Genomic DNA, 71,551 nt, shown 5'->3' with positions numbered 1-71,551 from the left:
AAACAGTAGTTTAGCAAGTAGAAGATGCAAAATTCAGTAGTTTTAGGGTTCGTAGAATAGAGGGGGAGGTCCCAGGACCCTCAGTGAGGTTTGAGGAGGGTTCCAGGACCCTCACACAGGTTTGGGGTGAGTCCCAGGACCCTCACTGAGGTTTGGGGTAGGTTTTGGGACCCTCACTGAGGTTTGGGGTGGGCCCCAGGACCTCGCAGCTGTTGGTGTCCCCTCCCAGCACCCCATGTGTCCCCGGGCTGTGCCTGGTGCTGGATGGGGCACACCTGGGGCACACCTGGGGCGCACCTGGGGCACACCTGGGGCACAGCACAACCTCTCCCAGGTGATGCTCCCCATCCCAGCACGTAGGTCTGAGAATATCCATGGGAGTCTCCACGTCCCTTCAGCTGTCAGGAGGCAAACACCTCCATGTGGTCAACCCAAAAAAAAGAAGAAAAAAAAATCATTTTAATCCACTGAGATGCTTGAAATAAAGCCCTGAGAGGGGATAAAAGCCTCTGGGAGGACAAGCCCCATGGGAGGATTATCAGAGGCGCTTTGGGAAAGGCTGTAGGACTTTGCAAACAACTCCCAGGACGGAACAAAAGCATCTTTTCGTGCCCCGGGCCCTCTCCTGCCCGCTGATATGCAAATCCCTGCGCTTGGCACCTTCTGAGCACCAATTTTGGGCATGGCTGGGTGGTGACTCGGGGCTGAGTCAGCGCCCAGGAATGACGGGCGCTCTTTGTTCTGGAGGAGCAGAAAACACGGACGTGCCGAGGGACAAAGGAGGATATTGGCAGCGGGGAAAGGGGAGGGGAGAGGGGTGACACAATCGGCCCTGGGGACAGAGCAGGGATGGGACAGCGAGGGGCAGAGCTGGAGCTGCGGGGTTGAGCGCACCTGGGGGGGCTGAGAGCACCTGGGGGGCTGAGAGCACCTGGGGGGGCTGAGAGCACCTGGGGGGTGTTCAATCACCTGTGGGGTGTTACATTCGCCTGTGGGGTGTTTTATTCACCTGTGGGTGCTGTGCTCACCTGTAGGGTGTTGTGCTCACCTGTGGATGCTGAGCTCACCTGTGGGGTGTTTTATTCACCTGTGGGTGCTGTGCTCACCTGTGGGGTGTTACATTCACCTGTGGGGTGCTGCACTCACCTGTGGGTGCTGAACTCACCTGTGGGGTGCTTTATTCACCTATGGGTGCTGAGCTCACCTGTGAGGTGTTCAATCATCTGTGGGGTGCTGCACTCACCCGTGAGGTGTTACATTCACTGCAGGGTTGGATGGTGAATTCAGCAGCCCCGACATCACCTGGGTCCCTCAGTTCACACTGGGGTACAGTGGATTCTCCCAGGTGTTACCCTGAAGCAGAGTCACTACTAAGGCACGGGTGAATTGAGAGATGGGACCCTCTTTTGAGACAGCAACTGAGGTTTATTCCACCTCAGGGCTGAGGCTCCAAGTAACAGGGAAACAGATGGAGAGACCTCGAACTCCTGAGAGTTACAGTTTTTAAAGGGGGGGAAGGAACACGTGGCACGGCAGAGCATGGGGACCAATGACAGGGATTCAGGTACATAATATAACTTATAGAAGGGGGAAACCCTGACTCTAACCAATCACCCAGGACTCTTCCCAGAAGTTTCTAGACACTGGGAGAGGTCTCTGGTTGAGTGGCAAGGCCAGGTGCCATGTAAACAACAACATTGACAGGTTTATGGTTTGTTGTGGTTTGAAAAGCAAAATGAGTGAGAGGCTCCAAGTCAGAGATACAATTTAATAAGAAGAAAGGTAAAAAGGTAAAAATAAAATAAAATAAATGCAATAACACAAAGGATCAGTGACAGAGTCAGAACACAGCCTGAGCAGGGTGGTGGGAGCAGTCCAGGTGAGGGGCTCTTCCTGAAGCAGTGATCCCACAGAAAGGTCTGGGAGCTCTGCTCCTCTGGGAATCCAGTGGCTCAGGGCTGCTTGTCCTGTCCCAAATCCCAGATTGTCTCCAGGTGGGAATGCTTGGCTCCTCCCCCTGGGCATTGGGAGCATCTCCCAATGGGATGAGGAGTCGTGCAGTGGCTCCTTGATGGCCCATTAAACAGAGAGAGCTCCTGGAGGGAGTTCCCTGTGAGTCCTGGGCAAGGCATTGATGGGCCATGAGCAGAAGAGCCCAAAGGAGGGGCCTGGGAAAACACTGCCCCACCTGGTTCCAACAGCTCATGGGGATGGGGATGGGATAAATATTGTGTGCACATCCTACACCGCAACCCAGGACACGGTCCTAAGAACAGGGAGAATAAGGGGTAACAGGTCATGAACTATACAACATTAACACGTAACATATCAGCAAAGGATAACCATTAGCACTCAGCAACCCACTGCCACACTGGGGTGAGCGGGCTGTAGGTGCTCAGGGCAGCGGGGCTGAGCTCCTGGCTGGGATGGCAGTGGCCTGGCAGCCCTTCAGAGCGAGCCAGGCAGCTTTGCCTCCTCCGTGGGAGGTGTGAAGGAGCCGCCCCGGAGCCGCTGAAAGGTTTTCCCCGTGCCAGTTATTAGCAATCTGCCGGCTATAAATAGCTGCTGCCTCATCCCCGCTGAGTTATCGCCCCGCTCACGTTCCGTGCTCCATGACACGCTTCTTGTTTGCCTGATCCAGACTGGTGATGCAAGACAGCCCAAAAAAACCTCAAAAATCACCTCCAACGTGTCCTGGCTGCAAGAGACAGTGTGAGCTCTGCAGGGCACCCCAGCTCAGGGTAGAAAAGCTCTGTGGTGTGATAGATTCGTGTATAAATTTGGAGCCCCAGGTCCCTGTCGTGCCCTGTTTCCTGAACTCCTTTGCACTCACAAAGTGAGGGTGCAAAAGGGCCATGGAAGTTCTCACCCTCCTCTGGTGATGTTGTTCTGTTGTTTGTTGTAGGTCTGGGAGCTTTGTCCAGTTAAAGATCCCAAGAGTGAAGGAAGGTTGTGTCACCTGAGGCAAATTCGCTCTGTAGATTCCCTCTGGATTCTCTGCTGTGCCCCTGTTCCCTGCAGGTCCCCCCTGGGTGCTCTGCTCTGTCCTTGCTCTCTGTAAACCCCCCCTGGATTCTCTCCTGTGTCCCTGCAGGTCCCCTCTGGATTCTCTCCTGTGTCCCTGCAGGTCCCCTTGGGTGCTCTGCAGTGTCCCCAAGAGAGCAAATACCAGCAGCTGGTCCCAGGCAGAGCCCACTCCCCACTTTCCCATCCCAGCCCCAGTTTCAGGTGCAGAGCCAAGAGTTCTCAGCACCAGGAGCCCCCTGGGCTGAGGTTTCCCTCTCCTGGGCCAGCCCCAGCCCCTGGCTGTGCTCGGGGGGGGGGGGGGTTTGGCAGAATCAATCACAATTCTTGGACCAGCACCAGCAGCTTTGGCTCTGCCTGGGCCAAATTCCCTTTGCTGCTTCCATGTTGGCTGTGGCCAGGGTCCCTGGAGAACAGCCTGGGCCAAGCTGGGATCTGGTTTAGATAAACAGTGTTGGGTTATGGCCCGTGCCCAACAGCCTCAGATGCAAATCCAGCCATGAGCTCAGCTCTCCTGGGGGTGGCTGTGGCCCCACCAGGGAGGGAGGACACCAGGAAGTCCTTAAGTCCACGAGAAACATCGACAGGGGGAGATTTTCCCTTGGACTGTGGCCTTGCACTGAGCAGTTGCTGCTGGTGGGACTTTAGGAGCAGGCAGGACAGTTCTGGGTAGAGGTGACTCCCACCTGCAGGACAATTTTGGGTAGAGGTGACTTGCACCTGCAGGACAATTTTGGATGGTGGTGACTCCCACCTGCAGGACAATTTTGGATGGAGGTGACTCCCACCTGCAGGACAATTTTGGATGGAGGTGACTCTCACCTGCAGGATAATTTTGGATAGAAGTGACTGCTACCCGGAAGGATAATTTTGGATAGAGGTGACTCCCACCTGCAGGACAATTCTGGATAGTGGTGACTCTCACCTGAAGGATAATTTTGGGTAGAGGTGACTCTCACCTGCAGGACAAATTTGGGTAGTAGTGACTCCCAGCTGCAGGACAATTTTGGATAGAGGTGACTCTCACCTGCAGGACAATTTCAGGCAGAGGTGACTCTCACCTGCAGGACAATTTCAGGCAGAGGTGACTCCCACCTGCAGGACAATTCCTGGGCAGGAGGGAGGAATTCCATGGAGGACACAGCTCATGGAGACTTGGATGGACCCCCAGAGCATTCACTGTGCTCCTGGGAGTGCTGATGATGCACATTTAGTGTTTTTTTGGATCCCCTGGTGACTGATCTCCAAATAAACCCAGGGACAGAGCTCGGTATCCATCTTTTTCCCTTCTCAGGGCTCACACAAAGTGTTTGTGGGTGATTTGAGTGAGTAAAGGATGATTAATGCTCTCCAGGACTGGCTCTGGCAGGGAGAATCAGCGGGCCCACAAAAGCAGCAGCAGTGATATTGCTCCTTTCTCATTTCATTCTGAAAAAAAAAAAAAAAATACAAAAAACAAAAAACAAAACAAAACAAAACAAAAAAGTTTAGGGTTCATTTTGAACAATAAAAATTTCATCAGCTGATGATTATTTTTTTTCCTGATTTTTAAGGATAAAATCAGTAATTTTCCAGGATAAATCAGTACCACATCACTGGTACTGTGGCAGATGTGATTTAGGAATCTCAGAAAGGTTTGGGTTGGAAGGGACATTTAAGGGTCATCCAATGTCACCTCCTGCCATGGGCAGGGACATCTCCCACTGCAAGGAGCCAGATCCTCCCCAAATGTCCTGCAGATTTCCACCAGCACAGGAGGACACACAATATCCCTGAACAAACTCTCTCTGGATCTTAAAAATAAATTTAAAACCCTCTCTGGATCTTAAAAGTAAATTTAAAACCTTCCCTGGATCTTAAAAGTAAATTTAAATTTTACAACAGGATCAAGATTTCACCACCCCTGAATTGCAGGGCCCTTTAAAAAAAAAAAAAAAAAAACCTGCAGTGTTTTTCACCTCTAAATCAAGGTTGAGCTGGTGCCAGGAAATCTCTGATATCATGCAAAGAGGGGGGAAAAAAAAGCTGCAAAATCAGCTCTGGGAAGGGGCTGAGGGAGAATTCGCATTAATTAATTCGTGTTCTCATCTCGGACGTGCATCAAATCCACGCACAACGGAATTTTTAAGAAAATAAAAAATGCAGGGTTTGTGGGGGGTTTTTTTATTGAAGGGGATGTGGATGGTGAGATAAAACCCCACTAGATGGCACTCGGTGGACACACATAATTCAGAGGCAGCTCCTGTGGCAGATGGAGCTCTCTGGGGTTGGTGTGGGGCTGGGAATATCCCCTGGGATGGCCAGGGGGGATCTCCTGGGGGGTTTCCTGGTGGGAACCTGGGCCCCAAAGCCAGGGGGGGGAAGAGGGGGAAGCACTGGAAATGGTGCTGCTGCTGCTGGGGAGGTTCAGTCAGACAGAGAGGGTGGCACTGAAATGGGGTCCTTCAGCATCCCACAACCTTGTCATGGATGGCATTGCAGTGGTGTCTCCACCACCCCACAGCTTCTCTTGGGTGGCACTGAAATGGTGTCCCCAGAGTCCCACAGCCTTGTCATGGGTGGCATTTCAGAGGTGTCTCCAGAATCCCACAGCCTTGTCTTGGGTGGCATTGAAATGATGTCCCCAGAATCAAACACCTTTGTCATAGATGGCATCGCAGTGGTGACCCCACCACCCCACAGCTTCTCTTGAAAAGGTGTCCCCAGCACCCCACAGTCTTGTCATAGATGGCATCACAATGGTGTCCCCAGCACCCCAAAGCCTTGTCTTGGCTGGCATTGTAGAGATGTCCTCAGAACCCCACAGCCTTGTCACAAATGGCATTCCAGTGGTGTCCCCACCACCCCGAGCTTTTCTCGAGTGCCACTGACAACGTGTCCCCAGCACTCCACAGTCTTGTCATCGATGGCATCACGGTGGTGTCCCCATCACTCCATTGCTTCTCTTGGATGGCATTGCAGAGACGTCCCCAGGATGCCACAGCCTCATCCTGGGTGGCATCACAGTGGTGTCCCCATCACCCCACAGCCTCGTGTGAGATGAAAGAAATCTTGGTTAGACCCTTCCATGAATGTCTCGTGCCAGGGAGTCCCTGTGTGGATCTGGAATCCCTGTTTAGGTCTGGAGCCTCTGTGTGGATCTGGAATCTCTGTGTGGATCTGGAACCCCTGTGTGGATCTGGAACCCCCATTTGGATCTGGAACCCCCATTTGGATCTGGAACCCCTGGAGGGGGCTGTAATTTGGATTTGGGCCTCCAGTTTGGATTTGGAGCCCCTGTTTGGATCTGGAGCCCCTGGAGGGGGCTGTAATTTGGATTTGGGCCTCCAGTTTGGATCTGGAATCTCTGTTTGGATCCGGAATCCCTGTTGGATCTGGAGCCCCTGTTTGGATCTGGAGCCCCTGTTTGGATCTGGAGCCCCTGGAGGGGGCTGAAATTTGGATCTGGGGCTGAAATTTGGATCTGGGGCTGCAGTTTGGATCTGGACTCTGACCTGGAGGTGCCTTGTGCTTCCCCCTGTCTGAGCCCAGCCCCAAGGCTGGAGCCTGAGCAGGTCCCTGCCCGCCCACCCCCCAAATCTGGCAGCAATTTGTGCTGGCTCTGAGCAGCAGCAGCTCCAAAATGGGAAATGCAGCCCCTTTTCCTCACGTTCCACAGGCAGGAAAACCGAGCCGTGATTTCGCCTGGGATGCTCCCAGGGCTCGGGAATAGCTCATGGGCCAGGAATGTGCCTCTTCCCCATAGCTGCTATTTTCCCACTTAAATCCAGAGGAAAATGGATCAGCTGCTAATTAGCAGCAGGGGAACTCGCTGCACGGTTTATTAGGAATTTCCCCTTCTCCAGAAGCGCCTGGTTAATGGAGAGGCTCCAAAACACCCGGAATTCTTTCACCCTACACAAAAAGCAAAGCTGGTACCCTGAGGATTAATAAACCAGTGGGGAAGGGATGGTGCAAGGGCAGGAAAGGAGGCTGTGAGATTTCCTGAAGGGCTGATGAATTCCAAGCATCATCCTTGGCTCTGCCTCCACCAGAATCCCCAATTCTGGCTGGGCCACATCCCCGGCTGGGTGTTTTATCTGCGGAATGACCTCAGAGCGAGCTGGGGCTGTAATAAAAAGGCTGGCGGCTGCAGCAAGCTCCAGCCGGTATCACAGCAACAGCAGGAACATTTCAGAGCTCAGCTGCAGCCCCTGGGGTTCTGGGGAGCAGCTCTTTCATGTCTGCAAAAGTGCTTTGAAAGGTGGGAAAAGGGGAAGGGAAAGATGGGGGATGTTGGGAACAGGGATGGGGTTTCAGGCAGCTCTGAAGGTGAAATCACCCCTGAGGAGCAGCTCAGCTCAGGTTCCTCTCCAGGATGCAGCTGGGAAATATCCAAGGAGTTCTAGGGAAGCTGCAGGGCTGCAAGGATGCTTCAGGTGGAAAAAAGAGGAATTCTTGATGATCCAAGCTGCCAGGGCAGTGCCAGGGCACAGTGAGCTCTTATTTATCCTGGTGCTGAGGACTTTGGACACTGTCCCCAACCCCCAGAGCTGTCTGTGCATCCCTGGAAGGATCCCAGAAACTTCTGTTCCCTCCAGAAAAAAAATCCTCAAGACCCCTAAAAACCCCCACAGAGGGCAGAGTTGGGTTTGTGGCCATCACTGTCACCCCCAGGATGAAACTGGGCTGGGACAAGGTCACTGGAAGGGGGAGGCAGAGTGAGGAGAGCCCAAAAAAATGATCCAGCTGCCCAAAAAGGATGTGTTTTTCCATCCTCAGGTGCCCTTTGGCTCCATCTCAGTCTTCTGGTGGTCAGCCAGGCTGAAAACTGGCCAGGCTGGGGGACACAAACCCACAGGAGATCCAGAGCTGCCATTATCCCCTTCCTTCACTGCCATCCTCCCCTTCCAGCACATTTTTTGGAATGGAGATGCCTGGCCAGGCACAAAGCTCCACATCTCCTCCTTGCCAACGTCATAAAAAAGGGTTCAAAACATTTTAATGGCACCTCTGGTGTCCAGCAAAGCAGAGAGTGGTGGATTTCACAGCTTCTCCTCCTTGCTGAAGCAGCACCCCTGGGTTATTGCACTTATTAAATTAGGAGCTGTAAAGCAACTGGGTAAATAATAAATTGCTAGGAGGAAATAAATAATAATAATAAAAAAACCAAACCAAAAAAACACCGTCCATTGGAGTTATTAGTCCTGATGAGTGAATTAGGTGTGGAAACAGCAGCTTTGAAGTTCTCCTCATTAAATCACACACCAATTCACCACTTATTAGGTCTCCAGTCAGAGATATAAAGCCCTGGGAGATGGGGCTGCTGTTAGCAGGAGTCATCACTGCTGCTGCTGCTCTGGGCAGCCTGTGAGGTTCCAGATGCAGCCTGGGCTGGGAGAGGAGGGGTTAAAGCCCCAGCTCCTGGTGCCCTGGGAGAGTTTTGGGAGTGGTGGGGTTTGGTCCTGAAGGAAGAGCTCAGAAAGGGAGTGAAAACTGCTCAAATGTTCACACAGAGTCAGGAAGGCACGGAAAATGGGATGGGATTTTCAGAGCAGGATCAGCTGGGGTTTCACATGGCCTTAGACACCACTGGAAGTCAACCTCGAGAAGTTGGGCTTTTCCACTGAGCAACATAAATCCACATTTCAGAGGCTTCTCCTCGTACTCTCATCCCTCCATCCATCCATCCATCCATCCATCCATCCATCCATCCATCCCTCCATCCATCCATCCATCCATCCATCCATCCATCCATCCATCCCTCCATCCATCCATCCATCCCTCCATCCATCCCTCCATCCATCCATCCCTCCATCCATCCATCCCTCCATCCATCCATCCCTCCATCCATCCATCCATCCATCCATCCATCCCTCCATCCATCCCTCCATCCATCCCTCCATCCATCCATCCATCCATCCATCCATCCATCCATCCCTCCATCCATCCCACATCCATCCCTCCATCCATCCATCCATCCCACATCCATCCATCCATCCATCCCTCCATCCATCCCTCCATCCATCCATCCATCCCACATCCATCCATCCATCCATCCCTCCATCCATCCATCCATCCATCCATCCATCCATCCATCCCTCCATCCATCCCACATCCATCCATCCATCCCTCCATCCATCCATCCCTCCATCCATCCATCCATCCATCCATCCATCCATCCCTCCATCCATCCATCCATCCATCCCTCCATCCATCCATCCATCCATCCATCCATCCATCCATCCATCCCTCCATCCCTCCATCCATCCATCCATCCATCCATCCATCCCTCCATCCCTCCATCCATCCATCCCTCCATCCATCCATCCCTCCATCCATCCATCCCTCCATCCATCCCTCCATCCATCCATCCATCCATCCATCCATCCCTCCATCCATCCATCCATCCATCCCTCCATCCATCCCACATCCATCCATCCATCCCTCCATCCATCCATCCCTCCATCCATCCATCCATCCATCCCTCCATCCATCCCTCCATCCATCCATCCATCCATCCCTCCATCCATCCATCCATCCCTCCATCCATCCATCCATCCATCCCTCCATCCCTCCATCCATCCATCCATCCATCCATCCATCCATCCAGGCTTCCTTCCCCATAACCCTCATCTCATTTCCCCACACCTCTCCCCTTCCAGCTGGCACTGAGTGACAGCCCCATATCCCAGCCCAAAATCCACGGGCACAGAGCTTGTAAAAAAAATTATGAAAATCCCTTCCTCCAGCACAATACTCACCTTTAAACACCACCTGGTTTTTATCTAACCCGACTCCTTTCATAAATTTGCACCCTAATGGGTTACAGAGATCTTAAAGCCCAAAATCTCTGCTGGAGTTTGGTGTCACACAGGGCCCTGTTGGCCTCGTGTCTCCAAAGTTATGAAGTTAAAGGAATAACACATTTTGCAGCCTTCATTTTCCCCCCATATGTTAGGAAAGATAAGGTCACGCTTTCCAGCTCTTTTTTGGAAATCTATTTTTATGGTGAAAAAATCTTGGATTCTCAGCGAACAAGATGATTCCAGGAGCAGAAAGCTGAGAGGTTGTTCCCTGTCCCCAGGGCTGTTCTCTGTCCCTGACTCTGTCCTCCATCCCTGAGGCTGTTCTCTGTCCCCAGGGCTGTCCCCTGTCCCCAAGGCTGTCCCCTGTCCCCAGGGCTGTTCTCTGTCCCCAGGGCTGTCCCCTGTCCCCAAGGCTGTCCCCTGTCCCCAGGGCTGTTCTCTGTCCCCAGGGCTGTTCTCTGTCCCTGGGGCTGCCCTAAATCCCTGACTCTGTCCTCCATTCCCAGGGCTGTCCCCTGTCCCCAGGGCTGTTCTCTGTCCCTGACTTTGTCCTCCATCCCCGGGGCTGTTCTCTGTCCCTGGGGCTGTTCTCTGTCCCTGGGGCTGTTCTCTGTCCCTGGGGCTGTTCCCTCTCCCCAGGGCTGTTTTCTATCCCTGGGGCTGTTCTCTGTCCCTGACTCTGTCCTCCATCCCTGGGGCTGTTCTCTGTCCCTGGGGCTGTCCCCAGGGCTGTTCCCTGTCCCCAGGGCTGTCTCCTGTCCCCAGGGCTGTCTCCTGTCCCCAGGGCTATTCCCTGTCCCCAGGGCTGCCCTCCCTCCCTGCCCCATGCTCAGCCCACCCCTCATCCTGCCCCTCACTGCCTTCCCTGTCCCTTTCTGCCCCACAGACCCCTGCCCTTTGTGCGATGGTTCACTGGGGATGCAGGGATTCAGTCAAAGCTTGGACTCGATGCCCTTGGAGGTCTTTTCCAGCCTTAATGATTTTACAATTCCCCGATTCCTTAATTCTCTGATCTCTTTTCCCTCCCTGCCTGTTCCCTGCTCTCACAGCCTCCTCCTGTTGTCATAACAACGAGCACCAGCCCGGGTGGCCGTGCCAGCCCTTGCAGCTCAAACAGCTCCTCCTGGGAGGGAGAGACAGCCCCAGACCATCTGGCCGAGCTGGGGAGGAGCCCAGGGCAGCCCCGGGCAGGGGGACAGGGGGACAGCACTTCCCTGCAGTGGGGGTTCAGCAGGGATGGGGTGGCTGCAGCAGAACCAGGATTTATCCAGGTTTTCCTTCCTCTGTGAGGAGAGAAAAATTGGGGAAAAAAGGAGGAAAAACTGGGGAAAAAATACAATTTTGGCATTTCCTTGAGGGCAGAACTTCCCCTGCAGTGGGGATTCAGCAGAACCAGGATTTATCCAGGTGTGCTCTGTGAGGAGAGAAAAATGGGCAAAAAAAAAGGAGGAAAAACTGGGAAAAAAATAGAATTTTGGCATTTCCATGAGGACAACACTTTCCCTACAGTGGGGATGCAGCAGAACCAGGATTTATCCAGATGTGCTCTGTGAGGAGGGAAAAATGGAGGAAAAAACTGGAAAAAAATAGAATTTTGGTATTTCCATGAGGCCAACACTTCCCCTGCAGTGGGGGTGCAGCAGAACCAGGATTTATCCAGATGTGCTCTATGAGGAGAGAAAAATGGGGAGGGGAAAAAAAGGAGTAAAAACTGGAAAAAACCCCCAATTTTGTCATTTCCATGAGGTCAACACTTCCTCTGCAGTGGGGATTCAGCAGGGATGGGGTGGCTGCAGCAGAACCAGGACTTATCCAGGTTTTCCTTCCTCTGTGAGGAGGAAAAATTGGGGAAAAAAAAGGAAGAAAAATTGGGAAAAAAACCCCCCAATTTTGGCATTTCCTTGAGGGCAACACTTCCCCTGCAGTGGGGATTCATCTGGGATGGGGTGGCTGCAGCAGAACTAGGATTTATCCAGGTTTTCCCTGGATAAAAAATGGGAAAAAAAAGGAAGAAAAACTGGGGAAAAAATACAATTTTGGCATTTCCTTGAGGGCAACACTTCCCCTGCAGTGGGGATGCAGCAGAACCAGGATTTATCCAGATGTGCTCTGTGAGGAGAGAAAAATGGGGGGAAAAAGGAGAAAAAACTGGAAAAAAATCCAATTTTGGCATTTCCACTTCCCCTGCAGTGGGGGTGCAGCAGAACCAGGATTTATCCAGGTTTTCCCTCCTCTCTGAGGAGGAAAAATGGGGGGGAAAAGGAGGAAAAACCAGAAAAAAAAATCCAGTTTTGGCATTTCCACTTCCCCTGCAGCGGGGATTCAGCAGAACCAGGATTTCTCCAGCTGTGCCTCCAAGGCCCTGGGAAATAAAAAGGGATTTAAGGAGCTCCACTCACACACGTCGGGATATGTTGGGACTTTGAAATTTATTCCAACATGCTGTTTTTTTAAAAATACGCCCAGACCGAGCAGACAATCTGAGCCGTAGTAAAGGCAATATTATACTTGTAAAAACTTCTCATTCACAGTACAGATGTCATTTACAATAAGGGTCACAAACATCAAATATTGAGTATTTTTTCTTCTTTTTTTTTTTGTTGTTGTTTTCTTGTTTTTTTTAATGTGTTTTTTTTGTCCTTTTTTTTTGTTGTTGTTGTTTTGTACATCAGACTGTGCTTTTTACCTGCCTTTTTTTTTTCTTTTTTTTTTTGTTTTTTTTTTTTTTTTTTTTTTTTTTTGCACTGATATAACCATACAGACATTGCAAGATGCAAGAAGTGTAGAAACTGGAGTTTCAAATAAAATTACAGGCAAAAACTACCAAATTCCATTGGACGCTGTACATTATTTACAGTACCGTTATTTTTTTTCTTTTTTTTTTTTTTTTTTGGAATGTATTGCCATTTTAAGAACATATAGAAACTTTCTACAGACTATTCCACTTACAGAATACATACACCTTTTAGAAAAAAAGGCAAATATTTATCTTACATGAGACCATGTATATTAAATTTGCGTACACATTATTATTATTATTAATTATTATTATTAATTTTTTATTTTTTTTTTACATTACATTTACTAAAGTGATCGTAAGTGCCATCATATCTCAGTAATGAAAACAGATTGGTTTTTATGCCATCAGGACTGATGTTTTTTTAAAATTTATTTATTTTTCTTTTTTTTTTCTCTTTTTTTTTGATTTTTTTTTTTGTAAATAACTTACAATACAGATTTATTTGTAAATACTGTGCAATAGACAGAAATGTTAAAAGGAAAGGAAAGCAAAAAAATAAATCAAATTTTGAAGAGAGGAAAAGCAAGGAGAGCAGGGAAGGGCTAGATCAAATCCTGGAGGATTTTGCATGGAAATTCCAATAATTTCAATGATTTCTCTGAGGATATTGCTTGTTCCTGTGGATTTTGGATAAAAACCAGAGCAGGGAAAGCTGCGGATTTGTTGTGGAGGGGGAGGCAGAGCCCCAGCTGTGGCAGGAGGGATTTGGGATGCTCTGGGTGGGAATTCCCCGGGCTGGGCCAGCAGGACCCCACAGCTCTGACAGGGCTGGGCTGGATTTGGGGTCAGAGCAGGGCTTGGGACTGGAGGGACATGGGGACACCAGGGCTGGGATGTCACCCCTTCAAAACAGCTGAGGAACTGCATTTCTCCTCAGTGGGAACCTGCAAATTCATCTGTTCCATGGTGGTTTTGTTCCATGGTGGTTTTATTCCCTGCTGCAGCTCCTGGGTGTCCACCAAGCACCTGGGGATGATCTGAGCTGGCAGAGCTCTGCCCCAAGGACAGGATGGTTTTGTTCCCTGCTGCAGCTCCTGGGTGTCCACCAAGTACTTGGGAATAACCCGAGCTGGCAGAGCTCTGTCTTGAGGATGGGTTGGGTGGTTTTTGGAGCCCTGTCCTCATCCCTTCTGGGTGTCCACCAAGCACTTGGGAATAACCTGAGCTGGCAGAGCTCTGTCTTGAGGATGGGTTGGGTGGTTTTTGGAGTCCTCTCCTCATCCCTTCTGGGTATCCAGACAAGCACTTGGGAATGATCCGAGCTGGCAGAGCTCTGCCTCAAGGACAGGCTGGTTTTGGGGAACCCTCTCCTCATCCCTCCTGGGTGTCCACCAAGCACTTGGGAATAACCCGAGCTGGCAGAGCTCTGCCCCAAGGACAGGGTGGTTTTGGGGAGTCCTCTCCTCATCCCACGCTCTGCTCAGCCCAGCAAGACCCCAATTTTAGCTCAATTTAGCAGCTAAATCCCTGTCACAGCACAAAGGAGCTCCCGAAACTCCAAATATGCTCGAGATTAAGCTTTCTGAGCTCTGGGCATCACTCCTGGTATAAAGAACATTTTCAGGATGTGATTCCAGAGCTTGGGCCGAGCCCTCTGAGTGCAGGAGGAATTCTGAGCATCCAGAGCATCCCTGGAGCTGCAGGGATGGGACACACACACCCCAACAGCTCAGCAAGGAGGGGAAATATCCCCGTGGAGCAGCCAGGCCTTGTGTGCCCTCATGGATTATAAACTAGACAAGCTCTGCCATGAGAAAAGCAAAGGGAGATTTTATTTCCACCTGCTGTTGAAAAGGAAAGGCCGGGCTCTGCTTTTTTTTTTTTTTTTTTTTTCTTCCGTTGGCTTATTTGCATTATTAATACATTCTCTGGCGAATAATCCCACTAATTGCTATGTCAAGCTTGCAGCCCTTGTGGGAAGCAAAAAAAAAAGGGATTTTTTTTTTTTCCACCCCCCGTTTTGCAGGAACAGAACATTCAGAAAAAACTGTGACCAACAATCAGCTTTTTCACCGAGGGCGACACACACAAGGAGACCAGAAAGGGGATCCGGGGTGGGAATAAAACCCCAACCTTATTAAAAATCCCTGGAGTGACATTCCTGTGCTCCTCAGCAGGAGGACACACTTTACCCCAGGGTGACTCCAGGCTCTCTGGGTACCCGCAGACAAGAGATGCTGGTGCTTGGCGGGTCCCCTCCCGCGGAGCTCTGAGCTGGCAGTGCCACCAATTAGCCCTTAATTAATAATTAATTATTATTATTTATTTTTTTTTTTTTTTTCGGGGAGGAGCCTCCTCGCCCCTTGGGTACAGCGTGAAGCACCATTTCAGCCCAGCCAGAGAAGCCAAACTGGGTTGGGACTCGATTATTTTTATTATTTTTTATTTTTTTTTGTGCCCATCTCCTGAGTTTGCGGCGGTCCCTGCCTGCCCTGCTCCGTGGCTGCCGGGATGGGGATGGGATTTGGGCACCTCAACTCCTTCCCAAATTCCTTTTATTCCTTTGTTTTTTTTTTTTTTTTTTTTTTGGCCCAGGGTGAAGGGATGTGGATGGCTACACACAAACTGAGATGCAGAAAAAAAGCTTCGAGCTGCTGGGAAATCTTAAAAATCCTGATAATGACAATAAAATAACTCCCCCCACAACAACAACAACAAGAAGAAGAAAATAATCCAATAAACCAACGTAAAGACTTCAAAGTTTTCTTGTGCTTTTTTTTTTTTTTTTTCCTCTCTCTTTCCACAAATGACAGAGAGGAAAAAAAAAAAAATAAAAATCCACAAGAAGTTTAAATAGATTAAGGATTGAAATGCAGTTACAGAAAGAAGCTGAGCAGATTTGATCTAGCCCAAAACTCACAGCAAATGAACCAAAAAAAAAAAAACCCAAAAAACAACCAGACGCAGCTGCTGCAGTATTTTTTTGTACCATATATATATAAATATATATACACATATATATATGTGTATACATATATACATATACATATATGTATACATATATATATGTATATATAGATATGTAAAATTAAATACAAAAAAGCTACCTTGGATCGAGTTAAGAGTGTGACAAGGGGCAGGAAGTGGCAGAAATCAGGGAAATCTCTGGATTTCAGGGATGGTTTCTAGGGATGCTCTGGGGCTGAGAACCAGAGCAGCTTCCAGGCTCCAGGCCAAAAATAAAAAGGAGAAATGGGAAAAAGGGGAAACCTGATAAAAGTGCTAATTAGGGGATAAATGGGTTCTGGATGTTGTTTTGGTCAGTGTCACAGCCTTAATGGTATTTCCATGATATCTTTTTTTTTTTTTTTTTTGGTACTTAATTCCCTTTACAAGAAGAGAAAAAAAAAAAAAATTAGAAAAAAATAACAGAAGATTATTTAAAAAAAAATTCTATTCTTTGCCCATGAAATGGGGAACAGTTCATAGCTCATCAAGTCTGGCAAGGAAATATGTTCTCATTCACGATTTTATTTGATTCCTTTTATTTAATTACTTAATTTTTTTTTTTTCATTTTTATTTTTTTTTTTAAAAAGTGTATTACGTACCCGATAAATTGGAACAGCTCTGAAAAGAAGAAAGAACTGGTCCACTGGTTAAATATTTATATCTTTTTTTTTTTTTTCCTATTTTTATTTTTTTTTTGTTAAAATAAAAAAAAAAAAAAAAAAAAAAAAAAAAAAAAAAAAAAAAAAAAAAAAAAAAAAGAGGTTTGTACAGATTCCATAGACCAGAAAAACCCTCTGAAGTAGCAAAGAACTTGCTGGGGGGGCAGCAAACGACATTTTGAAGCGTTGTGGTTTAAAAAAGTTGTGACAGAGGAAACGGCTCCGTCGGGGTCGCTCTGGATTTTGGTATTGGATTTATTGATTTATTGGCAGTTGAGGTCTTTGCTCTGCCCAGGGATGCTCATCCCGAAAAATCTGCTCTGGAAAAAGCTGCTGCGCATGCATTGAACAAGCTGATTTTGCAAGCAATTCACCATTCAGCGTCAAATTTTTATCTCCCAAAAAAAAAAAACAAACGGGGCCTGTCGGCACCAGAAGGGCTGAGCTGGGGGATGTCCCACGTCAGTAAATAAATAAAGGTGAGAACAAGAGCAAGAGACACCGGAGAGGAGCAGAGCCCGGAGCCCTCCTGAATCCCTGGAGCTCCCAAAGCAGCCGGGAACGAGCCTGGGGTGGGAAAATGGGATGGGGTGGGATGATGGGATGGGATGGGATGGGATGGGATGGGATGATGGGATGTGATGATGGAATGGGATGATGGGATGGGTTGAGAAGGGATGGGATGAGATTTTTGGGTGATGGGATGGGATGGAGTGGGATGATGGGGTGGGATGGGTTGAGAAGGGATACAATGAGATGTTGGGATGATGGGATGATGGGATGGGAAGGGATGGTGCAATGATGGGATGAGGTGGAATGGGATGAGATGGGAAGGGATTATGGGATGGGATGTTGGGGGGATGATGAGATGATGGGAAGGAATGATGGGATGAGATGTTGGGATGATGGGATGGGATGATGGGATGACGGGATGGGTTGAGAAGGAAAGGGATGAGATGGGATGATGGGAAGGGATGATGGGATGGGATGAGATGTTGGAATGATGGGATGGGATGGGATAGGATGATGGAATAGGTTGAGAAGGGATGGGATGAGATGTTGGGATGATGGGATGGGATGGGATGGAATGGGATAGGATGACGGGATGGGTTGAGAAGAGATGGAATAAGATGTTGGGATGATGGGATAGAATGATGGGATGGAATGATGGGATGGGATGGGATGAAGGGAGCTTGTCCACAACTCAAACATGCCAGAAGGAGAAAGGCATTCAAGGCTGCCTTCCTCCCCCTGTGACACCAAGGGGGCTCTGCAGAGGCTCTCCCAGCCCAGGGGGGCTCCAGCACAGGGGGGGCTTTGCGGGCGCCGCGGGAGGATTAAAGCAAAGCAAGCAGGAGGCTCGTCCAGCGAGAGACCCTTCCTGGCACGGGCTCTACATTCCATACATTCCTACCTTCTCGCAGGTAAATCTTTGAAGAAGAAACTTTTTTTTAAAATTTTTTCTTTTTTTTTTTTTAAGTTTTTTTGTCCCTTTTTTTTTTTTTAATTTTTTTTAGAAAAGTGCTTTGCTGGGTTCTGCAGGAGGGAGGGGTGCTCGCGGTTCGTTTTCCTCTTTTCGAGGGACAATTTCTCTCCCTGCACACAACGAACCTCCCCTGCTCAAAGGAAGTGCTACTTTTCAGTCACAAGGTCAGGGTAAACACGTTTTTTTTTTTTCAAATGTAAAGCAGTTTCAACTGTTTAAAGCACAACCATAGGGATGCGAGGAAAAAAATTAAAAACAAAAAAAAAAAACAAATAAAAAAACCAAGCACTTTTGCAAGAATTAAATAAAGCATGTAATAAATACGAATCATAAACTTCTGTACACAGGAATAAGGGTTTGGGGATTTTTTTTCTTTTTTTTTTTTTTTTTAAATCATTTAATCAATGTAAAAAAAAAAAAAAGGTTTTTTTTTTCTGTTTTGCTTTTGTTTTCAGTGCATCTTCTTCCTCTTTAAAACGCTTAACCCTTTCCTTTCTGCATCTCTCAGGCCCAGGATTACGCACCACCTAAATGGCAAAAAAGACAAGGTCTAACAAACCCCCTTTTTTCCAAAAAACTCTAAAAATATATTCACAGCCTCAAACAGTTTTGTACATTTCAAGCAACAAAAGGTATAGAAAAAGGCACAAGTAACTGCATACATGTGGAGATAATACCAGACTGGGACAAAGAAAACCAGGAATTTTTTTTTTTCCATGGGTTTGGTCATTCACTAAGAGTGCTTCTTATGATTATACTAAAGGAAATAGTGTTGAAAATGTCTGTTGATTTTACAGAGGAAGCCTAAAGGTGGAACAGCCGGCGGAGGTTCAAGTACTTCCCGCGTTTTCATCCACCTTTTCGTGAGTTTGACCTAAATCGGAGTGCTCTGGGTGTGGGCTGCTCCCGGAGAGGTTCCTGGGGCTCGGGGAGCAGGGCTGGGCCTGGGGGTGACCAGGGGGGGCTTCTGAAGGGCTGTCCCTGGCTGAGATGAAAGTGCAGGCTGGTTCCGATGAGGTGCTCGAGCTGCCCGATTGCTGCTTGCCCGTGGCTTTGGAGGGTTCCTCCCCGCTGGCTGGGGGCTCCGGACACGGCTCCTGGGGGGTGTCGTTGGGGCTGCCTGGGGACACCGAGGGTTGTGGTTGATGGGCCTGGCTGGGCTCAGCCTCATCTGCAGGGCTGTGCTCCTCCTGCTCAGGATGAAACTCGCTAGTCCTCATCTTCTCCTCCGCGAAACCGCCGGCCGCCGGCTGCTCCGGGGACAGGGTGAACTTGGAGACCTTGGCGACGGGGGACACCGACTCCGATGAGGGCTCTGGAGGGCTTTGAGGCTCCCCGTCCCTCCTGGTGACCCGGCTGGCTGATGGGACGAAGTGTCCAGCTTGGAGGGACAACACAGGACCTGGCACCAAGCTGGCGTGAGAGCTGGGCCTGGCCTGCACCATCTGGATGCCCCCGATGGGGATCATGGGGTAGGGGGTCCTGGCGAGGTGCTGCGAGTGCAGCGGGAGGTGGCTGAAGACATTCTCCTCCCCTGCTCGGTCGTGGGGGGCCTGCAGGGGCCGGGGGCAGGCGGGCGGCGGGGCGCCGGGGGAGCTGGGCGGGCTGCGCGGTTCCGTCTTCTGCGCCAAGGGGGGAAAAAGAAGAGCTGGGTCAGTGGGACACACACATGAGAGTGATGATGGCCTCAGCAAGGACTGGGGGGAGTGTTTTGGTCTGATTTTCAGCTGAGGGAGATGTGGAGACCCGAGGTTTTAAGGTGAGGAGCGGCACAAGCCGCAGCGTTTCGCTTTTTGGGATAAATGTGGCCGTGGTGTTTGTTGGGGCACAGATCCAGGGGTTTGGCTTCGTGTTGGGGCACAGATCCAGGGGTTTGGCTTCATGTTGGGGCACAGATCCAGGGGTTTGGCTTAGGCCTGGATCATTATAAAATCAGAGATTTTTTTGGTTGGAAGGGACCTTTAAAGGCCATCTTGTCCAACCTCCTGCCATGGGCAGGGACATCATTAACTAGGCCAGTTTGTTCCCAGCCCAATCCAGCCTGGCCTTGGGATCTTCCAGGGGCATCCACAGCTTCTCTGGGCACCCTGTGCCAGGGCTTCACCACCCTCAGAGTGAAAAATTTCCTCCTTAGCTCTAGCCTGGATCTCCCCTCTTTTAGTTTAAAACCATCACCCCAACTCTCAGAGCTGCCTCTGAAATTCTGGCAGAAGAGACAGAGTTTGCTGCCAGCTGAGCTGCTTCAGATCCCTGTCAGTGCAGGGGCTTCCTGAGAGCCCAGAATGAGATTCTTTAATTATTAATTAACTAATTAATTAATTTTCACTGCGCTTTCCTAAAGCAGGATTGCATCTTTACAGCTGCAGGGATGTTTTCAGTGAGAGGTGGCATCAACTCCAGCACACCCAGCAGTGGGTCCCCACCACCACCACCCTCACGGGGTGCTCTGTGCAAATCAAGGGGTTCAGACCCTACATTTTACCTTTTCCTCTTTCTCTCTCGGTGCCTCCCATAGTTTCCTAACGTACATCATGGAGAGATTTGTGGCTAAACAGAAAGGGATCGATTAGTGATAAATCCCTGCACGGGACTCCCAAGAAGAGGAAGCAACAGGAACTGAAATCGACTTTCAATCAAGATGAAATGTGAGGATCCACATTTCTTTGTGGGATTATGGGGAATAATTCCCTGATCCTGTGAGCTGGATCTCTCTGAAGAGGCAGCGGAGGAAAACAACAAAAGAGAAGAGGAAAGAGAAAAAAAGAAGAGCCACCAAAGGCAGTGTGTGCTGGGTCAGCGGTGACAAGCCCAAACACTGCTAAAATGTCACTTATCCCCAGGAAGCCTTGGCTAAATCGCTTCAGGGATGCTGGGAAACCCCAAACAAATATTTCAGTGGTGCAACAATCACCACGAGGAGAGGCTGCCCTAAGCAAGGCCCAGTGGGAAGAGAGATGGTCGTGGTGAGACCTGGCAGCGAGCCTGATGCTGGAACTGAGCTAAAATCATCTCCAATCTCTGTTCGGGACCTGATTAACCCTCCTCTGGTCTCTCTGTCTCTTGTGGCCTTACCAGGAATGTTAATTTTGCAATCAAAGCCCAGCTGTCCGTCGTGCTGATAAAGGGGAAATTTTCCATTCGGTTTTTTTACATGGAAAAGTGACAGTGGTGGCTCTGGGCGCAGAAAAGGAGCAGGAAAACAAAGCCAAAAAGGTAAATGTGAACTAAGGAGGTGGAAGGTGGGAATGGCAGACAAGCAGGGCTTGAGGCATTGTGGATTTGGGGGCTGAGGGGATTTGCTGCAAGCAGAGGCAGCAGGAAGTTATCCTGACAGAGGAGCTGAAGGATGAGGGTTCCCAGAGCCCTGAGATTCACCACAAGAAGTGAATTGACAGGAAACAGCATTAAAGGAAGGCAAGGTTTGGATTTAGAATAAAAGAGAGTCTCTGAGGAGGTGAGATGAAAACTCAGAGTGGGAAGGAGGAGGAAGGAGGCACCACAGGACAGAAGGGTCTGGAGAAGCCCTGGCTCGGCATCTGGGGTGGCAGAGGTTCTATAAAAGCCTCTCCCTCTCCCCAGCGCAGCCCCTGAGGGCTGGAGTCTCTCCCCACAGCGAGTGGATCTCACGTTCACCAGCAGAGCTGAGAGCAGAGCCAGGAGCTCCAGCAGGAATGGGAAACATCCCACCAGACCCCACATCACTCTGCCTGCAGGCAGATTTCCCTTCACCCACAAGATTTGATTAAACAATGCTCTGGGCCCAGTGGGAAACCCCTCTCTGTGCTGAAGAGATGAAATGAGAGATGTCCAAACAAACATTTCTCAGCAGAGCTGGCTGTGGGTGGACACAGGGCACAGCCAGAGCTGCCTCAGGTCACTGACCAGTGGAAAATGGTCACAGCTCCACCCCAGCTGGGGAAACCTCAGGGGTGGGAATGAAATTCCCAGGAAGGAGAAGGCTCTTAGTGGCAATTAATCATTAGGAGGTTGTCCTTGCTGATTGTCCCAGCAGGACTGGCTGGCTCAGGAGTGGGAATAACCCCTTGGAGAAGGGATAACTTCATTTCTCTCCAACTGAGGAGGGCAGGCCCTGCTAAATGGGTGCCAAACCCACTGCTGTCCCTGTCCCTGTTCTGTGACAGTGCTCACAGAGCCCCGGTGCACTTCTGCATCACCAAAAACCACATCAGAGCCCACCCCGTGGGGCCCAGAGGGCAGCAGGGCACTGCACTTACCAGCTTGGACTCGTAGAGCTGTAAGTTTTTGCCAAAGAACCTGTGAGGTAGAGGCATCGAAGAGAATATCCCGGGCTGGGCTTGACACGAGCTTGGAACTTTGTCCTCTGCCGATTTGCTAACGCCAGGCAAGTCCTCTCTGCCAGGGGGTGGACACCTGGACAGCTCCAAGCAGCCTGGAGACAAGACTTTCTTCAGGGAGAAGTACCTCAGGGATGCCAACTCTCTGCTGGGCGACGAGCGCCTGGCTGGGGACACTTCTCCTTCTGGGGGGAGTGACGTCCTTGGGGACAGCTCCCTCCGCGGGGACAGGTGCCTGCTGGGTGACATCTCGAGCCTCGGGGACACACATCTCAGGGGTGACACCTCTCTCCTGGGAGAGAGGCGCTGGCAGGGGGATAAACCTCTCCCCGGGGACAGGCAGCGCAGGGAGGGCAGCAGCTCCGCCGTGGGGGAGAAGCGTTTGGGGGACGTTTCATTTTTGGTCAATAAATGCTTCCTCGCCATCACGGCTCTGCCGCCGCCACCGCCACCCCCTCTGGGGGTGCCACAATCCTGGCTCGGGGACCACCTTTTCCTCGGGGAGGTGTCTTTGGAGGTGGACAGGTCCACGGCCAAGGCCATGGGTGGCCTGGTGACGGATTCTCTCTCAGCAGGAGCCAAGCGCTCGGTGGAGGTCAGAGCTGGCCTGTGGAGGCTCAGGAAGCTGTGGCACACAGCGACATCGCTGCTGTCTGCTGACCACCTGCTCTCCAGCCCTGAGGAGGAGGAGGAGGAGGAGGAGGCCTGTTGGCCTTCTTTTCCTGCTTTTGGGGCGCTGGGAGCGGCTTCTTGAGCTGTGGGTGTTTCGGTGGCTTCCTCTGGAGAGGACGGGGAGCCCCGCGAGGGGAGGGCGCCGTGTTGGCCTTCCAGAAGTTTCGGCGTTGGCTCGTCCTGGCTCTCCTCTTCCTCCTCGTCGTCCTCGTCCTCGTTGTCGTCGTCGTCGTCGGATTCCTCGAGGTCTGAAAACTGGTGCTCCTCGATGGGCTCAGATCCCTCCCGCCCCTCAGAGTCCTGGAAAAGGTCTTCACTGGTTCCTGCGGGCGGACACGGGACAGAGAGTGTGAAACGCGCGGTCGGGGGCAATTTCTGTGTTAAATCTCAGCAAATACATAGTCAAGGGCTATTTTGTGTTAAATCTGCTCACTGAACACATGTAAGGGGCTGGTTTTGTATTAAATTTCACCAAATACACAGTCAGGGGCTATTTCTGTGTTAAATCTGCTCACCAAACACACGGTCATAGGTTATTTTTGTGTTAAATTTGATCACCAAACACACGTAAGGGGCTGGTTTTGTATATAAATTTCACCAAACACAGGTAAGGGGCTATTTTTGTGTTAAACCTCACCAAACACAGTCAGAGGCCATTTCTGTGTTAAATCTGCTCACCAAACACACGGTCAGGGGCTTTTTTTGTGTTAAATTTCACCAAACACATGTAAGGGGCTATTTCTGTGTTAAATCTGCTCACTGAACACACGGTCAGGGTTATTTTTTGTGTTCAATTTCACCAAACACATATAAGGGGTTATTTCTATGTTAAATCTCACCAAGCTCATGTTCAAGATCTATTTCTGGGCTAAATCTGCTCACAAACTCCAAGGGCACCAGAGGAGAGGGAACCCAACTGCTCCTGGGTCTGATCATCTCCTGCTCTGCAGCTTCAGCCTCGCCCTCTCTGCCACCTCCCCTGCTGATGATCCCAGTAGATCCCAGTGGATCCCAGTGGATCCCAGTAGATCCCAGTGGATCCCAGAATATCCCAGTTTCAATTCCAGCTCTGTCAGCACGCTCAACCCCTGCTGGGCACCTTCCACACCCTTTATTTGCTTTATTTCCTCTAAATGGCAAAAATTCCCATTTTTAATAGATGAGAACAGCAGCGCCTTCATCCTTCAGCGGGGTTTGATGATTATTTTTTAGAATGGTGGCTCCAAAATATCACCAACTCCACGTGTTGGGCCTTTTCCTGCCTCAGATTTCCTGACAGATGAACATCAGCAAGGCAGGTCTGCTGCTAAAAAATCGAACAATGGGGTGGGAGGAATCTCTGTGGATGTTTCCTGGGCAGGATAAATCCCAGATGTGGTTCAGATGGTTCTGGACGGAGGATTTGGGGCTCTGTAAATCAGAGCTTGTTGGCAGCGAGGAGGATAAAAAAGAAAATTCTAAAGGATTTTAAATAGAGAAAATTTCTAAAGGATTTTAAATATTTTTATATTTAAAGGCTGGTTAAAATATATCTCTGTGCTGCTGGAAGGGCCAGCAGGAGCTTTCTGAGCTGAGAACAATCAGTTTTTCCCCTGGTGGGTGTGCAGGGCTGAGGGCAGCAGGGACAGCCCGGCCCGCAGGGAACAGCCACTGGATGTCACTGCAGCCCAGCACAGCGACACTGCCACCTCCCCCGGCCCCGGGGGGCTGCACATGGCCGGGGGTGCCCAGGGGTGGAGCAGAGCGGGTGGGGAATACCCGGGCACCGGGATGGGAGCAGAGCCCGGCTGGGGCTGTGATACCTGAGTGTGATACCTGTGTGTGTGACACCTGTGTGTGACACCTGTGTGTGTGACACCTGTGTGTGCAACTTGTGTGTGACACCTGTGTGTGACACCTGTGTGTGATACCTCTGTGTGTGTCACACCTGTGTGTGTGACACCTGTGTATGTGTGACACCTGAGTGTGACACCTGTGTGTGTGTGACACCTGTGTGTGTGACATCCGTGTGTGACATGTGTGTGTGTGACACGTGTGTGTGACACCTCTGTGTGTGTGTGAAACCTGTGTGTGTGACATGTGTGTGACATCTGTATGACACCTCTGTGTGACACCTATGTGTGTGTGACACCTGTGTATGTGTGACACACCTCTGTATGACATGTGAGTGCGTGTGACACTTGTGTGTGAAACCTGTGTGTGTCACCCGTGTGTGACTCCTCTGTGTGTGTATGTGACACCTGTGTGTGACATCTGTATGTGACTCCCATGTGTGACACTTGTGTGTGATACCTGTGTGACACCCGTGTGTGTGACATCTGTGTGTAACACCTGTGTGTGTGTGACACCTGTGTGTGACTCCTGTGTGTGACTCCTGTGACACCGGTGTGTGACACCTGTGTGTGTGTGACACCTGTGTGTGTGTGACACTTGTGCATGACACCTGTGTGACACCTGTGTGTGACTCCTGTGACACCTGTGTGTGACACCCGTGTGCAACCGATCCCAGCCCTGCCAGCCCCTCCCCTGGGCTCACCCTGTGACACTGTTCCTGCTGTCCCCATCCTGTGACAGTCCCCACCCAGAGCTGTCACCGCCAGCACCAGCTGCAGGGGACACTGAAGGGACACCTGCAGCACCCAGGGTGGCTCCAGAGGGGACACAGCACCAACTCCCCTCAGTGATGGACTAAAAAATCCAATTTGGTTTATTTGGAATTCCAGGGCCTCACAAGTGTTTGGCATTCCCAACCCCACAGATTTTCCCATGGCTGATTATCCAGCCCAGAGCTGCCTGGGACTGGAAAGGGAAAGGAACTTCTCATCCTGGTTCAGAATGATTTTCCAGCCCAGAGCCTGGAGACTGGAAATGGAAAAGCTTCTCATCCTGGTTCAGAATGATTACCCAGCCCAGAGCCTGCCTGGGACTGGAAATGGAAAGGAGTTTCTCATCCTCATGCACAGAGCCTGCAGCCCTCCCTGCGGGCAGAGCTGTCCCAGCAGAGGGATCCTGGCTCACTCTGTGCAATCCTCCCCTCTGCCGGGGGCTGCTGGGCCAGGGCTGTTTGCAAACTCCCGGAGGAGCTGAGCTCAGAACAAATATTATCCCAAACTCCCAGCTGTAAGGCTGAGCCGTGCATATTTCCTGCTTGGAACAGGAATGCGTTTCACTGGCAGAGCTGTGAGCCAGGCCCTGGCTCTGAGGGGTTTTTTTTGGGCTTGGGGACAAGGAGGGAGCTGTGCCTTGTGCTGGTGCTCTCCTTTCTCTGCCCCAGCTGGGTCAGGGGTCAGGAGCCAAGGGAAAGTGCAGCCAGCCCCAAATTGAGGAGCTGTTTGAGTTTTGCCACCACAAATTCCACCCAGGGAAACAACCCAGTGAGTCCTGGGACAGCCCCAGGGAATTGCTTTTGGCCTCCTGACACCATCCCAGCAGGAAGGGACAGAGCTCAGCTTCCAAAATTCATCCTGCTGAGCTCACGGGGAGAGAAAGGGCAGGACAGGGAGGGAGGGATGGAATTAGTGGGAATGTGTCCTGCTGACAGCTTTGTCTGAGGTTGCATCTCATTCCATGTGTGTTATTTATTCTCCCCACCCCACCGAGCCCAGCCCAGGCAGGAGTGAGGAATTATGCTCCAATCTCCTTTTATAGTAACACCCCTTGCTTTCTGCTGCCCCTTAAATAGAAATACAAACAATCAAGTGAAACACAACCCCCGGTTTAAAATAATCCAGGGAGTTTTAGGAACCGCTGCTCCCTCCCCGCCTGCCCCCAGAGGAAAACACAGTAACCTTCCTGTGCTGCTCTGTGTCACACAGAAATTGGAGCCTTTTTATTACAATTATTATTATTATCTAATTAAAATAGCCCATTTAATTCTTGTTCTGAGCCCCTTTGCAAGGAAGGGAGAGGACACAGGGGAGGGCTTTTTCCAGCCCCTCGCCCTGAGAGCAGGGCCTGTGATCACAGCTGGGAATCTCAGATTTCTCAGGCACCTCTCTGCCTTTCCTGTGTCATTTTCTCATCCATCCAAACGTCCCCAGCCATTAGGGAACAAAATCCCGTTTTCTGCCTCCTTCCTTGGCTGCTGTGTTTAATATTGACGTTTGTGAGCAATGGGCCTTTCTGCTCGTGGAGCAGAATATTCCAATATATTCTGATATTTCTTATCAGAAGTTGCAGTGTTGGTTTAACCAGGTGGGAGCAGGCACAGAACCAGAACCACTGGAATTGAAATGTCCCCTGGGGTCACCAACCCCCAGCAAGGGCAGCTCTGACATCCCTTTAACACTAAAACCTTGAGCAGGCACAGAACCAGAACCCCTGGGGCTGAAAATGTCACCAACCCCCAGCAAGGGCAGCTCTGCCCTTCCCTGCCTCACCAAAACCTTGAGCAGACACAGAACCAGAGCCACTGGAATTGAAATGTCCCCTGGGGTCACCATTCCTAATTAAGGGCAGCTCTGCCCATCCCTACCCCACCAAAACCTTGAGCAGACACAGAACCAGAGCCAGGAAATCTCCCCCAGGATCTTCAACCCCTAGAAAAGGAAGCTCTGCCCTTCCTTGTCCCTCAAAACCTTGAGCAGGCACAGAACCAAAGCCCCTGGAATTGAAATGTCCCCTGGGGTCACCATTCTTAATTTAGGGCAGCTCTGCCCATCCCTACCCCACCAAAACCTTGAGAAGGCGCAGAACCAAAGCCCCTGGAGCTGGAAATGTCCCTTGGGGTCACCAACCCCAGCAAGGGCAGCTCTGCCCATCCCTGCAGCACCAAAACCTTGAGCAGGCACAAAAACAGAACCCCTGGAACTGGAAATGTCCCCTGGTGTCACCATTCCTCATTAAGAGCAGCTCTGCCCTTCCCTGCAGCACCAAAACTTTGAGCAGGCACAAAAACAGAACCCCTGGAACTGGAAATGTCCCCTGGTGTCACCAACCCCAGCAGTGTCCCCAGGCTCACACCCTCCCATGGATGCAGCTCCCAGCACGGCCCCACCACTCAGAACCCCCTGGAGGGGACAGAAGTGTCCCCATGTGTGGCAGGGTGTCCTGCAGGGCAGGATCCTGCTCCTCTCTCAGCAAAGGGGGAAAAGATTTTTACCTTCTTCGGCTTCCAGATCCACCAGTGAAGATACCAACACGCCCAGCTCCTGACATTTTTTGCTGTGGGCCTTTGACTTCATGTGTTTAGTCAGATTCCCTGAAAAGAAAAGAAGCAGAAAATATGGTTTACTCAAATATGGCTCCTTTTTATTCCACCTTCTTTCCCTTCCTTTATTATTATTATTATTATTATTATTATTATTATTATTATTATTATTATTATTATTTTCCCTTTTTTTCCCCTTTTTTTTCCCTTTTTTTTTCATTTTCTTCTTCTTCCTTTTTTTTTTTTTTTTTTTTCTTTTGTGGGTTTTTTTTGGGTTTTTTTTTTTTTTTTGTTGGTTTTTGGTTTGGTTTGGTTTGGGTTTGTGTTTTTTTTGGTTTTTTTTGGGGTTTTTTTGGTTTTGGTTTTTTTTTTTTGTTGTTGTTGTTGTTTTTGTTTGGGGTTTTTTTGTTTGATTTTTTGGGGGGTTTTTTGGGGTTTTTTTCCTTTTTTTTTTTTCACTGAGTGGGGAAAACCCTGCATTCCCATTTTCCCCAAAAATGGATGGCTCAGGTGCTCTGGAAACACTCCAAAATCAAGTAGATGTGGCACTTGGGGACATGGAGCTGTGATGGTTGGGCTGGGTGATCTTGGAGGGCTTTTCCAGCTTTAATGATTTGATGACTTTATGATATAATGAGGCTCCTGTTCCCAAAGGGGGCCGGGATGGGAAGAGCAGTGAGGTCACTGGGGGCTGCTCTGGGATAACTCCTCTCTAATTCCACCTCCCAAATTACAGGCAGGTTAATTAGGCACTAATTAACCCCAGTGACAGCCCAGGGAAAGGCTGGACAAAGGGGGAGAAGCAGGAGGGTGGAGCAGACAAGAGGATGAAAGGAGAATTAAAGCAACAAAAATGTCCCATTTTCCCTTCTCCTCTCCCACAGCTCTTCCTAAAACCCCAAACTGAGATTGGGATTTGGATTAAACCCCATCCAGTCTCCTCCCACTCTCCCAGGTGCTCCAAGCTCTGTCCAGCCTGGATTTGGATATTTCCAGGGATTTATAGGATGAGGAGATGATGAGAAGGAACATTTGAATTTCCCTGTCGTGCCCCCAGCTTTGCTGGAACTGACACCTGAGGATCCCCAAGCTTGATTTTTTCACCAAACAATTTTTTTTAAAAAAGAAGAAAACCATAATTCTCCCACTTTATTATCAACTTCCAATGAGGATTGAGATCCTGCAGTGCAAAATCCACAATCCCTGAGCTGGTGGGAGCCTCTCCTGCTGCTGCTCTGGATGTCCCCAGTGACAGCCCAGGGAAAGGCTGGACAAAGGGGGAGAAGCAGGAGGGTGGAGCAGACAAGAGGATAAAAGGAGAATTAAAGCAACAAAAATGTCCCATTTTCCCTTCTCCTCTCCCACAGCTCTTCCTAAAACCCCAAATTGAGATTGGGATTTGGATTAAACCCCATCCAGTCTCCTCCCACTCTCCCAGGGTGCTCCAAGCTCTGTCCAACCTGGATTTGGATATTTCCAGGGATTTATAGGATGAGGAGATGATGAGAAGGAACATTTGAATTTCCCTGTCGTGCCCCCAGCTTTGCTGGAACTGACACCTGAGGATCCCCAAGCTTGATTTTTTCACCAAACAATTTTAAAAAAAAAAGAAGAAAACCATAATTCTCCCACTTTATTAACAACCTCCAACAAGGACTGAGGTCCTGCAGTGCAAAATCCACAATCCCTGAGCTGGTTGGAGCCTCTCCTGCTGCTTTTTTGGATGTCAGGGATAAAAAAATCCCCTGTTCACTGGAGCAGAGCATCACCCGCCGTGCCCTCACCTCCCTGAGAGCGCCACAACCCCCCAGCTGCCACCTTGATTTCTCCTCAGCCCATGAATTATTTATTTCAGCCCATTTTGTAACAAAATAGAGCAGCTCCAGCAGGGAAAGCCCAGGAGAGACAAAGGCTGACTCTGTGTGTGGGGCACCCGACCTGGAGGAGGATTCAGGGGATGTTTATGCAGCAAAACAGCTGCAAAAAGGAGAGATTTATTATTTTTTTAAGCCTCATTTTAACTGGCCTTAGTGAGGACAGTCAGGAGTGAGGATGAGGCCAGCCCTGCTCCAAATCAGAGCCTTTTTCTCCACCCCAAAACAGGAGTTTTGTCCTGGCCCCTGAGGCAGGAGTTTGTTCTCACAGCCACCTCTGCTCCCTGTCAATCACCCCTGCCTGAAAATGAATTAAAAACCTCCATCCACAGTCCCAGCTGTGGCCTCATGGAGCTGGAATTTCATTTTGGAAGTGAAAAGCAGAGAAAAACACAGCCTGGGTCAGTGTGGTGCTGCCTGGGCAGCTCCCAGCTCCCAGCCCTGCTGCCAGGAATGCCCCAATCCCTGCAAAATCCCGAAAAAAATCCCTGCCTGGAGCCTCTCCAAGGGCAGCAAAGAACAAATCAGCCCGAGGGAGAGCCTGCTGTGGGATCCCTGAGTGGGGAGGGGACATTGGGGACATCCCCAGCAGTTCTGGTGTGAGCACAGCCCCAAAACCAGCCTGCAGGACCTGTCCCTGTCCCTGTGCCCCTGCAGGACCTGTCCCTGTCCCTGTCCCTGTGCCCCTGCAGGACCTGTCCCTGTCCCTGTCCCTGTGCACCTGCAGGACCTGTCCTTGTTCACCTGCAGGACTTGTCCCTGTGCACCTGCAGGACCTGTCCCTGTCCCTGTGCCCTTGCAGGACCTGTCCCTGTCCTTGTTCACCTGCAGGACTTGTCCCTGTCCCTGTCCTTGTGCACCTGCAGGACCTGCCCTTATCCTTGTTCACCTGCAGGACCTTTCCCTGTGCAGCTGCAGGACCTGTCCCTGTCCCTGTGCACCTACAGGACCTGTCCCTGTCCCTGTGCACCTGCAGGACCTGTCCTTGTGCCCCTGCAGGACCTGTCCCTGTCCCTGTCCCTGTCCCCGCCCCTGTCCCTGTTCAGCTACAGGACCTGTCCAGGGCTCCCCCAGCCCTCCTGCCCCTCTGCTGGGGCTCAGCCGTGCCAGGAGCCACCAGTGCCACCTCTTGTCCTGTTTTGTGTCCCTGGGCAGGGCAGGGTGTGTCTCCTGCCCTCCTTTCCCACCCCCAGTACCAACAAACTCACCCCAAACCCCAAAGCACCAACTCGTTCCAAGCTTTGTTTCCTTCTCCTCCAACTCCTTTTCCCTTTTCTCTGTCTCTGCCTCCACCCTCCTTGGCCAAAATCCTCTGGGTGCAAATTTGGAGAAATTTGGACAAAACAGGGATGCTGCATCATTTCAGAGAAAGGAGATCCTCATCTGCCCCTTCTGCACATTTTTAAAGGAAATTAAAATCTGGAGGCTCCTTTCCACCAGCTGAGAAGTTCAATGATCATCCTGGGAGAAATCTGGAGGACGAGGGGATTTATCTGATCACGGCTCTTTCTTGCAGTTTGTGTGGTTTTTTTATTAATTAACGCTGGCAGGATTAAAGGCTGGAGTCATTCCTTGGGCAGATTTTCCAGTAAAATCAACACCAGTTTGTCTAAGTGAGAGCTGGATCTGAGTCCTCCTACAAGGGAAGACTCACAGCTACTTGTTGCCTTGCAGAGTTCTGGCTCCCAAGTTAAAAAAAGGAAAAAAAAATAAAAAATAAAAAAAAGAAATCCACACTGCGTTGCTTCCTTGGAAACCAATGGAAAAAAAAAAAAAACAAATCTCAGAGGGAGCAGGAGAGAGCGGTAGGAGGCTGGATTTAAATTTAAATTTAAATTTAAATAGCAGAGGAATTACACTGAACCCTAAGCAGGTAAGTGCTCCTTATTGGGGATTGTTTACCCAAAAACAAAACAAAACAAAACAAAAAAAAAAAAAAAAAAAAAAAAAAAAAAAAAAAAAAAAAAAAAAAACACCACCCCCCAGATTTGAAATAAACTGGTTATATTTATAAAAATATGTGCTCCAGCTGCCTGAGCTGGGAAATCTCACTGGGGACTTAGAGCAGCTTAAAGGCCCGTGTTGTTTGGGGAAAGCTGCGACTGGAGCCTTCCAAAAGCACCTAAAGCAGCTGAATAGGGACTAGGAGTGATTTCTCCCAGTTAAATTTCATGAGGAAAATTGATTTTTTTATTAATTTTTTTTTGGGGGGGGGGAGAGCTGTTATGGTGTTTTCAAGGTGATGGAGTTAAAGTAGAAAGTGAGGAGCTGAAGCTTTGAGATTCCTGGGAAAATTATCCTGGGGCTGCACCATCCCTTCTGTCCCTGCTGTTAAATCTGATCAATTCAGCAACAAAATAACCCCAAAAAAACCCAACCAATGATCGAGTGCAGGAGAGACAAACAGCCAGAGCTTCACAATTCTCACATTCCTTTTTGAAAAATCACTGGAAAGGAGAGAAGCATCTTCTCTGGAGCCAGACTGGGAGAGCTGGGGGAGAGGAGAAGCTCCAGGCAGAGCTGAGAGCCCCTGGCAGGGCCTAAAGGGGCTCCAGGAGAGCTGCAGAGGGACTGGGGACAAGGGATGGAGGGACAGGACACAGGGAATGGGCTTTAAACTGATGGAGAATGGATTTCAATGGGAGATTGGGCAGGAATTGCTCCCTGGGAGGGGCTGGGCTGGAATTGCCAGAGCAGCTGTGGCTGCCCCTGGATCCCTGGCAGTGCCCAAGGCCAGGCTGGACAGTGGGGACACTGGGAGGTGTCCCTGGGGTGACACTGGATCAGTTTGAAGCTCCTTCCCACCCAAACCACTCTGGGATTCTCCAAAAACTCTCCCCAGTGCTGCTGCTGGGGGTTTATTGGTGCTCCAAGTTTTCCCATAAAAATCAAACCTTCCCATTGATGCCGTTCCCAACACAAAGAGCAGAAAGAGCCTGAAGTTAAAGCAAGGAGGAGGAAATAAAATTTCTTCCTGAAAGGGAAAACAGCTTTTTCTCCATTTCCTTCCTGCCCAGAGAACAATCCAGGAGGTGCTGAAATTCCTCTTTTAAAGACTCTTTTAGAGGCCACAGTCACAAAGCTCCACCTCAGAGGAGGGAGAGACACCTCGTTAAAGAGGCACCTCCAGATCTGCTCCAGAAACACCAAATCAAACAAAAATCTCCCCAAAGCAAAAAAATTTCTGAGGCTGTTGTTCCCATCAGCTAAAAGAGCATACACATAAAAAAAAATTAAAAGTAAAAAAACCAAAAGAATAAAATTAATCTCATGGATTTGCTTTAAAATAATAATGATAATAATAATAATAATAATAATAATAATAATATATACTATATAATATATAGTATATAGTATATAGCGTATAATATATAATATATAACATATAATATAAAATATATAATATAATATAATATATATTTTATATTATATAATATATAATATATATAATATATAATATATAATATAATATAACATATATATTATATATTATATAATATATAATATATATAATATATAATGTATAATGTATAATATATAATATATATTATAATATATTATATATAATATATAATATATAATATATAATATATAATATATATTATATATAATATATATTATATATAATATATAATATATATTATATATATTATATATATTATATATATTGTATATATAAATTTTCCCTGCAGTTCCGCAAGCCAAAAGAACAGATTTTCTTCCAGTGACAGAAAAGCACAAAAAATCAAACAATTGGTGAATAAGGGGAAAATATTTAAAGCATTTTAAAGCAAAAAGTTTTCCCAGTTCTTGGAACACGGATTTTCTAGAGTGGGAGGGGTGGGGAAGGGGGGGACTGAAGTACATTTTAACCAGATAAAAATCCTCATTAAAAATAATAACAACAATATAAAAAAAAAACATTTAACTGCTCCCAGCCTAGTGAGAGTTTAGAGCATTAGATCATCTACCCCAGACCTCCCCCTGGAGCTGATGCTGAAGGCTAAAATTAACTCTGGAAAGCTGATTTCTTTTAAAAAAAAAACACTTTTTTTTTTTTTTTTGTGCAAGTGCAGCTCCAGCAGGAGGGAGAGCTGCAGCTTCTGCATTCTGCAATTTGGGGCTGCCAAACCCACCAGAACCCAGACAAACCCTCCAAAATTATTTGGGAAACACCAATTCTGCAAAGCCCCCACTCCTCTGAGGAACCAGAGTTTGAAATTGCTTAAAAAATAATCCCTGGCAAAGGCAGGAGGAAAAAAAATTGATTTTCCTGCTGTTCTTGCTGATGATTTTTTAAGCGACTTCAAACTCTCTGTTGGTACAAACTCTCCATCTCCAAGTGATGCTTTTATCAACACACACAGGGATTTTTTCCCCACTTTTCCAGAGCTCCTTGTACCCCCCCAAACAGTTTTTCTCCCATTTTCTCCCATTTTCTCCCATTTTTTGCACTCTGAGCACACCCCAGGGCTCTGCCCATCACACCAAGAGCAACTCCAAAGTCGCCACCATGCAACTAATTCATCCATAAATAGGAATTTCTGCCCATTCCATGCATCCACACAGGCAAAACGACACTTTGCCATTCAAATCTCAACAGAATGTTGATGATTTATTTATATTTTTGGGGGGTTTGTGTGGAAGGAAGCATTTCCATGCTCCCTTGCCCATGCCAAGCAGAAGAAGGGAAGTGTCTGTTGTGGCAGCCAGAGCTGACAGATCCTTCAAGGGAGCAGAGAGATGAAGAGCGAAAAAAATAATAAATAAATAAAAAATAAAAAATAAAAGCAGCCAGAGAAGGTGGTGGAGAGAGGATGGTTTGATCCCAGCAACCTGGGGAAACAAAATAAAAAAAAAAGCCCCACAGAAGCAGGGTGGGAGTGATGGGAGAGGCTGAGTGGGTTCAGCTCTCCAAGGGAAACCTCGGAACGAAGTCAAAGCAAGAGGAGAACAAGAAAGGAAATGAATCAGAGAGAGCTCCAGGATGGGAGGGAGAGGAAGAACCGTCGCTTGGATGAGCAGTATGAGAATTGTGGCCTCCAACCCGGTATCGCTTCCCCTTTGTCCCCCCCAGCCCCAGCACGTTGTCACCCAGAAATCCCCACCAGCTTCCCAGAAAAGCACTGCCCAACCCTGATTCACCCACTCTGGTCACTCTGGTCACCTCCCCGGTGCTCCTGTGTCCCCTCTGGGCCACCACAAGTGTCACAGGGCACGCAGCACCCTGTCCCCACCCCACTGTGACACTGTGGGTGACACCAGCTCCTTCTGGACCCTCCTGGCTGTGTCACCCTCTGATGGAGCTACAGGCAACGGGTGTGGAGGGGCTCACCCAGCCCAGCTCCTGCGTGGGACAGCCCCCAGAATCCCCTAAAGCATCGTCCAAAAGCTCCCTGAACTCACATATTCTGCCAAACTGGAACCAAGAATCTGAACCCCACATTTGCTGCCTTATCCCAAAACTGCTGCCACCAGAGATTTGTCCAACCCTCGGTGCCAGAGCCCTGCGAGAAGCTGAAGGCACCTTCTGGCCCCTTTGGAAAGCTCCACTCCCCGTTTCTCTTGAAAAAAAAGCCTTTTTTTGCAGCTCCTCACACCCTCCCTGAGGCCACAGCAGGGGACACCTGGTGGCACTGATGTCCTGATGTTGGATGAAGGCCCTTAGAGGGGAGAAGGTCCATTGATGTGATACAGAGAAATGTGGAAGCCACATGCAACTGCATGAGAGGATGAGGATGGGCAGATCTGGAGAGCTCCAGCAGGAAAAGCCACCCAGAGCCTGGATCCAGGGGCTCAGCCAGGAGCCTGGAGCCCTCACTCTGGGGTGGTTTCATGTGGAAGCCCTGCCAGGGAAGCTGCATTTCAGGATTTATTTATTTTTTTTCCCTTGGAGAAGCGTGAGCCTGATATTTCTGGCTCTGAGAGATTTTTTTTTTCCTTGGGGAAAAAGCTAGCAGCTGCTAGCAGGCTAAAACCTCTCAGAGCCAGAAATACCAGTCCCACAGAGAAGCACAAGGAGGGATGGCAGGGTCTGAAAACACCAACCACTTTCCAAACTCCCTCATCCCCCTCCCTCCAACTCGTTGAGGGGCTTTGACAGCCCCTGGAAACTCCTTCCCTGACCCTTTTTTTTGGCAGTGCCCCCCAGCAGGCAGGCTGGCAGAGGAGGAGGAGGCAGCTGGGAGCTGGCTTGTGGCTTACCTTTGGTTTTAAAAGCAAAGTTACAGTACTTGCAGACGTACGGCCTGACGTCTGTGTGCGTGCGAATGTGTTTCTTCAGCATGCTGGGTTTCTTGCAGCGAATTCCACACTCCTCACAAACATACTTCCCTCTTCCACGGCCTCGCACATACACATACTCTTCGTTTGATTTGTACCTATGAGCAACAGGTGGCGTGATAAAGGGGAAAAATAAAAAAAAAAAAAAAAGAAGAAAAAAAAAAAAAAAAAAGAAGATTCCCACCTCGACAGAAGAAGAAGGAGAAGGAGAAGAAGAAGTCACGACTTTGCTGGGTTAGTTCTGCAGCACCAGTGTTAGTTATCGACACCACAGGTCTGGGGTGTTGTTTGGTAGCTCTGGGTGATTGGGATAAATTTGAATTATCACCCAAAGCTCGTGCCCAGGTGTCTCCAGATGCCTGAGTCCCATTTTGGGATGTTCTGTACTGGGATGTTCTATCTGTGCTGGAATGTTCTCTCTGTGCTGGGATGTTCTCTCTGTACTGGGATGTTCCCCCTGTGCTGGGATGTTCCCCCTGTGCTGGGATGTTCTCCCTGTGCTGGGATGTTCTCCCTGTGCTGGGATGTTCCCCCTGTGCTGGGATGTTCTCCCTGTGCTGGGATGTTCCCCCTGTGCTGGGATGCTCTCCCTGTGCTGGGATGTTCTCCCTGTGCTGGGATATTCCCCTGTGCTGGGATGTTCTCTCTGTGCTGGGATGTTCTATCTGTGCTGGGATGTTCTCTCTGTACTGGGATGTTCTCCCTGTGCTGGGATGCTCTCCCTGTGCTGGGATGTTCTCTCTGTACTGGGATGTTCTCCCTGTGCTGGGATGTTCTCCTGTGATGGGATGTTCCCCCTGTGCTGGGATGTTCTTTCTGTGCTGGGATGTTCTATCTGTGCTGGGATGTTCTCCCTGTGCTGGGATGTTCTATCTGTGCTGGGATGTTCTCTCTGTGCTGGGATGTTCTATCTGTGCTGGGATGTTCTCTCTGTACTGGGATGTTCTCCCTGTACTGGGATGTTCTCCCTGTGCTGGGATGTTCTCCTGTGCTGGGATGTTCTATCTGTGCTGGGATGTTCTATCTGTGCTGGGATATTCCCTTGTGCTGAGATGTTTTCTCTGTGCTGGGATGTTCTCCGTGTGCTGGGATGTTCTCTCTGTGCTGGGATGTTCTATCTGTGCTGGGATATTCCCTTGTGCTGAGATGTTTTCTCTGTGCTGGGATGTTCTCCGTGTGCTGGGATGTTCTCTCTGTGCTGGGATGTTCTCTCTGTGCTGGGATGTTCTCTCTGTGCTGGGATGTTCTATCTGTGCTGGGATGTTCTCTCTGTGCTGGGATGTTCTCCTGTGCTGGGATGTTCCCCCTGTGCTGGGATGTTCCCCCTGTGCTGGGATGTTCCCCCTGTGCTGGGATGTTCTCTCTGTACTGGGATGTTCCCCCTGTGCTGGGATGTTCTATCTGTGCTGGGATGTTCTCCCTGTGCTGGGATGTTCCCCCTGTGCTGGGATGTTCTCCTGTGCTGGGATGTTCTCCTGTGCTGAGATGTTTTCTCTGTGCTGGGATGTTCTATCTGTGCTGGGATGTTCTCCCTGTGCTGGGATGTTCTATCTGTGCTGGGATGTTCTCTCTGTGCTGGGATATTCCCCTGTGCTGGGATGTTCTCTCTGTGCTGGGATGTTCTATCTGTGCTGGGATGTTCTCTCTGTGCTGGGATGTTCTATCTGTGCTGGGATGTTCTCCTGTGCTGGGATGTTCTCCCTGTGCTGGGATGTTCTCCTGTGCTGGGATGTTCTATCTGTGCTGGGATGTTCTCTCTGTGCTGGGATGTTCTATCTGTGCTGGGATGTTCTCTCTGTGCTGGGATATTCCCCTGTGCTGAGATGTTTTCTCTGTGCTGGGATGTTCTCTCTGTGCTGGGATGTTCTCTCTGTGCTGGGATGTTCCCCCTGTGCTGGGATGTTCTCTCTGTGCTGGGATGTTCTCTCTGTGCTGGGATGTTCCCCCTGTGCTGGGATGATCTCTCTGTGCTGGGATGTTCTCTCTGTGCTGGGATGTTCTCTCTGTGCTGGAATGTTCTATCTGTGCTGGGATGTTCTATCTGTGCTGGGATGTTCTCTCTGTGCTGGAATGTTCTATCTGTGCTGGAATGTTCTATCTGTGCTGGGATGTTCTCCCTGTAACAGGATGTTCTGCAGTGCTGGGATGTTCTCCTGCCCTGCAGCTGCTGCCCAGAGCCCAAAGCTGAGCTAAGTCACTGTGCTGATGTGCCCATCCTCAAACACAAACTGAGGCACCCAGGCTGGGCTGGAAAGGGTTTATCTCAGATCAAGTTGGGTTGGACAGAGTTCATCCCAGCCTGGACAGGGTTTGTCCCTGGACAGAGTTTGTCCCAGGACAGTGTTTGTCCCAGGCTGAATAAATTTTATCCCAGCCCAGACTGGACAGGGTTCGTCCCAGGCCAGGCTGGACAAGATTTGTCCCAGGCTGAGCTGGACAGGGTTTATCTCAGACCAAGCTGGGTTGGCCAGGGTTTGTCCCAGCCTGGACAGGGTTTATCCTTGGACAGGGTTTGTCCCAGGCAGGATAAGGTTTGTCCCAGGCCAGGTTGGACATGATTTGTTCCAGGCTGGGCTGGACAGGGTTTATCTCAGATCAAACTGGGCTGGACAGGGTTTGTCCCAGGCTGGATAAGGTTTATTCCAGCCCAGACTGGACAGGGTTTGTCTCAGGCTGGACAGGATTTGTCCCAGGCTGATCAGGACAGGGTTTATCCCAGCCCAGCCCAGCTGCCCCTCACTCCCTGCCATTCACACCACGCCCAGTCAGTGCCTGCAGAGTGCTGGGAAACCCATCCCAGCCAAACCTCCTGGGACACAACCCCAGAGCCACCTGAGAAGTCACTGCCACCACCCCCCTGTGACCCCTGCACACCCAGAATGGACACAAAGAGTAGAAAACATCCTTTTCTCTCTCTCTTTATTTTTTAAAATAAATAAATCATGCTACCACTACAGGCAAACCCTGCAGACTCCAGGCTCTTTTATCTCTGGCACAGCATCACCATTTAGTTTTCCCCAAGAGAATGACATTGGTCATCCTTCCTTCCCATCATATATTTTATTTTTCTGCAGGGTGGAGGGGGTTGAAAAAAAAAAACACCCTTGTAAGACTAAGACAAAAATCTTTCAGCCTCCTGCTGCTCAGCAAATGAAAATCTGCAATTTCCTGTGCTCCCAGCACAAGAAATTTAAGGTAACACCAAATTGCTCCTCTCAGATCTTAAAGAGACCAATTTTTTTGAAGCACGGGCATTTCTTGCAAGTCATTTTTTTTTCTACCCAAGAAGAATTAAATCTGGTTTTTAGAAATGTCCAAAATATCCACCCTGGAAAAAAAAAATCAGGGTGTTTAAAGGCTCTTAATAGGAGATGCAAAGGCATCCAATGCCATCAGTGAGGGTTTGGTGCCTTCCCATTCCAAACCAGGAGGGTGAGAAAACTTCTCCTTGCTGTCCCTCTGCTCTGACCAATGGGAGTGAAGAGGTTTGTCTTTGTGTCACCAATCCGATTGGTCTGTGTGAAATGGGATAAAAGGGAGACACAGCCCAGAAATAAAGGAGTCATTTTCAGCCTCCTGAATCTCAGAGTCTGTGTTGTTGTGGTGTAAAACAGGGTCAGATGGCCACAAAAAAAGCACATCTGGGCTGCTCTTGCAGAGCCCTGTGGAATTTATAATCCCATGGGGAGCAACTCCCAGCCCCTGCAGGGCCACACTCCCCCCAGTGCTGGAATCATTGGGAGCAGGGGGGGTTAATTATAGAATTCACAGAATCACAGAATGTGTGGGTTGGGAGAGACCTCCAAGATCATCGAGTCCAGCCCAGCCCCAACACCTCAAATAAACCCTGGCCTCCAGTGCCACATCCAGTCTTTCCTTAAATGGTGACTCCACCACCTCCCTGGGCAGACCATTCCAGTATTTAATCACGTTTTTTCCATGAAAAACTTCTTCCTGATACCCAACCCGTATTTCCCTTAGTGCAGCCTGAAGTTTTGTCCTCTCGTTCTTTCACTTACTGTCTGATTATTAATGATCATTAGAAGCCCAGACACTGATTTAGGGGGCAGCCCTTCCAAACAGACACACAGAAATCAAAACTCAGCTAGTTGATGGGTTTTGGGCCACAAACCCTTCAGAGAGCAGGAGGGACTGGCACAGCCTGGTGTCACCCCCTGTCAGCACCAGAGACCCGATGGCCCCAAAATCACAGGAAACCCAACAATGGGAAAACACAAACCTGCAGAAAGCTTTGTCTCAGCTCCTTCCCTTCAGCTGAAACCCAAACCCCTGAACCATTTATTCCTCTGCACCCTGCAGGAGGTTTAGTTCTCAAAATTCCTGGCCATTCTTTTCAGCCACAAACACTTTCTTTTTTTTATTTTTATTTTATTTTTTTTCCCTCGCTGCTGTGAGCCACATCCAAAATCTCCATGTGGCTGGAAACCACAGGATCAAACCTTGGACAGGCAACTGGGGAAGGAAGTTTGGTGGTTGGCAGGCAGGGAGGCAGAGCAGGTTTCTGGGGGACTCATTGCTGGGCTGAATCACCCCTTCCCTCCTGCTTCCTTTTTTATTATTTTTAAATTTTTTTTTTATAATTCCATCAGTATTTTACCTTGCCCTGGTCACAGCCTGGGCACATTTTAATCATTAAGTTAGAAAACCCCTGATTCTGTGAATTTTCCTGATTTGAAGCTCAGTGCTGTATCAAAAAACACCCCTGGAGGCTTTCAGGAATTATTTCCTCGGCTGGTTTTGACATTTGACAAAATCCCTTGTTTGCTTTTTGGATTTGGGGTGCAGAGGCACAGGAATGGGAAATCTGATCCCCGTGCTGAGCTGCTGGGTTTGTTTCCCTGTCAATGAACCGAGTCAAGCTCTGTGGTCGTTGCCTTTGGTGTCAGATTTTGGGTTTATTGACGGCACATTTCATCTGTCACCAGGCTCCCCACTCCTCTGGCTTGGCCAAACCCCTGGGAACTTCCTGGGAATGAACTGATCTCATTTCTGCTTTGTGCCTCCTGTAAAATCTGCCAGATCGGGGATAAATGTGTAACTACCACGGTGCCGCTAATTACTGCTCATTAATTGCCTTCCTCACGGCTCCCTGGGATCAGAGGACCACTCTGGGCCTGGGTGTGCAGCAGAATTCCTCAGTGGGGTCCCTGGGGGTGAGGATGGGCACACACAGGTGTGTCCTCAAGGCCAGACAGTCACTCTGAGATGTCCCTGTGCTTGTGCCAAGGGTGAACAGAGGGATTCCTCTGCAAAACCCACACCAGACAATGTCAGTCTCCCGCAGTTTCCCTGGAGATCAGCAGGTTCTGCCTGTGAGGATCCCTTATCCCAGCCAGGGAAAAGGAGATTTCCGTGCCAGCTCCTCCCAGATCCGTACCTGGAGTTATTGTCATCTTGTTTGTCTCAGCGCAATGTCTCTGTCTGGGAAAATTGAGATGCTGGAGAGGTTTATGGTGCTTGTAGGAAACTGGAAATGACATTGTCTGGTGCGGGTTTTGCAGAGGAATCCCTCTGTTCACCCTTGGCATGAGCACAGGGATGTCTCAGTGTGACTGTCTGGCTTTGAGGATACACCTGTGTGCCCATCCCCAGCCCCCAGGGACCCCACAGCAAAGGCTGAGGAATTCTGCTGCACACCCAGGCTCAAACACCATAAACCACTCAAGCATCCCAGTTTTTCCAGACAGGGACATTGCGCTGAGACAAACAAGATGACAATAACTCCAGGTACGGATCTGGGAGGAGCTGGCACGGAAATCTCCTTTTCCCTGGGTGGGATAAGGGATCCTCACAGGCAGAACCTGCTGATCTCCAGGGAAACTGCAGGAGACTGACATTGTCTGGTGTGGGTTTTGCAGAGGAATCCCTCTGTTTGCCCTGCTGGAGCACAGGGACATCTCAGAGTGACTGTCTGGCCTTGAGGACACACCTGTGTGCTCATCCCCAGCCCCCAGGGACCCCACTGAGGAATTCTGCTGCACACCCAGGCTCAAGCACCATAAACTTCTCCAGCATCCCATACTAGTTATAATAAATTTAGTAATAATCAAAACTCCTCCTGCTCCCAGCACCTGGGGGATGGAATTATTTTATTAACAAAAAATCCTGCACTTTGCTCTGCTGGAGACAGAAAATTCTCCGAGGCTCAGACACAGCCCAGGCCCAGGCTGGACCCAAGACAAAGCAATTTGTAGGAAGTGATTGAATTATTTCTCATTTCCTGCCACCTGTCAGAGCTCAGCCAGGAAATGAGGGCTGAGATACCATCGGTCCCTATGGAGTGATGCAGGAGATGGAGGAGAGAAAGTTTTGTCCTGTAAAATAATAAATAATAAATTTCCCATCAGTTCCAGACAGGTGGGAGATTCCAGGTGAGCTGGGATATGTTTATTATATAAAAATAATAAAAAATAATTTAAAAAATAGAAATTAAAATTTACTACTAAATTTACTATAACTACTATGTATGTATAACTATGCAGGTGAAAAATGAACATGAAAAAATAAAAAGGAAAAGGAAATTAAAAAAAAACTTTAAAAAATAATTTAAAAATAGAAATTTTAAAAAAAAATAAAAATAAAAATTAAAATTTACTACTACTAAATTTACTGTAATTACTATGTATGTATAACTATGTATGTTAGAAATGAACATGAAAATGAAAATAAAAAGGAAAAGGAAATTTAAAAACCGTAAAAAATTAGAAATAAAAATAATTAAAAATAATAATAAAATAGAAATTAAAATTTACTACTACTACTACTAAATTTACTATAACTACTATGGATGTATAACTATGCATGTTAAAAATGAACATGAAAATGAAAAAAGGAAATTTAAAAACCTTAAAAAATTAGAAATAAAAATAATAAAAAATAACTTAAAAAAATAAAATAGAAATTAAAATTTACTACTAATAATAATAACAGTGGTGATGATAATAATAATAATAATAATAATAATAATAATAATGGAAAATGCCCCCTGTCTGGCCACCTCCCCTGTGGGGCTGAAACAATTCCCGCTTGGAAAGTTTCCCATGGAAACCTCCCAGAGAGCAGAATGTTTGTGCAGCAGGAAAACCCAGGGTCTGTTTGGAGGAGGAGGAGAGTGAGCAAACAGAATGAAAAATAAATATTAAAATCCCCTTAGAGGCTGCCGATGGCACTGAGGGGGTATCACTGGGAATTTCTTGCAAGTTCAGCTTGCAGAGAAAACCCAGAGTTGACAGGAGGAGAGGAAACAGCCCCAGGTTGTGCCAGGGGAGGGTCAGTTTGGATATCAGGAATAAATTCTTCATGGAAAGGGTTGGAGCAGGTTCCCCAGGGCAGGATTGGAGTTCCCAACCCTGGAGGGATTTAGAAGCCATCAGTGATGCCTGGAGTTTTATATTTCATATTTTCAGGTTCTGAGCTCACAGTCAGTGTCACTCAGCTCTGCACACAGCAGGGACACAAAACAAACCCTTTTCCTGCTGCACACCAAGGACAACTCTCAGGCCCAAAAGCACAAACAAGGCTGGGCTGGAGGGAGGGACAAGAAGGATGGGACCTCCCAGCCTGGAGCTGGGACTGGACAATTCAACCCCAATGTGCAAATGGACCAGAACTTATAAAAATGTGAGAGCTTGTAACCTGTCAGATATTTTGTGACCATTTTGGGTCCATTTTGTGCCCATTTTGGGTCCATTTTGTGCCCATTTTGTGACCATTTTGGGTCCATTTTGGGTCCATTTTGGGTCCATTTTGTGACCATTTTGTGTCCATTTTGTGACCATTTTGGGTCCATTTTGTGCCCATTTTGTGCCCATTTTGGGTCCATTTTGTGCCCATTTTGGGTCCATTTTGTGTCCATTTTGTGACCATTTTGTGACCATTTTGGGTCCACCTTGGGTGTAGCCCTGGCCAGGCTCTTGTCCTGCCCAAGGTGGATCCTGGAGGTCTTTAATAAATCTCTACTTTATTCTCCCACACATCCGGAATTCTCTGCTGGGGAAACTCCAGCTCAACAAATTTAGCCCAAGGTCCAACAGGTGAGGAGCTGAATTCATAATAAATTATTGCAATCAGGAACACTTTGCAGCCAGCCTGGCACAGGGCAGCTCTGAATCTCCCAGCCTGGCTCAGTAATTATTTATTTGTGACTCTGCTCTCACACACACCTCACTATAATTCTCAATATTGAGAGAAAAAAAGGAAAATATCCACAATCCAACAACAGAGCCACGGGGGGGGGGGGGGAAATCATCCCCTGTACACTGTGCACAGCAAAACACACCAGGCTTGGTTTTGTTGAATTCCTGGGGAAAATCTCATCAGCCTGAACTCCCCAAGGCTCCTTTACCTGCTGCATTTTCCCACTTCAGCCCCACTTGGGGCACCCCAGTGACCAACCCCAAATCCCTATCAGCCTCCAGCTCTTCTGCCAAACACAGAGTCCTTTAGGGTCTCTTATTCAAGAAAATTTCCTATTTTATCAGCCCCAGGTGCTGGCACAGCCCAGGGTGATAACCCCACACTTGGAACAGCTCTTGGGGTTTTTGTGAAGAGATTGAACCACTGATGAGAACCCTGAGAGTGCTCAGGCCCTCGCAGCCTTTAAACCACCATAATTCTGCCATCAAATGGTTTGTTTAAATAAGAACGTCAAGACACCCGCAGAGGTTGGAAAAGCGCCGGTTTGATCTGAAACATATGGGGGAAGAATTTGTGCGCTGAATGCGCCGCTACTGTGCTGATCCCACAGGGGCAGCCACACAGACCAGGGGGATTTGGGGTCTACCAGGAGCCAGAGCACCCCAAAAAACGTATAAAATTTGGTTTTATAACCAAAAAATGTATAAAATTTGGTTATATCCATCTGATTATTCGCTTATATCAAATACACCAGGCTGCTCCCAGAGCAGCCACACAAACCAGGGTGATTTGGGATCTACCAGGAGCAAGAGCACCCCAAAAAACAGAAAAAAATTATAGAATTTATGGCTAAATAATTATAATATTAATTATAGTATTATATTTAAAATAAATTATAATATTAATTATAATATTTTTAAAATATTTATAATTATAAAATGTATGGCTATATCTGTCTGATTGTTCCCTTATATCAAATATACCAAGTTAGGAACAGCAGTGATGTCACACATGACATCACCCCAGTGTCCCTTATCTCTTGTTAATTGGCCATCAAGGTTCATTAATGACATCACACATTTCATCATCCCAGCGTCCCTTATCTCCTGTTCATGGGCTATCAAGGCTCACCAGTGACATCACACGTGACATCACCCCAGTTTTCCTTATCTCCTGTTCATGGGCCATCAGGGCTCATTAATGACATCACACATGACATCATCTCAGTGTCCCTTATCTCCTGTCAATGGGCCATGAAGGCTCACCAGTGACGTCACACACGACATCATCCCAGTGTCCCTTATCTCCTGTTTATGGGCAATTAAACTTCACCAGTGACATCACACATTACATCATCCCAGTGTCCCTTATCTCCTGTTCATGGGCCATCAAGGCTCATTAGTGACATCACACAGTTCATCATCCCAGTTTTTCTTATCTCCTGTTCATGGGCCATCAGGGCTCATTAATGACATCACACATGACATCATCCCAGTGTCCCTTATCTCCTGTTAATGGCCAATTAAACCTCACCAATGACATCACACATGACATCACCCCAGTGTCCCTTATCTCCTGTTCATGGGCCATCAAGGCTCACAAGTGACGTCACACATGACATCACCCCATTGGTAGATGCTCCACCCAGGGGGAGGAGCCAAACCATCCCCACCCAGATAAAAAGGAGCCACGAGTGTCCCCAGACATCCAGTGTTCCCACGGGACTCCCAAAGGGAGACCAGACCCATCTCTGGGCCCTTTTCCCTACAGGACCATCTCTGCCCCCACAGGACACACCTGCCCCTCCAGGAGGGCTGACTTTGGGCTGTTCCCAAATCCCTGAACCAACAGAGTGTCAGGTTGTATTCTGACTCTATCAGCAGTCTTTTTGTATTATTGCATTTATTTTATTTTACTTTTTTTTTTCTATTAAATAGTATTTCAGAGTTGGAGCCTCTCACTGCTTTTGCTTTCAAACCACTGCAGTCTGTCTGTTTGAGCATCAGGTCCCTAATTGATTGCACAGGGCTTGGACTCCATTAAAAAGTCTCCCATAAATCCCATCCCTGCACAGCAGAGCCTATATGCAGATGTTAAGAACTGCCTAATCCTGAGTCAATCTGATTTAAAAAAAAAAAAAAAAAAAAAATTAAAAAAAAAATTAAAAACCCACGTTTTCCAGCTCTGATTTTCCACAGAATTAACGGCAGGGATTATGTCAGTGCGTGGATATGAAGTGCAAAGCCCCGAGGCTGGAGCTGTGCCAGCAGCCCATGAATGCTCTGCTCACAGGCACAGCTCATTATTTGCAGACATTTGGCCCCTGTCACCCCGTGGCTCCCACTCAGGCTTTGTGTCATGCCTGGGAATCCGAGATGAGGAGGAAGGACAGCCCAGGTGATCCTGGATTTGCTGCAGGATTTCACACAAATCCTTCTGCATTTCAATTTTCCATCCCCTGACCAAGGGAAGCGTCTAAACCTGCAGGGAAATATTTATTTCCAGGGAAGTGAGGGCAGGGAGCGCCTGGGGAATGCAAACAGCAGGAGTGTCTGAGGCTGGTGCCTGCATCCAGCCTTTCCTGGGAGTTTGGCACTTCCCAGCATTTCCCAGATCAGCTCTGACCTTCAGCCTCTCTTCCCTCCTCTGCTGGCAGCAGCTCGAGGCATTTTCCTCTCCGTTCCACTCCCCTCTCCCTGCTGGGAGAGCTCAGAGCTCCCAGCCTGTCCCTCTCCTGCTGGAAAATCACAGCTCGTGCCTTCTGACCAATTTCTGCCTCTCTCCATCCCTGCCAAAATTGTCTGTCTGATCAAATCACAGAATCACAGAATGTGCAGGTTGGGAAAGACCTCCAAGATCATCGAGTCCAACCTCAACTAAACCCTGGCCCCCAGTGCCACATCCAGTCTTTTATAAACACACCCAGGGATGGTGATTCCACCCTGGGCAGACCATTCCAGGATTCAATCACTCTTTCCATGAAAAACTTCTTCCTGATATCCAGCCTGTATTTCCCTTGGCTCAGCCTGAGGTTTTCTCCTCTGGTTCTGTCAGTGCTGCTTTGATCTCTTGTAGCTGAGCCTTCCCTCGGGATCTGAGCTGAGGGTCTTGGAGCCACAGAACAGCCTGAGCTGAGGGACCCACCAGGATGATCCAGCCCAGCCCCAGGCCCTGCCCAGAGCCCCCAACAATCCCCCCTGGGCATCCCTGGAGCTCAATCCCAAAGGCTCCTGGAGCTGTGGCAGCCTCAGGGCCGGGCCCATTTCCTGGGGAGCCTGGGCAGTGCCTGAACCCTCTGGGGGAAGAGCCTTTCCCTGCTCTGCAGCCTCAGCCTGCCCTGGCCCAGCTCCAGGACCTTCCCTTGGCACCCAGGACAGATCCTGCCCAGTGGGAGCTTCACAACCCTTCAGGCTACACCCAAAGTCCATGAAAAACCCACCAGAAAAACAAATTTTGGGAGGGAAATGGAGCCTGGCTCCTGTTTTTCCAGCAGATGAGCTCTGCCCAATCCAGGGTTGGCTCATCCTTCTTCCCACCATCCCACCACGAAGGGGTTAAAGGTTTTTGGAGCACCAGGGCTGATCCTGGGGGGGCTCAGAGGGACACAACTCCCTCCCTGTGCACTGCTGGTGAAATCCTGGCTAAAAAACCAACCAAAAATCCCACACATAAACCCCACTTTTTAACTAAAATATCCTTTACAGAGGCAGCATGAGCTCCAGTGCACAGGCTGATGCTTGTGAGGCTTTAAATTGCTGTTCCAGGGAGAGCTGGAACTCCCAGGATGGGATTTCATGGGGGGGCAGCCCTGCCTGTGGTGAGGGGGGTTTGGAATGAGAAGGGATTTAGGATAATTTAGGGATCTCCAAGCCAAACCACTCCGTGATCCCGGGATTCTGGGATTCCCAGGGGGGCTCTGCACTGCTCAGCCAGAGGGGAAATCCAGCAGCCAAAGCCCCAGGAGATGCTCCAGGGGATGCTCAGCGGTCAGGCTGGCACCAGTGGAAAAGTCTTGAGCACGGATTCCTCCCAGCCACGAAAAACAAACAGAGTCAGGAAAACCCCCTTCACTCAAAAATGTAAATTACAGGAATTGTTTGCTTAGGATGTAGGAATGGAGAATAATAGCAAAGCTGGGAGAGCTGGGGGAGAGGAGAAGCTCCAGGGAGAGCTGAGAGCCCCTGGCAGGGCCTAAAGGGGCTCCAGGAGAGCTGCAGAGGGACTGGGGACAAGGGATGGAGGGACAGGACACAGGGAATGGGCTTTAAACTGATGGAGAATGGATTTCAATGGGAGATTGGGCAGGAATTGCTCTCTGGGAGGGGCTGGGCTGGAATTGCCAGAGCAGCTGTGGCTGCCCCTGGATCCCTGGCAGTGCCCAAGGCCAGGCTGGACATTGGGGACACTGGGAGGTGTCCCTGAGGTGGGATGAGCTGGGATTGAAGATCCCAAACCCACCCAAACCCTTCTGGGATTCAGATTTCCTGAATGGAGGATGAAAACCAGGATCAAAAATCATTGCAGAGGATAAGGGGAGCAGCCTGGGACAGTGGGAGGTGTCCCTGCCATGGGATGGGGATGGGATTTGAGTTCCCTTCCACACAAACCATTCTGGGATTCCTGCTGGAGCCCAGCCCTGCTCCACATAGCTCTGCTCTCATTTCAGGCCCTGCCCTGGGGCTCTGGCTGAGTTCACTGCCAGTTTGCAAGTGAATTTGGGTCCTTTGTACAGGACCAGGACTTGAACTCCACGATCCTGGTGGTCCCTCCCTACCCTGGACAATCCCTGATTCCATATTTTATATTAAATAAAGGAGCATCACCCTTGGGCAGCTGGAATTGCCTCAGATTCCTCCTTCCCTGGCTCTGCGTGTGCTCAACCCCTGCCTTGCGTGACTCCTTCCAAAACAAACAGGGAGAATTCTCAGAACTCATCCCAGAGCTGAGGAAATCCCCTCGCAGGGGTCGGGGCCATGGGGAGCTCTGCTGGGTTCACACTGAGCCTTTCCCTGGGCTGTGCCAGGGGATTTCCTCCAGGTGAGTGCCCCAGGGAGCTGCACTTCCCCCAGGGGGGAAGAGTGACAACAGACCAGAAAAGCTGCAGCCTGGAGTTTTATATTTCATATTTTCAGGTTCTGAGCTCACAGTCAGTGTCACTCAGCTCTGCACACAGCAGGGACACCTTCTCCATTATTTTCCTTCGGCCGGGAGAAAATATTTTGCTGTTCAGGCTCAGGGATAATAAATAAATAATGAAATAAATAAATAAATAAACAAACAATAAGATAAATTAAATAAAATAAATAAGATAAGATAAGATAAGATAAGATAAGATAAGATAAGATAAGATAAGATAATAAAATAAATAAATAAATAAATAAATAAATAAGTGAAATAGATATATAAATAAATAAGTAAATAAATAATAAAATAACTAAATAATCATTAAATTTACCATCTGATCGTCCCCATAACAGCACAGAGGGCTGGGCTGGGAGGCAGAAGAACATGGATTGAACATCCCCCACCCCTCTGCTCTCAGATTCCACCCTGGGCAGGGGCAGCAAACAGGGAGCAGCCCCCCAGAGCAGCCCAGACCCCGCTGTCCCGGCGGGTCGGTAAAAATCTCTGGTTTCATGATGTCAGATTGCAGAATGGCCACCCCAGGGGGGTGCTGGAGGTGACACCAAGGAGCCAGAGCACTCCTGACCTTCAGAGATCATCTTCCCTCTGCCCCAGAGCCCCAGAGCATCCCCCAGGAGCAGCCCCGTGGATGGTTTGATTGGCTCCATGAGCAGCTCAGACATTGACCTGGTTGTTTAATGGTTCCCCCAAGGAGCCCCTGCAGCCCCCAGCCCGTCCTTGGGGTGTTAAATGACTCCAACCTCCCAGCCAAGGGCTGCTGGGAGTGGGGATTGATCCAGTCTAGGAACGGGGATTGATCCAGCCTGGGAATGGGGATTGATCCAGACTGGGAATGGGGATTGATCCAGACTGATAGAATTCCAGGATTTCAAACAAAAAGCTGAAATTACACATGGAGTGACCCCAAGGCTGGATGTCTAAGAGGAATTTGTTCTTTCCGCAGAGAATTCTGTGGATGGCACCCCCAGTTCAGTTTGAGGAGGGCAAGGTGGGACCATGTTCATCCTTCCTGAGGCTCCCAGAGAGCCAGAGACTCTGCAAAGGGTCTGCAGAGTTTCCTCCTGTCAGAAACCCGGGGCTGGAAGGGCTGGGAACTCACCAGGAGCTGCAAACACCCACAGCCAGGGGCTCCTGGCAGCCTCAGGGCTACACCCTGAGCTGGCACCACATGTAGGAGCATCTGTGGAGGGCAGGGAGAAGGAACTCTGCAGAGCTGAGATATTCTAGACACACGGGGGTTTATTGCAGGGCCGTGGGTAAAAAGGGCTTTGCCTTCAGCCACCAGCCTGGGCTGGAGGGAACCCCAAAGAGAGAGGGAGAGAGAGGGGGTGAGGTGAGGGAGGTAAAAAAAGGTAAGAGGGGCAAGAGAGGTAAGAGAGGTAAGAGAGAGTGAGGACCTTGTTCCAATCCATTCCATCTCCTTTTGTGTTGAATATTCTAATTTACAGTGACCAACCGGCGCCAGATACAAACCCTACAGCCTTTGCCTGCAGCCCATGAGAACTGCTCTATCACCACATCATCCTGTATTCTAAACTCTAAAGAGACTTTTCTCATCCACCTTTTCCCTGATGCCTTGGCAGGGTGGAGAGGGGCTGCACCCTTGGGGCCTTTTGTTTTCTGTCCTTCCACCCATCTCCAGCTCTTCCCCGTCTTCCTGCCTGCCATGATCACATCTCAGAGCTGAAATTCATTTCTATTTCCCTCACAGGTTTTACATCTCCACTATTTCTTACCAGACAATCATATCCGCGAGCCCTTCCTGTCCCATCTTTCCCAACAACCACAAACCCTCCATGCAGGGATGGGGAGGACAGGACTGAGCCCCAAACCCAGACACCACTGATTGTGACCCCAATGAACCTCCAGGCTCCAGGAACCTGCAAATGCTGAACCCAAACCCCTTCCCAGGGGGAAAACAAACAGAACCATCCACACCCTGACACCTCCAGGGGAGAGAAGGGAAGCCAAGCTGCCCCCAGAGCTCTGCAGGGTCGTCCTGACAAGTGGGGATGGTGGAAATTTGGGAAATTTGGCTTTTCTGGTAAGCCAGAGAATAAAATTCCAGCTGGGAGGCTGGAGAACAGCAGGAAAAATCCCAGAGATGGTTCTGGAAGTGCTCTGGGGAGGGTGGCAGATGGAGAAAGTGATGGGATGGGGGAAGCCAGAAGAATCTGCAGAAGGAAAAGTGTTGAAATGGCAGAGAGAAAGACAAGAGCTCCAAAGAAATCAGAAATGAGGAGAAGAAGGAGCTGAAAGAGCTGCAGCAAATGCACCTTCTGTGAATTTCTTTATAATTTTACTCCTTGGTTGAGACAACAAAGCATGGGATGGATCCAAAAGCTTTGAATCCAACTGGAAGGATGGGCCTGGCCAGCAGCAGTCGGTGTGAAACCAGTAAATGAAGGGGGAAAATGAGTCAAGGAAGAAATGTTTATAGGAAAAAAAAAAAAAAAAAAAAAAAAAAAAAAAAAAAAGGAAAATAAGAGAGTGAAATAATGTCTCGGAAATGGCTGCACTTTGTGTAAAAGATTTCTGAGAGATGGCCAGGAATAGGAGTCTGATACATTTGGGAGAAGGCAGATGGTACCAGGCACCTTGGGGGTTCATCTGCAGGAAAAGGTCCTGGATTAACACCTGGGGAAGAGCAGCAGGAAAAGGGGAAGGAGCAGCAGGAAAAAATCCTGGATTAACACCTGGGGAAGAACAGCAGGAAAAGATCCTGGATTAAACCTGGGAACGAGCAGAAGGGAAAGGGGAAGAGCAGCAGGAAAAGGTCCTGGCTGACACTTTGTGAGAATGAGCACAGGGAGCAGCTCAGGAACACAACCTGCCCTGAGCAGTGCCAGGAAATCCAGACACAGAATCCAGACATGGAATTCATTACTCTAACGTGTCCCAGCAGTGCCTGGCTTTGTGTCACACCCAGAGGGACACGGCCAGAGCTGCAGGAACCCGGCACGAAATTAAAATCGATTCAATTTAATTAAAAATTGAACCTAGCACAGGTTCAGGATGGATGGCACCGAGCACCTCGGAGAAGACACGCTTTGCTTTGTGTCAGAAGGACGTGGGGTGAGTGTCCCCAGCCCTTTGTTCTCAGATTCCATCCTGGGAATGGCAGAGAATGTTCCCTGAGTGTCCCTGAGAGCAGCACAGTGTCACCTGGCTGTGCCCCAGTGTCACCTGGCTGTGCCCCAGTGTCACTGGCTTGGGGACAAAGCCACCCCTGTGTGGGCACAGCCCGAGGAGGGGGTTCAGCTGCTGATGGGGGCTCCCCTGAGCCCCCCTGAGCTGCCCCTGTGTGTATTTTCAGTCCTCTTAATGAGCTGATTTAATCAGGGGCCAGGAAGGAACACAAAGGATGCCCCTGAACAGCCACAGGGACAGCCCAGCCCAGGGGAACTGAGATTCCCATGGGATTGAAGGGAATAAAACCATTCCAGTGGGTCCCAAATGCTACAGGAGGGTGACAGAGATTCACTGAACCCACCAAACCTCTCACTCTGCTGCTCCTTCAGTCCTGTCAGCTCAAAAGTCGCTTTGCAAAACTGGGGGTGAAGCAACAACCACCTTTCCTGTCCCCACAGCACCGATTTTCCCTCCTGCTTTGCTGCTTCGACCATCTGCTAACGAGATATTTTAAACTAAAATAAAAATTTCGTCTGAGAACAGCAAAAAAACAAGCACAGCCCTAAGGAAAGGCTTTTTCTAACACACCAAGAAACCAAGAGCACCCAACAGCAAAGGGCAGGACTGATAAATGCTGCTGGAAATGGCAATTTGGCCCCCTCTGCAACACCCAGGAATGGTGATCTTTAATTGCAACCCACAGACATGTTGCTTATGAGCCATTTTTAATTTTATTTTTTTTTTTAAAGCAACATTAGAGCAGTGCTGAATTCCCCAGGAGCCCTGTGAATCACCTGGAGCCAAGATTTAACATAGACAACAAACTCAGGCCTTGCATCCATTCTGGTTTGGGCCATTTGGGTTGGGTGGGATGGAAATCACAGGAACAAAAATGCTGCTTTTGTTCCCCCACACAAAACCCCAGGGGAGCAGGAGAGACCTGCCCAGATCCTCCTCAGGGTGGGAACGACCATCAGGAACACCGGAACGACCATCAGGAATATGGGAATAACCATCAGGAATACGGGAACGACCATCACGAATATGGGAATAACCATTAGGAATATGGGAATATCCATCAGGAATATGGGAATAACCATCAGGAATGTGGGAATAACCATCAGGAATATGGGAATGACCATCAGGAATATGGGAATAACCATCAGGAATGTGGGAATAACCACCAGGAATATGGGAATAACCACCAGGAATGTGGGAATAACCATCAGGAATATGGGAATAACCATCAGGAATATGGGAATAACCATCAGGAATATGGGAACGACCATCACGAATATGGGAATAACCATTAGGAATATGGGAATATCCATCAGGAATATGGGAATATCCATCAGGAATATGGGAATATCCATCAGGAATATGGGAATAACCATCAGGAATATGGGAATGACCATCAGGAACATGGGAATAACCATTAGGAATATGGGAATGACCATCAGGAATATGGGAATAACCATCAGGAATATGGGAACGACCATCAGGAATGTGGGAATAACCACCAGGAACACGGGAACAACCACCAGGATCAGCATTTTTAGGAGAAGGATCTGGAAGGATTGAGGAGGTGCAGAGCGCACCTGTGATGGATTCGTGCTCTTGGCACTCAGAAAAGAGATCCGGGTGATTGCTGACTTAAAGGCAGCTCAGAAATAAACGGAATTAAAGGGAATTAATGCACCCCAGGTCTGGAGGGACAAGTTTTTACAGTGGCTGTGGGGAACAAACTGAAATCCAGCTCCATCTGCTCACCTCGCCATCATTGTAACAACTCCACACAAGCGCGAGACACAATTTAAAAAAAATAAATAAAATGAGACAACTCACCCTCCTTCAAAGATCTTGATCCTCACAGGCTCCCCTCGCTTGGTCACAAGAGCCTCTTCTTCTGATTTTCCCCTTTTCTCCTCGTCCTTCTCAGCTCTAGTTATATCTTTTCGACCTTCATTAGAAAGGAGCGAAGGCAAATGAACCTATCTCCCCAAAAGAGCAAAACAATCCATGATTACAGACAAAATCACCGGCAAGGCAAGACACAGAGAGAGAGAGCAAAGCAGCCCCAGCAGCGTCCCCAGAGCTGCTCCCGACACCGAGGGCTGGAACTGGGGCACCCTCCCAACAAATGGGGCTTTGCCTCTGGATTTTTGGGTGGCCCTGAGGGTTGGGTTGTGTTTGCTGGGACTCCTGATGAGTTTTTTTTTTAATTTCTCCCCTCCAGGTTGTGCAGATCTTGGGGAAATGGAGGGGGAAGAGAAGTGTGGTGGTTCTGAGCATGTGGGATCCCCAAATCTCTGTCCCTGGATAATCCCCTCTCTCTGAAATGCACATCTGAAAGGTCTGGAGAGGAGGGATCTGCAGGAGAATTCCCCCACATTCACACAAAATTGGGTTTCAGGCACCTCAGGCTGATGTGAGTCACTTGGCCAGGCAGAGCTCCCGGGTGATTTCCTCTCCCTGCAGCGCAGAGAGAGCCACAAAACCCACGGGAGAAAAGAATCCTCCACCTCCCCACACGTTCCCAGGCTCAAATCTGCCTCTTCACTGTTAAATTGACACTTTGTTGAGGGGGTTTTGTGTCCAAACCTCGTCTGGCCCAAGGTTTAAGTCATGCCCTGACACCTCACCCTACATGGGGAGTGTTGTTTGTTACAGCACAGACATGAACATCAAAGCTGTGGGGCTGGGTGGGATGGGGAGAGCTCCCCACACCTGGAATGAAATGTTGGGATGTCCTAAAATCCTGGGAGAAGCCCAGGGAGAGCCTCTCCAATCTGGAATGAAACCTTAGGATGTCCTAAAATCCTGGGACATGCTCAGGGAGAGCTGCCCACACCTGGAATGAAATGTTGAGATGTCCTAAATCCTGAGATAAACCCAGGGAGAGCTCTCCAATCTGGAATGAAACGTTGGGATGTCCTAAATCCTAACAGGACAAATCCAGGGACAACTCTCCAACCCGGAATAAAAAGATGGGATGTCCCAAATCGTGGGACAAACCCAGGGACAACCCCCCAACCTGGAATGAAATTTTGGGATGTCCTAAAGTCCTGGGACAAGCCCAGGGAGAGCTCTCCACACCTGGAATGAAATGTTGGGATGTTGTCTCACTACAGTCTAACAGGACAAGCCCAGAGGTCTTCAAAGAAAGGAAAGCAGATGCTTTTCCCCCAGGTCACTTCTCACACAGTAACTCTGACATTCAGCTGAGTCCATATCCTGGATGAGGACCCTGGATCCATATCCTGGATGAGGATCCTGGATCCATATCCTGGATGAGAACCCTGGATGAGAACCCTGGATCCATATCCTGGATGAGAACCCTGGATCCACATCCTGGATGAGAACCCTGGATCCACATCCTGGATGAGGACCCTGGATCCATATCCTGGATGAGAACCCTGGATCCATATTTTGGATGAGAACCCGGATCCACATCCTGGATGAGAACCCTGGATCCATATCCTGGATGAGAACCCTGGATCCACATCCTGGATGAGAACCCTGGATCCATATCCCGGATGAGGACCCCGGATCCATATCCTGGATCCATATCCTGGATGAGAACCCCGGATCCATATCCTGGATGGGAACCCTGGATCCATATCCTGGATGGGAACCCTGGATCCATGTCCTAGATGAGGATCCCAGATCCATATCCTGGATGAGGACTCTGGATCCATATCCTCACACCATCTGTAATTTATAGAATTATAGGCTGGAGGCATCTGAGGACAATTTTAAAGGGGTTTTGTCCTGAAGGCAGCCCCTGCAGGCTGGAGCAGAGCTGGTCACCCTTGGCTCTGGCAGGTGATTCACCTGCCCCACCTCAGCCCTGTCTGGAGGGGGATGAATCACCCCAGTGGAGCCTCTCTGTCTCCCCAGGTTTTGGGGGAAGCCACAGACTGAGCAGCTCCAGCAGAGACCTGCAGAAGGCAGTGGGATAATTCCAGTTCCCCTCAGCTGCTGGGGCTGCCTCGGGATGCTCAGCAGGAGGAGGAGATGGACTCACTTTGAAAAACTTGGATTTTGAAGCATTTCAAACCTGCTCAGGGATTTCAGGAGTTCAGCTCAGAGCATTAAATGCACTCAGGCTGTTCTCTGTCCTCTGATCAGCCCCATGTCCACACCATCCTCACACCTGTCCTAGAAACCACCTGGGAATGGTCCCTGTGCAGTCTCTAAAAGTGCCAGGAATTTAATGACAAAAGGCCTGGGGCAGAACAGTGCCAGGAATTATTTGAAACCATTTCCCAGCAGGAATGAGCTTGAGCTGGTGGCTCTGGGCATGGAGATGACAATGAGGAAATCAGCTGCAGGAGACACTCAGAACCCTCCAAAATTAAACTTTTTAGGGTTTTTGACTTCACCTCCTGATAGGAGCTACGGGCTCAGGGCACTGCTTAGGGACAAACCTTCCCAGGAATACAAAACAATTACTCAGAACCCTCCAAAATTAAACTTTTTAGGGTTGTGACTTCAGCTCTTGATAGGAGCTACGGACTCAGGGCATTGCTAAGGGACAAACCTTCCCAGGTTTACTGAGGAATACAAAACAATTACTCAGAATCCTCCAAAATTAAACTTTTTTGGGTTTGTGACTTCACCTCCTGATATGGAGCTCAGGGCACTGCTTAGGGATAAACCTTCCCAGGTTTACTGAGGAATACAAAACAATTGACTTGCTAGATGCAGCACGAGGTTTTATTTATTGCAACTTTTCGAAAGCACAATTAAAAAAAAAAAAAAAAAGCAAAAAAAAAAAAAAAAAAAAAAAAAACATTTGACAGATGAAAAGGCACCAAGAGAGCCAAAGTCATACAGTCGCTGCCATCCCCTCGTTGGGATTTACAGAGTGTGCAAGCCCCAGTACAGCGTCACCAGCCATCCCTACATGCACTCCAGAATTCCAAAATCCTTCTGCTCGGCAAATCCCACTGGAAATTTAAACCCCAAGGCAAGGACGGAGAGAAAGAGAGAGAGAGACACAGCACGTACAGAACTACTGCTTGCTGCATGCACGACTGTACAAAACACCCGAGTTTTTTTTGGTTTTTTTACATCTCCTGGGACGTCCATCGACAACCTGGAGTCACAAAAAGGACGGGGGTGTTGAAGGGAAGGAGCCAGAGTTATCTGAGGGTTGGATTCCCAACCCTGGAGTGATGCTACTGCACGTCCTGGCAGCTGTTGGGTTTTAAACCCACGTTTTAAACCCAGAATGGAGGATTTCACTCCCACACTGCTCACAGATCAGCTCTGGGCTTGGCAAGAATTCAATTTATCAGCAATTTGGTTTCCCAGGTGAACTGGGCAAGGCAAAACTCTTCCTTTTGGGGATTGTGCCGCGGGGAACCCGAATCTGCACCACCAGACACTCTGAGGGGGTTTTGAGCGGGTTTAGGGGATTTTGGGGGGAAATGCGTGCAGTGAAATGAGGATTTGGGTGGGTGAGGGCTGAAGCATCGCTGTTTCACCTTTCCCCTCTCTGGACACACCCCGGGTAGTGGGTTTTAGCACCATGGCAAAGAGCAGAGCTCGGAGCAGCACAGGCACTTCCTTTAGGGGTTGGGATTGAGGATGCCGAGGCACCGCTCGGATAAAACCCTCGGGGAAAAAATAGTGCATAAATCTCAGCGTGGTTATTGCACTGCTCAGGTAATTATCTGCCCCCGTGTCCCTGGAAATGTGTCTCTTGGATTTCTGCAGGAGAGTGATGGAAATGCTGAATAGGAATAAAGATTTATTGAATCAAAGCGACTCTACTTGTGTATTTTTAAGACATATTTATAAGCAGCAGCTGCAGCGGCGATTATGATGAATTTAATATTCAAAGTTCATTTCGTGACACAGAAATAAAATGAATAATCCATCAATATAAATTGACTCGAGATGAATATCAAATTGCAAAAAATCTTTAGAGCGGTTCTGTTGGCTAATCTACACGAACATGATCTGGATTAAAGGGATCTGTTTGGTTCAGCATTAAGCAGGAGGGGTAAAGTCTGGCTTTAAAATGAGATACATAAAATTAGGCAGCTCACAGGAGGGTCTTAAAGACTTCTGTGCCCATGTGGGCAATGCCTTGAGGGGAGCTCTGCCCCTGGGAAGTCTCTGTGAAGTCTTAACTCTAAAACCAGGTATAAAATATCCTTAAATACCCGGAAGAGCAGGTGGATGGTTCTGGACCAAACGGACCAAACCACAGGGGTGTTTAACAAAACGTGTCTGACCCGCTGAGGCACTTCCATAAATGTCACCGCCAGCCTTTGTGCTTCTTCAGGGGCCTAAATACACTTGCAAATCTCCTTTTAATATTTTTTTAAATACTTCTAAGCACGCCTCTCCATGTTCATTAATGTGAGATGAGCAGATGCACAACCAGACAGAATCCCATTTCCCTTAGGTAATCCTTTTCTTTTTTTTTTTTTTTTTTTAATTTCTAGCATGCAAAATGTAGGGAATTATAACAGCGTTAGAACAAAAAAAAAAATTAAAAAAAAAGAAATTGTAAAGCTGTTAGAAATATCAAGACAAATGCAAATGAAGTCTAATCCTTTGTGCTGGAGCGGTGGTGGTTGGCGGGGTGGTGGTGGTGGTGGTGATTTCTACATTTTTTTGGGTTACAAAGCAAGTAGGAAGTGGAGCACAGGAACCTGACCTCGGAGCAGGCTCTCCTGCCTCCCAGGTTGGGGTTTTCAGTGGGGTTTGGGCTCTTCACTCTACGAGCTTCACTGAGAACAGGCGCTTCCCAAAGCGCCAACGGGACGAGTAAACCCCGACCAACCTCAGCACGGCCACGGCCTGGCCCTCCGCCCCCTCCACCCACGCGTCCAAATGGATCAGGAGAAGAAAGAGATAGGATTGCATTACCTCGGTCATTTTGGGCTTCCTGGAGCTGGCCGGCACCAGCCTGCCCGCCTCGGGCCGCGGAGCTGTGGCCATGGTGTAGGTCTCCTTGCTCACCTTCTGCTTGGACCTCAGCAGGGCCAGGGCCGCCTTGGTGGACACGCCGGGCAGGTTGGGGTTGTAGAGGCTGATGCACCAGCTGGCGTAGACCGAGGAGCGCCCGTCCGCCTGCTGCGTGTGATTTGGCTTTATGTAGTTTAAATAGCACCAACTGACATTAGTGGTTGTGTGGAGACTGGGGAACTGCAGGACTTTCTTGGTGTCTGTGCCTTCCCGAGCCTTCCCCGCGCCCTCGGCCGCGGGGGCAGTGCTGGCGGGGGTCGGTGGAGGCTGCTCCACCAGTTCTTTGGAGTCTTCCTTCTTCACGGGCTGCAGAGGCTCCTGGCTGAGGAACTGTTTGCCAGCTGGCTGCTCGTACTCCTGCAGGGCCTCAAAGCTGGGGGAACCCGAGCGAGACGTTGCCTGCTGGGAACTGCTCGGGGTTTCCTTTGGCTCCGGCTGCTCCACGGACACGCTGGGTGGTGTCTCCACCTCGGCCCTGTCTTGGCTTTCTGCAAGGAAGTGAGGTTTATCCTGATTTTTCCCTTCCTCCGTTGCGCTGGGTGGCTTCACCACTTCCAGCTTCTCTTCTGCTTCAGACACTTCCTCCTCCTTAACTCTCTTCTGCTGCTGGGTCTCCATGGTCAGCTCCAAACTGCCGGCTGGGGACAGCATCCTTTTGCTCCCCCCAACTGTGGAGGGGCCCCCTTCCAGGCCGAGGACGCTGTCTGAGGGGCAGGTGAGGGGCATGTAGCCCTTTCTCTCCGGTAAGGGCAGGGGCACTCTCAGGTAGGGGCTCTGGAAAAGGCTCCTTTGCTCCTCCGTGATCATCTGGGCCAGGTCAAAGCCCAGCCCGTGGACGTCAGCGCTGCACACCAGGGTGCCCTTGGGCTGGCGGTCGTCGAATTTGGGAAGGACGATGGTGGAGGAGCTGCACTGGGACTGCGTGACCAGGATCTGGGAGAGCGTGGTGTACATGGCGCTGCCGTAGGAGGGCATGTTGGTCTGGATGCGGACGGGGACCACCAGGGACACCATGGGCTCAGTCCGGGTGGGGACGACGAGCTGGGTGACGGTGACAGAGAGCGCGGGACTGGCCGCGCAGGTCAGGGGGTGCAGCCTGCTGTCCGAGTCGTAATCCGTGCACGGGGACAGGCTGGAGCTTCCCGCCGCAGAGAACAGGCTGGATTTGATCTGTGGCAAATGTCCACCAGCATCACCCGGCAGGTGGAGGGCGAACTGAGACTGGAGAGGCAGGAAGAAAGCTGAGGGGATCGGGGAAGAGCCGGGGTAGTGCACGGGCAGGAATGAGGGGTGCCTGAAGGACACCTCGGCGGGGTGAGACATCAAGGGGGGAGCGATGTGCAGCGGGCCCGGGTGGATGAGCGTCTGCGGGAGGGGCAGCGGCGGGGTCTGGAATATGGAGGGAGGGATCTGAGGCATGGAGAACTGTGCAGAGAGGATGTCAGACATGGTGTGCGCAGCAAACAGCTCCGCGGACTGCCCCGGCTGCGGCAGGAGGTGCTGGTAGGGGAAAATGGAAACTTGGGGGGCCATGAAGTGCTTCTCGTGCAGCGTCAGCTGTGGCACGGGGTGGTGGAACACCTGCAGGGCCTCCGTGTAGGGCGGGCTGTAGGATGGCTCGGGGCTGTCCTTTGGCTGGCTCTTGTTGCTCGGGTAGGTGCCGTGAGAGGGCACAGGGGAGGACGAGCTCGGCTGATGGGGCAAACTCGTGGCAGGAGATTTACTCGAGGAAGGAGCCGGATCCTCCGTGTCCGGCCAGCCCGACGGGGCCGGGTCCGGCTCGTGCTCGGGGTGCCTGGTGAGGGAGGCCTGCCGCACCAGGAAACATTTCCTCCTCTCCTGAGGGGCTGAGGAGGTGGAGGGGCCGGGGGTGGAGGCAGGAGTGGACGACAAGCTCCCGTAGTCGAAGGATTTACTGCGAGTCTCTGACATCTGGGAAGGGTGGGACACGTTGGGTGTCTGCTCGGAAGCGGATCTCCGCATTTCCCTGGAATGGTGATGGTGGCTGGGGACCATCAGCATGTGGGAGCCAACGCCAGGAGGTTTGGGCTGGGATTCTGAGGGCTGGCTACTGGACTCTGGCTTGGTGTGGTCATCCCGGTCAAAGGAGATGGAGTGGCCGGAGCCATGGGACAGGCTGCTCTCCTGACTGGGGCTCCGGGTGAGAGAGACGGACTCAAAGCTGGACTCCCCAGAGGACTGGGCCATTTCTGCCAGCCGGAGCCGCTTCTTCTTGGGGGGCAGTTTCTCCGCAGGGAGCTGGGAAAGGGTCTGGCTCCTCTGCGGCCACTGGAATTCCTCGGTTTTCTCTGGTTCCTTTGGAGGAGGTTCCGGCTCTGTTTCTGGTCTGTCCGGCTCTTCCGTGACCAGAATCTCAGGGACCTGGATGTTGGGCTGGCGGACCAGCCTGGGCTGCAGGGAGTGAGGGGGGCGGCTGTGCTGGGGCGTGGGCTGAGATGGGAACTGGGACAGGGGTTTGTCCTCTTCCAAGCTGCTGGGCTGCTCGATGGAGTCCGACTTCTCAAAGGAGCTCGTGTGCTGGATGACAGAGATCTCCTTGGAGGTCGTTCTCCTCTCCTTGCCCTCCGCGCTGGGTTTGGTGTTCCTGGGATGGAAGCTGGCACTGGCCTCGGCAGGTGCGGCTTTTCCCGAGTCTGCTGGTGACTTCATGGATTCACGGGTCAGGTTCAGAGCCACGTCAGACGAGGCCAGGTTTGCAAACTGAGCGCCCGGGCCAGCACCAGAGGAGGAGGAGGCGTCAGACATTTCAAAAGCTGGAGGTTCCTCGTCATCCCCGAGGCTCTTCTCCTTCCGCCTCTTCCGCAGCGGGGTGAGCTCCAAGGTGCTGCCCAGCTTGTAATGCATCATCTGGGGCCACACTTCGGGATCCGCCGCGCTCTTCTCCGGCTCCGAGGAGGCGTGGGACGTGGCGGAGCGGGGCTTGGAGAGCTGCAGTTCTGAGCAGTAGTACTTCTTGTGGGCCTCGTAGTTGTCCCTTTTCTTATAGCGGGCGCCGCACACGTTGCACTCGTACATGAACCCTTTCGCCTTGGGGCCCTTGCGGGACTTTTTGGTAAGATCGCTTTCCTTGGTTTCAGGCTCCTCGGGAGCTTTGGGAACGGTTTCTTTGCTGGCAGAGCCGACCTCCTCCGAGACGTATTCCACTCCCAAGGGTAGCTCGATGGCTGGCTGGCGTTTTAGCATTCGAGGGTGGGAGGAAAACGCTTGGCTGCGGCTTAAGACTTCGGGCTCCATGATGTGATCATCGAATGAGTAGCTACCTCTAAAGGTGTGTGGGGAGCTTATAGTGCATGCAGCAGAAGGCATTGAGTGGCTTCTTAGGAGAGGCACTGTCTCTGTGGCACTGTGGGATTGCTGAAGTGACAACAATGATTGTTCGGGCTTCATTTTTTCGCCGTGGGACGCCAACGCTTTGGCCGCCTCCAGCTGGCTGCTGGAGCCAGACTTGATGTCGAACTGGAAGGGTTCTCTGTACGCGCCAGACTTTGGGGACTCGATGCTGCTACGCCTGGACAGAGAGCTTCTTCTGGGCTTCACGCTGTCGATTTCACTGGTGTCCACCACGGCTTCGTTAATGGTAATTAGCTTAGTGATGTGTTCGATCACCTGTGTTCTAGGCACAGACAACGGGACCATGCTGGGCTTCTCGTCGCCGGACAGGTGTGGGAACCCCTGGGTGGTGTTGGCAGCCAGCGCCGCCGTCCTCTGCCCAATCCTCCCACACTTCCCGAAGATGATCTCGGCGTAGGATTTGGCGTTGGTGTTGGGAGGGCTGATCTGCTGCTCGGCGCTCTCGGATCTGGAGAAATACCCGGACTCGGTGCTGCCTTTGCTGCCGGGGCTCAGGAAGGCCTGCTCGTCGATCACCTTCTTGCGCTCGCTCAGGCGCAGCGCCAGCTTCTGCTTGATGGTGTGGGTGTCCTCGGACTTATGGCTCAGGGCGTGCTCCGACGACGGCTCCACGAACTGGGAGCTGTCCTCGAGGGACTGGGACATGCTGGAATGGGACAGCGAGCAGCGGTCGTGGCTGGAGCCTTGGCTGCCGGCGCTCAGCAGGCTGCTGGAGAGCAGGCCGTGCTTCTGCCTGGGCGACAGCTCCGCGGTGTGGCCCGACATCGCCGCCGTCTCCTCCTCCGAGTCCGTGCTTTCCCCTTCCGTGGGCTCCTCGAAGTCCTCGCCGCCGATGCGCTCCATCTCCAGGCTCGAGGGGTACATCTCTGCCCCGATCCCTGAGGCCAGCCCGGCTTTGATCCGGTGAGCGTGGGACTTCCTGTGTTTGTACAGATTGCTCTTGGTCTTGAAGGAGAAGCCGCAGGGGATGCAGGGGTAGGGCCTCTCCCCGGTGTGGGACCTGATATGTTTCTGGAGCACGCTGGGCTTGGCGCAGGGCCGGCTGCAGTACTGGCAGATGTACTTGCCCGGCTTCTGGGGCTTCTTCTCCTTCTTGTGCACCTCCTCAGCTTGCTTCAGGGACACCTGGGCGGGCCGGGGGATGAAGACCTTCTGCACGGCCGGCATGTCCTCGGCGGGGATGATGGGCTGGGAGTGGGACGGGAGGAGCTGGCCGTGGTGGGCGTGCAGCCCTGGGGAGGGGAAGGAGCCAGAGGGGCCTGGCCTGACTGGATCAACTAGCTGCCATGTGGGACCTTCCAGGACATGCTCCGGCTTCCCCGGGGACATAAATGCTGGTGCCAGCGCGTGCTGCTGAAGCGGGCGGTCGAAGGAAGAGGAGGAGGTGGAGGAAGAGGAGGAGGAAGGCTTGGGTTGTTTCTGGTGGCCGGGTTTCTCCTGAGGCTCCTCTCGTGGGACGGGCAAAGAGGCGGGAAAGTGCTGCTGCGAGATGATGTCTCGGAGAGGGGCTCCTGGGGAGGGAGCAGAGCCGCCCTGGTACGTCGTTGAGGATGAAATACTGCCTTGGAAAGCCTCTCCTTTGGGAAGCCTCTTTCTTGGACTTTCCTCAGCCTTTTTTGTGCTCTTCTGGCTTTGTTCAGGATCCATGACCTTAAAAGGGTCTTTGAATGCTATTTCGGGAAGGTTTTGGCAGGCTTCATTTATGAATAATAAAGGTCCCCTCTGTAGATTCCCTGTTTTGCCTGCATTTGCTACGACGAAGCCGGAGCCGCCGGGAGATGGTTGTTGATTTAAGATTTTACTAAAGTGTCACTAGTTGCTATTTGATTTCAAAAAAAAAAAAAAAAAAAAAAAAAAAAAAAAAAAAAAAAAAAGCCGCTCCAAGGTCAATAAAGTTCACATTGGTAACACATGACAAACTACTTCAAAGAGAGAAAACTTTCCAAAACTTTCAGTCCAAATATTTTCCTTGTGAACTTGGTTAAGGCTTTAAACCTTGCCATTTTATTTCAGTTGACAGTGGCAAGCCTTCAAAGTCAAGATGCAACCCACAATGTGTCTCTTGTTTGTTATGCAAACCTTTGAAAACTTGAGACTTTAGCGCTCATCTCAGAAAGATCCTTTTTTTTTTTTTTTTTTTCCTTTTTTTCTTCTCTCTTTCTCTCCTGTGCAAGGAAAATAACACTGAACGGTGGATGTCCCCCTGTGTCTTCCTTCTGTTCCACTTTGGAGTTCAAAAGCCTTGGAAAAGTATTTCCCACATTTCTGCAATTACAGCCAAAAGAGAAACAGACAAAAAAAAAAAAAATAACTTTAGCTTTTTGTGTGTAAGCAATTAACCGCTGCTCCTTCTTGGGGGGGGGGAGGTTGGTTTAACAGTAAATATTTTGCACACAAATAATTCAGAACAACTCATTGAATGTTTGCCATTCACAAGAAATTACTCTTAATGGCAACGAAAACATAAATTGCACTCAGGGACTCGGTTTATTGCTCACAAAACCTGGCTCTGAGGCAGCAACCAAAGGCAGGAACTTGAAACAGAGACAGTTTGGAAAAAAAAAATGAATTAAAAAACTCTTTTAAAAACTCGAGTTCCTCCTAATCTCCTGCAAACACGTAGGGGTTTAAAGATTTTTGTAATTGTATTTCCTGTCCAAACTGAGGGACTCCAAAGCTCTTCCTGACAAATAACGAGGCATCTCCTCTGGATAAAAGCTGCTCTTGAGCTGTGCTAATCTTCAGTGTCACCCACAACAAACAGAGGCAGGTAAAGAGGAGCTTTTTATCCAAGTGTTGCTTCTTTAATTTCCTGCCTTTTGTCGCCCAACAAAGGGACAAATCCAATTTCTGCGGCAAACACAAACAAAGGCACAAATCCGATTTCTGTGGCACACCTGTGGGGTTCCTAAAGGGAAACCCCCCTCGGAATGATGGGATGGGATCTCTCAAACCCTATAAACCACCTCAGGATGGGAATCTCAAACCCTATTAACCACCCAAGAATGGGATCTCTAAACCCCATTAACCACCCAAGAATGGGATCTCTAAACCCCATTAACCACCCCGGGATGGGATCTCTCAAACCCTATAAACCACCCTGGGATGGGAATCTCAAACCCCATTAACCACCCCGGGATGGGAATCTCAAACCCCATTAACCACCCCGGGATGGGATCTCTCAAACCCTATAAACCAACCAGGGATGGGATCTCTCAAACCCCATAAACCACCCCGGGATGGGATCTCAAACCCCATTAACTACCCCGGGATGGGATCTCAAACCCTATAAACCAACCAGGGATGGGATCTCTCAAACCCTATTAACCACCCCGGGATGGGATCTCTCAAACCCTATAAACCACCCCGGGATGGGAATCTCAAACCCCATTAACCACCCCGGGATGGGATCTCTCAAACCCCATTAACCACCCCGGGATGGGAATCTCAAACCCCATTAACCACCCCGGGATGGGATCTCTAAACCCTGTTAACCATCCCAGGAATGGGAATATCAAACCCTATAAACCACCTCAGGATGGGATCTCTCAAACCCCATAAACCACCCCGGGATGGGATCTCAAACCCCATTAACCACCCCGGGATGGGAATCTCAAACCCTATAAACCACCCCAGTCAGCAAACACAGCTGGTGATGGGACACTCCAGGAGGGAATTTATTTAAATAAATAAATAAATAAATAAATAAATAAATAGTTGGTAGGTGTGATTTATAACGATAAATTAATTATTGTCATTTTGCCCTGAACCCCGAGGTGCAGTGCCTCGCCAGGACAGGATTACACTGGATTAATCAGAGGAAATTGCTCCCAGCCCTGTTTTCCCTGGGGATGGGGCTGAAGTGCAAGTCCAGCAGAGCAGGAAGGAGAAGGGGACTGAGATCTGAGCTCAGTGCTGGCCCAGCTGCCTCCTGAAGGGTGGGGAGCCAACAGGAGATAACACAAACTCCTGCAGGGATTCCTCAATCACTCCCACAGCCCCGTGGACTCAGTGAGAAAAGGGAGTTTAAGGGGATTTAGCTTAATTTAGCAGAGTCTAATGACACTGGGACACCCTGGACTTCACAAACTCTCTGCAAACTGTCACCTCAGATGGCCAAATTTAGGGTGCAAATCCTTGGGCACAGCCCTGTCATGGAGAGAGGCAGGGACACAATGGGGACAGTGGATCCACCCCCCTGAGGGCTCAGCTGAGGGACATCAATCCCCCTGAGATATCAATTTTTAACTGAGTGGATATAAGTGGCTTCTCCTCCTGCCCACCTGTGACACCACATCTCAGGGAAACGACACAAAACCACTCCTGGCCTCAAATTCTCCTTCTTTTTCCTCAAATCCAGGTCTTGATCCCTTCCAGCACCACCTTCAAACTCCTCAGAGCACCTGCCCCTGCCCTGACTTGCTGGAGGAGTCACCTCATTGCTGTGAGAAGGGTTTAATTACATTTTAAATCCCCTTTTTCAGAGAGCCCTCAGTGCTGACTAACCCCAGCCGTGGTCTGGGCTAGACTTTGAGCCCAGCATTTAGTCAAGATCAAAGGCACTCATGGAGCTGATTTAAAACCTTGGTTTCTGCCCCACTCGTGACACGCTGAGCTTTTTAACTTGGGAGAATTGGATTTTAGCAAGGACAGGGAATATTAGCCAGATACAAGTGGATTTAAGCAGGGATTTCTTTCAGCAAGAGCAGAGTGAGCTCAAATATTCACATTTAAGACCTCCCAACTCAACCTGAACAACTTTACAATACTTAATTTTCTCCTACAGGCCACATCTCAATCCCAAAGTGTTTAACAATTAGGCTTGCAAAGAAAATCCTTGAGTTAATTCAGCACCACCCCAAATGTTCAGACCATCCTCATTCTCTCTGAGCTGCCACGAGCTCAAATATTCAAATTTAAGAACCCCCAACTCAACCTGAATAACCTTACAATACTGAATTTTCTCCTCTAGGCCAGCTCCAGGAGAGCTGCAGAGGGACTGGGGACAAGGGATGGAGGGACAGGACACAGGGAATGGGCTTTAAACTGATGGAGAATGGATTTCAATGGGAGATTGGGCAGGAATTGCTCTCTGGGAGGGGCTGGGCTGGAATTGCCAGAGCAGCTGTGGCTGCCCCTGGATCCCTGGCAGTGCCCAAGGCCAGGCTGGACATTGGGGACACTGGGAGGTGGCCCTGAGGTGACACTGGATGAGCTCCAACTTCCTTCCAACCCAAATCTTTCCATGATTTTTTTTTTCCCTTCTAAATGCCCCAGTCTGAGCATTCCCACTCCTGCCTGAAGAGGGGACAGGGAATGTTCTTCCCTTTGGGAAATGTGGAGCAGCAGAACCCCTGAAGCCACCAGATTTCGGATCTATTTAACAACCTTTTCCCAATCCCTGAACGTGAAATGAGAACCTTCAGCAGCCCTGGGACAGTGGGAGGTGTCCCTGGGGTGACACTGGGTGGGATTTCAGGTCCCTTCCAACCCAAACCATTCCAAGATTCTGGAATTTGGATCCTCAGAATTGAGCAACATCTGCTGAGCTGCCCTGGCTCACTCAGAGCAGAAGAAAACCCAAAAAAGTGGAGAAATTTGGGTTCAATCCCAGCTTTGGTCACACATTTCCTGTGCGAAACTGGGCGAGTTCATCTCTCTCTGCTGGCCCCCAGTGAGTCCCCATTTCCAGCTGGGGGCACTTCCCTGTTCCACAGCTGGGCTGTGACTCAGCAGGAGAGTCTGGGGGGCCCTGGATCCTCCGGGAAGGGAAGAGACCCTTACAGGGATCCTCTTAACTGGAAACACATGGGGAGGCAGCCAGGAGACTTTCTCTGCTCATTAAAAAAAAAAAAAAAAAATTAAAAAAAAAATAAAAAAAATTAAAAAAAATTCCAGTATTTAAAGGCTGAGTTTATTCACTTTTATTCACTTTTATTCACTTTTATTCACTTTTATTCACTTTTATTTTTATCCCACAAGGGTTTCATCAGTTTTTTCCCTCCCACCTTTCCCAAGCAGAGAAAAGGGCCCTGAGGAAAACATGGACAAACCCAACTCTGAGTTTATCAAAGGGTTAACCCAGAGGGTTTCATCACTTCAAAGAGGTTTTTTCCAGAAAAACCTTTGAGTCACAACAGAGAAATTATTGCAAAATCTGCATATTTGAGAGATAAATATTCCCAGAAATATCACCAGCAAAACTAGAAGGGGGGAGGAAAGAAAAAAAATATAAAATAATAAAAATAAAAAGCAGCAGCGAGCCCTGAGGAGCAGCAGAAGAATCAGCACTTCCATGAATTCCTTGGAGCCAGCACTGGATGAGGCTCTCCAGGCAGCCCCAGCTCCCTCCCAGCTCCTGCTGCTCCATTTCCATCCCTAAAAATGGGATTTTCAGCCTGAGTCCAGCCCCTGCAGGCACTGCCAGTCCCCTCCCTGACCCCTGAGGGCTTCTCTGACATTTATAAGGGCTCTGATCCAGTTTTCTTGCAATCAAAAATTCAAAAGAATCGACTTTTTCAGAGACATCTGAGATGACCCTCGAGGTCCATTGCCTGGGAGGAATTCTGAGCGTTCCCATCTCATCCACAGGGTTGTGCAAATCCCTGCTGCTCTCCCCTCTCAATGTTTAATATTTTTAAACAATAATTCCTTCACAATTCCTCAGGACTGACCACTCCAGGCCTGCCCAAAGCCAGGATAGGAAAGGCAGCTTGTGGTGAGCTGGTGATTCCATCCAATTCCATCCAATTCCATCCAATTCCATCCAATTCCATCCAATTCCATCCATTCCACCCCGAGCACAGGGAAGGGCAGGAATTGCCTTTCCCTGGAAATGTGTTCCCCTGCAGAGACTCCTGCCTGAACCCAGGGGTTGAGAAACCTCCCAGAATTGTTTCTGCATCGTTTCAAACCACACGAAAAAAAAAATAAAATAAAATAAGGAAGGGATAGCTCCAGTTCAGAGGGAGTTTGGGATTCCTGCTCAACCTCAGGATTGCAGTGGGAATTGGCAGGGAAGGAGTTGATCCCACAGGCCTGAGCCACGGCCAGGAGGCTTTGGAGGGGTCAGAGGGAAGGGCTCTCCCTGGATCAGCCTCCCCTTGGATCCTGCCCTGATTTCCTTCCATGGATACCCAGCAATCCATGGATTCAATCACATATCCATGGATTCAATTACACATCCATGGATTCAATTACACATCCATGGATTCATTCACCAAACCCATGGATGAACTCACCAACCTATGGATTCAATCACATACCCATGAGTTCACTCACCAAACCCATGGATGAACTCACAAATCCATGGAATCACACACCAATCCATGGATTCACTCACACCATTCCATGGATGAACTCACAAATCTATGGATTCATTCACCAATCCATGGATTGACATACCAACCCATGGAATCACACACCAATCCATGGATACACTCACCAATCCATAGATTCACACTCACAGATCCATGGATTCACTCACAAATCCCTGGATTCACACACACCAATCCATGGATTCACACACCAAGTCTGTGCATTCCCATGGACTCAGGACTGGCTCCACACTCCCTGCTCCCTTTTTCATGTGCCTCTTCCAAAATCCAGCAGCCCCTGGGTGCCCACACAGCCCCTGGGTGCCCACACAGCCCCTGGGTGCCCACACGGCCCCTGGGTGCCCACACAGCCCCCGGAGCATCTCCAACACCCAGCCCAGGCAGGTACAGGAAGGTTTTTTTATAGGATTATTTCCCAGTTTGAGAAGCTGAATCTTGCTCCAAGGTGAATCTCAGCATTCCCACCTGAAGAGAATCTGGAATTTGGGACAGGACAAGCAGCCCTGAGCCACTGGATTCCCAGAGGAGCAGAGCTCCCAGACCTTTCTGTGGGATCACTGCTTCAGGAAGAGCCCCTCACCTGGGCTGCTCCCCCCACCCTGCTCAGGGTGTGTTCTGACTCTGCCAGTGCTCTTTTGTATTATTGCATTTATTTTATTTTACTTTTTTTCCTTTCTTCTTATTAAATTGTATTTCTGACTTGGAGCCTCTCACTGGTTTTGCTTTCAAACCACAACAACCACCCAGAGCAGAGCTGAGGCTCAGCCAGGAGCAAGGCTGGGACGTCGTGCCAATAACGAGTCAATCCCCATTCCCAGAATATTCCCCAGCACTTTATCCACACGGATTTGACCAGCCAGGCTCCAAACCCCTCACCAACCCACGTAAATCCTGCAGGATTTCCACAGAAACACTGAATCATTAAAGCTGGGAAAGGTCTCCAGGATAAATCCAGCCTAATGTTCCCAAAGCTCATCATCGCTCATTTTCTGAGCATTTCCATTGATGTGATCCCACTGCTTCCCTGGGAAATTGGTCCCCATAAGGATGCAGGGAAAGCTCTGCAATAAAGTTGTAAATGTTGCCCTTTTCAGCCTTTCCTGGCTCTGCACAGCGGGGGAACACCAGGGAGGAGCAGCTTTTTCCAGAGTTTCCTGCATGACGCTCTCCAGATGAATTAATACCATTTCCTCCCTGGCTTATTTGACATTCCAGGGGCTCCCTGAGAGTTGTGTTTCCCCTCAGGGCTCACTAAAGAAAATAATTGGGGGAAAAAAAACACCAAAAAACCAACAAAACCTTAAAAAAAAAACCAAAAAAAAGCCCCCAAAAGTGCCATTGTTTGGCTCAGCCTCTGCTTTCCTGACCGTTGGCTGCTGTGGGAGCTGGAGCTGATCCATAACGAGGAAAAAAATGAGGAA

General features: G+C 49.6%; 1 protein-coding gene across 1 annotated transcript; it reads right to left on the bottom strand.

The window, feature by feature from the left end:
- Window positions 1–18,537: 18,537 nt before the first annotated feature.
- Window positions 18,538–65,231, bottom strand: HIVEP3 (HIVEP zinc finger 3; the record flags this gene model as incomplete). The annotated part of the gene is made up of 6 exons (XM_083879636.1): window positions 59,323–65,231; window positions 54,280–54,425; window positions 35,923–36,098; window positions 27,797–27,895; window positions 21,943–23,018; window positions 18,538–19,329 (listed from the first exon to the last, which is right to left on the bottom strand). The coding sequence occupies exons 1-6, from the start codon at window positions 64,438–64,440 to the stop codon at window positions 18,538–18,540; spliced, it is 7,407 nt and encodes a 2,468-aa protein (XP_083735762.1). The 5' UTR covers window positions 64,441–65,231.
- Window positions 65,232–71,551: the final 6,320 nt, after the last annotated feature.

The sequence above is a fragment of the Zosterops lateralis genome (assembly GCF_965231275.1).
Source record: "Zosterops lateralis genome assembly, chromosome: 28".
NCBI lineage: Eukaryota > Metazoa > Chordata > Aves > Passeriformes > Zosteropidae > Zosterops > Zosterops lateralis.
The sequence above is the reverse complement of the archived record's forward strand: the minus strand, read 5'-3'. Positions and strand labels throughout refer to the sequence as shown.